Source organism: Podarcis filfolensis (genome assembly GCF_964270895.1).
Source record: "Podarcis filfolensis genome assembly, chromosome: 6".
NCBI lineage: Eukaryota > Metazoa > Chordata > Lepidosauria > Squamata > Lacertidae > Podarcis > Podarcis filfolensis.
Window position 1 is genome coordinate 58,609,459 of NC_139609.1, and position 60,948 is coordinate 58,670,406.

Here is a 60,948-nt window from a genome sequence, read left to right on the forward strand (position 1 = left end):
GGATGATATATCTAGTTAAATAAAGTACATTTGGATTCCATTTAGTTTTTAGAATGCAATCCTATATATGTCTACTTGTAAGTAAGTTCAGTTGAGTTCAGTGCGCTTACTCCTTGGTAAGTGAGCATAGGATTGCAGCCTTACTCCCAGGTGAGTGAGTACAGGATCACTGTCTTAGTTTTAGTTCTTTTTGTGTGAACTGGAGGTCACAATGTTCTTTTGCATGCAGAGGGAGGTTATCTGATTTCAATAATGCTAATGGTAATATTTTTTAAAAAAAGCCACCACAATATCTGCCCTCATACTATGTAATACATCAAGGCCTTCAAGGTGGTTTACAAAACAAAATCCCATGGATATACCAGCAGATTAAAATTCACAATAATGACAAGGGTATCAAAAAGCAAACCTGACATAATCACTCACAGCCAGGGACAGCACTTAAAATAGCAATGCACAGCCACCACCTCAGTCTATTTCCATTACGTGGAATGCCTTCCAAAAAAGCCAGGTCTTGAATGACCTTCTAAAGCAGTAATCTATGGGGAATCCGTGACCCTCCAAGATGGTGCTAGACTACAGCTCCAAACATCCTTGGCTATTGACCATGCTGACTGGGGCTGATGGAAGTCCAGCAACATCTGGGTAGGAGGGCAGAGGTTAGCCACCTCTGTTCCAGCAATAACAATGCTGAACCAACCAGTTCTCACTGACAGTACAAATAAACTCACCTCCTCTCCCAAAGGTAACTAAAGATACAGAGAAGAGGAGGAATGATAACCATCCTATTCCCTTTCCAGTCTCAGTCAGTTTCCTTCTTCATGGATGGATGAAGGCGCTCACTTACATTTTTTGAAGCATCCCACAGAGAGGGCAGGAAAGTTTATTTAAATTATTTTATAAAAGTATTTAGAAACCACGAATTCTTAAAACAAATATTGCAGTAGTATACTATCATTAAAACATCACATAAATTTTAAAAAATCATAAAATACAGATCAAATGACACTGCATCAAATTCATTCTCTAAAAAAACAGAAATGTTTTCAACAGGTGATAAATGTCAAAATTGGAGGTGTCTGTCTGATTTCAGTGAGAACGGTGCTCCAAGTTCTGGGGCCACTCATAATGCTAAAAGCCTTCGTTCACATACACACTCAAAGGCACATGAGATAAGTGTGGAACACTTAGGAGGGCTTTTTCAGGTGATCACAATGATCTGGCCAATGAATAATGGACAAGGGACATTCAATAAATCTGGTTCTAGGCCAGTTAGGATTTTTATTCACTTAAAAGTAATACATTGAATTTAGTTTAGGCTACTCATATATTTCCATTCAGGAACTACAATCTATGTTCCTTGGACTGAGCAAAGTTTGAGCACCTTCCTTTTGGCTGACAAAAGATGTTCTGGTGCGCATCAATGCTCCCAAAGGAATTAACTTGTCCCCCCCCCATGGGATGGAAGCTGGTGTGTAATTATCTAAGCACATACAGTAAAATAATTACCATGACTCTGTGGGAGGAGCACTTAAATAGTCAGCATGTCAGATGAAAGGATACATTGACAGGAAAATCCTTCTGTGTAACCTATTTATATTGGATGCTGAATGGAGGGGGCTAGATTGTCCCAGCAACTCCCTTTTCATTTATGCACTGCAAGTTGGGAGACACACACACAAATGGTTGCTTTTCTTGCCTCCATTAGGCGAGCTTTCATCATAGTCAGGACCTAGGCCAGCCCACACATGAGATCCCAAAGTAGATCTTCTCTCACTCCTTCCCTAGGGGGGAGGTGGGCACCATTTCATGGTTCAGCTTAGGTGCCAAAGTGTCTTGGGCTAGCCCTGGTCAGGAGGACACAGAGAAGGTTCCCTCTGTCGGATCTGAAGCAGGCTGGTGTGGGAGAAGGGTGTTCCTAAGTTATCCTGGGCCCCGGCCATTTAGAGCTTTAAAGATCACCATCAACACAACTGGATTTCAATAAATGGACATATCCTGATGATTTATTTGCTGCATTTTACATTTCATTTGTGTAGCATAGTCCATATTTTGCTACTTGTTTTCCTCTGCATGGTTTAATTTAGGAAAGTTTTTGATGACTTAAAATGTACCGTATTTTTCGCCCCATAGGACGCACCGCCCCATAGGACGCACTTAGTTTTTTTGGGGGGGGGGAAATAAAGAAAAAAAAATTATTTCCCCCCCAGGCGGGGCTGGCGCGGGGGAAGCCCGAGCTTCCCCCGACCCCAGCCCCCAGAACAGGCTGCTGCCTGCAAGCCTTGCGCGCCCGGCGGGACCTCCCGCTGGGCGCGCGAGGCTTGCGGATAGCTTCCTGAAGCCTGGAGAGCGAGAGGGGTCGGTGCGCACCAACGCCTCTCGCTCTCCAGGCTTCAGCGAAAGCCTGCATTCACCCCATAGGACGCACAAACATTTCCCCTTCATTTCTGGAGGGGAAAAAGTGTGTCCTATAGGGCGAAAAATACGGTATATCCTGCCTTTCCTCCCTAAAGGCAGACCAGGGCTACTCCCAATAATAAAATTGCATAAAAACTATCCAAAACAACACTATATTACAGATAGCAGTTAAAATCAGCATTGTAAAAAAACAAAAAACAACACTTCATAAGACTATTGCCCAAAAGCCTTTACATATTTCCTGAAAGCAGGTAAGAAGGCGGACTGTCTGATTTCCCTTGGGACGGAGTGCTGCAAAAACAAACAAACTGAAATTTAAATAAGAGCACTGATTCTAACATCTGGATGGAAGGGGTTAAACTTCTCTTTCCAAACAGAATATCCATCACTGCCAATGCCTGCTCTCTGTGAAAGGATTTGCCCAGCCCGCAGTAGCAGATGGAGAGAACTGGTCCATTAAGAGAAGCTCTGAGCCATGAAAGTTATTTTCAAATTTGGTTCATCACAAGTAGCTCTCTGAAAAGAGGGGACAATGATTTAGATTGGGTCGGGTTGGGGAAACCACTTTGGACCAGGATCTAAAAGCGACCAACCCTTCATGAGCCACGTTGACAAGTGGGTTGGGGTACCAACATCTCAAACGCATGGTGCCATAAATCAGTGGTGGAGAACCTCTGGCCTAATTTGGCCTACCTGGCCTCTGAATGTGGCCTATGAGATGGGGAAACCATGCTGACCTTTCCCATGATTGACCTCATATGATGTCAAGAGCAAGAAACTTTCAAATATTGACTGCCAATGGCCCATCTAATCCACCACCCTGTTCTCAGAGTGGCCACCCAGATACCCATGGGAAGCCTATAAGCAGGACCCAAACACAAGTGCACTCTCCCCTCCTGTGGTTTTCCAGCAACTGGTATTCAGAAGCCTTATTTTCCATGAATTTGTCTCATCCTCTTTTAAAGCCATCCATGTTGGTGGCCACCACTGCCTCCTGTAGGGCTGAGTTCCCTAGTTTAAGTATATGCCACATAAAGAAATGCTTTCTGTAATCTGTCCTGGAATCTTCCAACATGCAGTTTCATTGGGTGTCCAGTACTATGGGGGAGGCAGATTGCACTGTTAGTTATGAAATTCAGTGCGTACATCTTCTCTCACCACTGTTGTTCTGTGAAAGGAGAAATTGGGTGCCAAAATCCTCCTTTCTCTCAAGGCACACGAGGCTTGACCCATATTGAATCTGGCAGTACTGTATGCAGACTGCACAGTAAGCTGCATATCTGAGCACATCATGCCTTTGGAATGTTAGACCTTTCCCCCCTGAGGCAAACTGGGAAGATACTTCCTCAGTAGCATCAAATGAAGGAGACATCTTCTTCTTTGGCGATCACTCTTAGCCGAGTAAGATTGTCTTCCATAAACACGGTTTTAACAATGGGTCCGTAAGTGACTGTGGAGGCCAATTCTGGATCCACACGTCCTTCCACAGTAGGGACATTGGTTTCCAGGCAGGAGGAAAGGTGAAGCATGAACAATTACATCTGAACAAGCACAGTAGTGGAGAGGGCAGGTGGAAGGGGGGGAGGGAGAGAACAAAGCCTTTTGTGATACCATATCTTAAGGGATGATAACAGCACAGCACAATTTGCTGGGAAACTGATCCAAGGAAGCTAGACCAAACAACTCAGGCTGCAGACATGCACTCACTGGTTTGTCAAGGGCATCAGAAATATGAACGTTACACCGAACCTGAGGGGAGGGGAAAATTCCTATTCATTTCCCTTCCACTTTTCATTTTGACATTTTCTAGCTGATATATTGCCTGCACAATGCTCCTTCCCAACTGATTGATCTTCTCTTGCCCCGAGGGATGTTTAACTAGATGCTAATTTAGTGCCATGGTCAGCTCTGAAGCATATCAAAATGAACAAGAGCTCATTTGGCAGCATTAAAGCATCGATTATTTCTAAACATGTTGGTGGGTAAAATGCTACCTCAAGGTTTGGTTGAACTACAGACCTAACACAGCTTGAGTAAAGCATGCCAGCTTTCTTTGAATGCATAAGGGAGTGGTTCCCCTTTTGACATTCAGCACCCCCAGTAGAGAATTCTCCTCCACCTCTCTGTATTCAGAAAAGTGACTGAAGTTCTTCAACTGAGATTTCTGGCTTGTTTGTTTGTATAACCAGCAAATTGCTTCTTACTATAAAATAGATCAGTGGTGGGGAGGAAACAGCACCAAACTCTTCCTAGCTGACTGGGGGGGGGGCAGGGACAAACTCTTCATCCACAGATCAGTGCTACCTGTTTTTATTTCTCTAGTTTTTATTTTAAGCAAGCCAAGTACAGTACATACTGTCAAGAATTAGGAACACTTCACCCCCCCCCAAAAGGGGTGGGGGCATAAAATTTATACACACAACTTGTGAACATCCAATGCAGCTGAATGCTGGAAGATTCAGAACAGTTAAAAGAAAGCTCTTCTTCATGCAGCACGTTGTTGAACTATGGAACTTGCTGTCACAAGAGGCAGTGCTGGCCACCAACTTAGACTTAAAACAGAATTAGGCAAATTCATAGAGGGCAAGGCTATTGAGGGCTACTAGCCATAATGCCTATGCTCTACTTCCACATTTGGAGAGAGCAGTGCTTCTGAGCACCAGTTGCTGGAAACTGCAGAAGGGGAGAGCGCTCTTGTCCTCAAATCCGGCTTGAAAGTTTTGTTATGGTTTTTTAAACAAATGCAAATACACAGGCATTTGGTTGGCCACTAAGAGAATAGAATGCTGGACTAAATGTGCTATTGGCCTGATCCAGCAGGATTTTCTCATGTTCTTATGGATTCCTGTCAAATGTGACCTCCATAAATCAGGGGTGGGAAACTTGTGTTCTTCCAGATGTTGTAAGACTCCAAATCCCATTGGTCTCATCCAGCATGCCCAATCTTCAGGGATGATGGGAGTTGTAGTCCAGAAAGATCTGGAGGGCTGCAGGTTCCCCATTCCTACCCTAAATGAAGTTAAAATTCAGCCTTATCTTTCTTCTTCATAGACTGTCTGTGTCTGTAAACATCACCCAGATCTGCCATCCTCAGCTGAACACAGATCCAGGAGACATTAGAATGATTCCTTCCTTTCTGCCCCTTATGTTGGGACCTCTCTCCTGGAATACCTATAACAGGCATAGGCAAACTCAGCCCTCCAGATGTTTTGGGACTACAACTCCCATCATCCCTAGCTAACAGAACCAGTGGTCAGGGATGATGGGAGTTGTAGTCCCAAAAACATCTGGAGGGCCGAGTTTTGCCTATGCCTGGCCTATAACCTCTATCTTTTCCTTCAAAGATCAGCTTTCTCTGAAACCTTGCACTTAACCGCTTATTTCTCATCTCCAACTAAAAGTAAACCTAAGGCCGACCTGAACTTCTCCCATTGGCCCTTGGAGCCCAGCACACAGAAGCCACAAAATGGTGGCAGCGTCCTGCCATGCAGCTGCTGCTGCCCAACTCTCAAGCAAGTGAGCGGATATTTCTGTTGTTAAGCTTCTTGGGGCATAGGCCTGTCATTTTTGCTTGTTATTCTGTAAAGCACAATGGACACCAAGGGTACTATAACAATGAAATTGTTGTTGCTATTGTTAAGAGTATATTATTATTAACCTTCCCTCCCTTTTTGGAGGGGTGGAGGGTGGGAACAAACCAGAACTCTCAGGTGAAGTTGTTTCTTGCTGCAAAGCTACCTAACCAAGTGAGGGACCACACTGTTCACTAGCACCATTAATCTTTGTACATGGTTCTATGTAAAGCAGCAATGATCCTGTCTGTAGGTGTCCTCTTTGGACTGCTACTTGCTGCACGAGAACAGCATAATGCTTTTTAAATGAAGGGTCACTGTATTTACCTTTGATATGAGGCAGAAGCTTGGAAATTTTAACTCCACCTGGTCTGGTCCTGTGCCTCTAAGAGAGATGGAGCAATTAGTGGATTACCATCTCAGTGGATGAAAAGTGCCAGTTAATCAATGTCCCGTTGGCAGCACATCTACACAACTGGCTCCTAACCTTTATTTTTCATTGCACAATCATCCAGTTTCCTGAACATGCACATTTTAGGTGTGGGCATACAAATGGTCTAATGCAGGCTGAATGTGAAAATGTTCGCAAGGACATTTATTCAAAGCACAAAGATAGCTTTGGTGCAATCTGACTTTTTAAGGGTTTTATTTACACCTGCTCTTCTCCCTTTGTCACGCAAACAAATAATGCTTAATAGAATTGAAGGACTTTTGTATGTGAAAACCCCATGTTCTTATCATTCACATAATGTGCAGTCTTCTGAACGTATGACATCAAAAATTAAACAGTTCAGTATGTAGAAGATCTTTTAGCATTGAAAATATGAGGCAACTTACCGTAAGTTTCAAAATAATCTTCATATTTTGAGGGTTAACTTTTTGAAACGCTAAAGACATCTGCAAACATTTCAATTCAAAGCTTTCTGAATTTGAATCTCTATGTTCAGCATTTGTAGACTGGCAAATTAATCAATGTCTAATTCAGTCTTGACATTTGATTCAATTTGCTCCCAGCCCACAAAGCTGAATTGAGGGCAGCAGTGGCAGTAAGTGGTTCTGAAAGGGGTGAGTCTGTTGTCCCCAGAGGAATCTAATTTGTGTCCCTTTCCTACTCTCATGTGTAGGAAGGAAGTTTGTAGCCCTTCTTTGGCTGTTGAGGTGACTTAGAAGGTCATCAGCAACTGCAAAGAGCTACATTAAGAAGAGGTGAAGGTGGTGGTTAGAAATGCCCTTTCTCCCCTGGAACTCTCTACTATCACACACAGTCTCCTATTCTAGTCCAAGAAGGAGCTATTGGCCAATGGTGTGATTAGCGCCATGGAGAGGAACAGTTCATAACGGTTCTGTCTCACTTCATGATGAGTCTGACTCAAGTCTTTAATTTGGGCTTCATTCTTTTAAATTGGACCTGTTGTAAACCAAGCATGAGGAGCTCCCCAACACTGCAAGCTCTTTCACGAACTTACTGGGGAACATAGTTTGAGTGGGGTACTTATAGCAGTGGAGGTCTCACATGTAAGGCACTATATTTCACATACTCCCCATCACTTAATTTTGTGATGCTATAAAGCTTCCCCCATCATCAACCTCTTCCCATACCCTTGGTATGTTCAGGAAATGGAAGGGTGGGGAAATCTGGTGATTAAGCCTATTGTGAGTTGGGCCCAAACCTCTTTTTAGCATTCCATGCCTCACAATTTAACAAGAGAAGGCACCATCACTATGAAGATACCTTATGTTCCTGCTATAGATATATCATGAGACTAGAAGGCAACTTCAGGGAACACACAGTGCAAAGAAGGACTCCAGGGTGATATATGTATGCCTTCAGCACCATGGACAGCACACAGTGTAGTTCAAACTAAGAATAGCTAACTAGTGAATGAATCAGTAATCTGATTCTCAGATAAGGCCAAAATAGTTAGCAGTCTACTGAGGTGCCTCCACACCATTGGTATGATTTGTTTAAGCACACATTTAGGTTTGTGGAACTAATGCCAATTAAAGTGCTCTAGCACAACAAATCCATTTCCCCCCCAATGGACTTTTGTGGTTAGAAAAGTGATGGGGAAATGCACTGAAAAGTGAGGGATGAATGGATGATTAATGGGAAGGCATATGAAAGCCCTACAAGCAAGTCAATATGAATGCTTGTTGTCATATAGCTTTCCTGCAATCACATCATGATGAATGCTCAATAAAGATTAGGCATAGTCTAACATCAGCATAAGTTTTGTGCAATCAAATCAGGATACTGTTTTTTTAAAAATGATTGATGTTTTTAGTATGTTTTTAGATCTGCTGTAAGTCACCCAGAGTTTCTGGGGAAACCCGGCCAGATGGGTGGGGTAGAAATGTTGTTGTTGTTGTTGTTATTGTTAGATCACATCTGGAGGAGCTCTGAGAGCAAAAATACTTGCTCCACCTCTCAGGTGGAAAAGATCCCATTTAAAGGATAATGTTCTGGTTTTTCTAAAATAGGCACTCCAGCAACACCTCTGGAACTGACTGGTGTGCTGATGAAAGCAGGATAAGACAAAAAGGAGAACAGGCTTCAGTGCCCAGTGATGCAAAACTCTTTATTGTAGCTCAAGGCATTTCAGAGTGAAAAACTCCTTCTTCAGGAGCTTGAAAGGAGAATTATTAAAATTCAAAAACACCTCATTCCACTTAAAGAAACAGCTTGAAAAAGTAGTATAGCAGTATTTTCTCTGGGTGCTCACATCTATGTTGAACCTTAAAAGGTGACGTTTGGATGATGGGTGACTTAGGAAGCAAAGTCTTCTCAGTAGGGCTATCAGCCTGTTCTGTGGATGTCTCTTTCTATTGGTTGGTTCCTGGGATGGTCAAGATATAGGAACCCTGGGGGAGAAATAAATTTTTCCCAAGGCAATATTGAGCCACAAGCTTTGAACAGTTCATTGTAAATGTGACCTGTGTTTATTATAGAGCAAGAAAGAGTCAAATGTCTGTAGCTTTATGGCTGGTGTCCTTGATGCTGTGACAGACAGTATCTGACAAGCACACCAAGGATTGAAACATGGCCCTTTTGAGTCAGCAATAGCTAGAAATCTCTGCCTTGAACTAACAACTCAGTTTCTGAAGGTATAATATGTGGCACTTAGAATGAGTTATGACCAATCCATCACTTAGCCACAAAATACCAGATGTACTTGTGGCTAAGTGATGGATTGCTCATCAGTCAGGCCTACTTTATGTGCTGTACAAAAAAATAGTGTAAGTTCAAATGCTTAATTTTTGCAATGTTTTTCTGAATGTATTTGGGGAATAGGGAATTGGCTGCCCATCTTGCTACTCAATATAGCTTTTGCTGTTTCAAATGTGCCCACTGGCCCCAAAAGGTTGGCAATGCCAACCCTAAGCTGTGGGAGAGGCAGATTTATAGAAAAGGAGCATATTATTATTATTATTATTACTACTACTACTACTATTACTACTGCTGCTGCATCTGACTGGCTTGCCCCAGCCACTCTTGGTGGTTTCCAGCAAGACAGAAAAACACAACAAAACATCAGACATTAAAACTTCCCAATATAGGGCTGCCTTCATAGGCATACATGAAATAAAACGTATTTTTCAGTCCATGTCAGTGGAAGGTCCAGAAACCCACAGAGAAATATCAATCAAAAGAAGCTGAATATCAATGCAAGGTATACTGACTGAGATATAGCTGAAAGTGAAGGAAGCCTTCTGGTCTCATTAAGCTTGATATGACATATGAGAGGGACCAGAAGTGACCTCATGCCTCTCCTGGCACTTGCCTATATCTCCATACGGAAAGATCTGTCCTTCGCTAATGCCCCTCCTCTGTTTCCATTTTCAGCATGAAGCATTTTCTTGTTTGTCTTCACTGTGTCTTGGCTTTATAAATATTTATAGGATGTAACGCTGAAGTTTGTCACATGTAATTATGTGAAAGTAACATGATGCTGTCTGCAGGTGGCATGTGTAGGTTGAGATGCTTTGCCAAAGGACATGATTGAATGGCATGCGGCAGAAGGAGAACTGCCTGATAGTTATGCTCTCTGAACAGCTAGAGAAACAGAAGCTCTTTCCTAAAACATAAACAATGGGGACCTGGGCAGCTCAAACCAACCCTTTTACAGTGTTCACCTATCTCATTGAGTGCAAAACAGGCAGTCACAACGCCATCCGTTTATTTTGCTGTCTGGTGGGAACTTAGGAAACATGGATTCACTTTCCTTGCTCTTTCTCCATAAAGAAGCTACTTCGATTTTGTGCACTTATAAAATTCATACTTTCCCAATCATGCCAATGCAACATTTATGACAGAGATTGCAAAGTATTGTGTTGGTTGGATAGTGTGTATATCTGATGTCATATAGCAGTTATTTAAATAGCTTATCTGGAGACAAAAAGCTCCTGTCACATGGAAGTCTATCACTTCTGTCTGGGACTCCAGGCCTTTCACCAGGAATTGCATGGCCTGAAGATGAGACCATGCTTAGTAAGGTACCCAAGAGTATTTATGTTTAGGCTTTAGAAGAATGCAGGAGTGTGCAAAACTAGCCCCTGTAACTGGCAGTCAATATGAAGTCTCTGGGTTGGCCAGGTCTGGTATAAGCATTAGGAGCATAGTTTTATGACCTAGTGTGATCAGCAGGGTATGTCCAGAAGGATCCTGTCATACTTCTGGGTCTCAGGTTGGAGAACACATGCTCCAGGACTAGATTCAAGTACAGGTCATCCTAACACAGTTGTAAGAAGAATGGAGGTTGCTTCCATATTAAGGTCCTTTAGTAGTGCTATTCTGCAATTAAAAAATGGGAGAGGAAATCCATTGCCCTGCTCCACCCCCCTCCAGGAAATCTGTAGCAACACCAGTGACCGGAGATGGGGGCATCTTGGGCAAACCACATCAGCAGCTAAATTAACAAGAAGAAGAAGAAGAAGAAGAAGAAGAAGAAGAAGAAGAAGAAGAAGAAGGAGAAGGAGAAGGAGAAGGAGAAGGAGAAGGAGAAGAAGAAGAAGATATTATTATTTATACCCCGCCCATCTGGCTGGGTTTTCCCAGCCACTTTGGGCCGCTCCCAATAGAATATTAAAAACATGATAAAACATCAAACATTAAAAACTTCCCTAAACAGGGCTGGCTTCAGATGTCTTCTAAATGTCAGATAGTATTTTATTTCCTTGACATCTGATGGGAGGGCGTTCCACAGGGCAGGCACCACTATTGAGAAGGCCCTCTGCCTGGTTCCCTGTAACTTCACTTCTCACAGTGAGGGGACCGCTAGAAGGCTCTCGGAGCTGGACCTCAGTGTCTGGGCAGAATGATGGGGGTGGAGACGCTTCTTCAGGTATACTGGGCTGAGGCAGTTTAGGGCTTTAAAGGTCAGCACCAACACTTTGAATTGTCCTTGGAAATGTACTGGGAGCCAATATACAGCCACGTATTCTTCAATTGTAAGACTTTTAAAGGCATCTGAAAAAAAACAGCCTGAAAAACTGTGGACTAGCCTGAATTTGCCATTACTGAACTGTTCCTTTCTCCTGATATCTAGTGAAACAGGTTTAACTATCCAGGCAGCAAATTTCTAACAGGAGAGACTCTCGCTAGTATCAGTCTCCCCTGTTTTCTCACTCAAATGTTCCCAGAGCCATTTTGCATTAGTCACTCTCTCCTCCCACAGACGACAACAAATACTAATGGGATATGACACTGTAACAGCTGAATGAAGTGCCACTAATGGGACGAGGCTGTCACATTGTCTCAGTGCAAGGGAAGCCTTCCATGCAGCTTCAGCTTGTTCTCACCCATGCCTGCAAGCGCCAGCCTGCCCCTTGGGCACCCAGGGAAATCCAACCTCATGAGCATCCTCCAAACTGTTCATATAGTGGCAGGGAGGTGAACTGTGCAAGCATATGCCATTGGAAGACCGTGACTTGGCTGGGCTTTGTCAGCTAACCACAGAGGCATGACCTTAGCTACAGCACTCCCGGAGTCCCCGCTGTGAGAGTGCACTGGCCTCTGACCAGCTCAACAAATACAGACCAGAGAACCTGTCTGTGTTTCACGGGCATGTCCACGCTTCAGCTTGGTTGGGTTTCAGGAGCTCATTATCACACACAGCACTCATCCAGCTCCCAAGGCTCCAATACGGTTTCAGCAGCATGAACTGGGGGATAGCTCAGTTGGTAGATCATGCGACTCTAAATCTCAGAGTCATTAGTTTGAGTCCCATCTTGGGCAAAAGATTCCTGCATTTCAAGGGGTTGGACAAGTTGATCCCTGTGGTCACTGTCAACTCTACAATTCTGTAAGTTGTAATCTAAGGCTGGGTACAATCTTATACCCACTTACACAGAAGCAGCAGTTAATAAATCTGTGATTTCCACCCCTCCATTCCATTTCTCATTATTTCCAGTTTTAAGTTCAGTTCATCCTATTCCTGCACCAGTTTGCGATTTTTAAAAAGAGAGTCCCCATAGAAATTCATCTGCATTTTGTTATGTTATGTTCTCTTCATTTATGCATTCTTATCTACATTTCCCCCTAATATATGCATTTTGAACACTTGTTTTGGTTAGAGAACAGCACTGCAGCATTCAGAAAAGTGTGAATTCTGAAAGGAAGCTGTGTTTTGGTTCACATATTGTTTTCAGCAGTGTGAATGAAGTGGGTTTGCATTAAAATGTAAGTGGAACAAAATTTCTCCCCCCATCCCTACCTGAGAGAAAGCCTCATTGAATGGGACTTACTTGTGAGCAGACATCTATAAGGTTGCACTGAATATTTACCTTCAATGTGCATTCTGAACTCCATAATCTCATATTGGAGAAATACGGGATTTAGGGAGACTGCTGCATAGAGAGAGCTACTCTCACAGCCTTAAATCTTTCTCTTTTGTATAGTGTCTCTGAGCTCTTTGCATTGTTATTGTTATTGGTTTGGTCCAGATACGAAAAGAGTCTCAAGCCCAAGCTGACCTCCCTCACACAAGTCTCCAAGAAGTTACAGCTACTTCTTCAGCCTTGGCCAGCGGTTTTCCCATTAAACAATGGACGGTCACAGTATCATTTTTGTATAGCAGCCTGTTCTTTCACTTGAACTTCAACCATATGAGCATGACTCACAGGGTAGGATGACATCCATCCGTAATAAACATTGGTCTCCAACATCCTGGAGCCACCCACACTTGGAGCTGTGATGATTACAAAGCCATTTCCCGTATTGTCATAACCTTCTTTTTATTATAAGGGATCACCTAATGACCACTTGTGCTTGTCAGTGTTGCTGCTGTGTGGCCCCAATTTATGCACTTGTATCTACCTACATGCCTGCATACCCATTTGTAGGTAATAGATCTATATAAGAGCATGATTTTCTTTTGTTCTGAACATTTCAGCTGCTGGAGGCTTTTGAATTGCACACTCAGACTCTCAAATAGTCTTGCCATTGTTCTCTTCACTTATCACTGTGCACTGAGTCATACTGTTATCTGACAGTGCAGGAAGGACGGGTCTCTGAGATATCAGATGCAATCCAGTCAGCATCAGGCTGTTTTGTTGGTTTGAGTCTGTGCTTTGCCTTCAGAAGGGTAGCAACAAGAGGGGGAGGAAGGGGAAAACTAATGAGATTAATCCTCTGAATTCATTATGCAAAATCCTGGCATCCATCCAAGCTCTCTTGCACGAGCGGTCAATGCCTTCCTTTAATAGCATTAAGCAAAATTACAAATCACAATGTTGGCTAATCAATCTCAATAGGTTTCACTGCATCCATTAAAAAGAAAAGAAAACTCCATCCAAGAGAGCCTGTAGTCACTGGAATTCAGGGTGGGGGGTGGAGCTTTCTAAGCATCTTCAGCAGTAATTGCTGGAGAGGATGCTGATGACTTTTATCTGTTTTGAAGTTCTTATGCAGGCAGGCATAAAGGTGGATATGAGGAAAGAAGAGACAGAAAGGTGGTTGGGGGGAGAGCAGAGCGAAAATAATCGGGAAGGGGCAGTGCACGGGAAAGCAAAAGCAAGGAGGAATCTGGAGTCGGGGGGGGGGGCAGATGAGCTCAGTTTAGCTTTCTCAAGCAGACTTGACTGCTTTTCTGTTGCTGAAACTGACCAGAGATCAACCTATCACAAAGCCATTCATCTGCACCCTCCACCGGATCTTTGGCCCTATTTTGATGGTTGCCACATGGTTGATGAAGAAACATGGCATCACAGCAGGCTATGGAGAAGCACCCCAACATTGCCCCAATGAACTCAGTGGGACCTGTTGAAGAAAGAGGCAAAACTTTTTTCAAGAACTTCCCTTGATTGATTACAAATGGAAACAGGGCTTTTCCTGAAAATTAGGCTGTGACAGAGACTGGGTAGCCAACATGGTTCCCTCAAGATGTTGTTGGACTACCAATCCCATCAGTTCCTGTCAGCATGGCAGATGGTTAGGGCTTATGGGAGTTGTAGTCCAACAAATACCTGGAGGGCCACAAATTGACCACCTGAGATTTAGAGGATACTTACTTAAAAAAAATAAAATCCTTATAATTACAGAACACATATTGAGAAACAAGGGAAAACGACAATAATTTCAAGCTCCCCAACCCTGTCTAAGTTCTTATCCAGATAGTACAGTCTGGAAGATGTTTACTTGCAGCAGCTGAGCACAACCTGTTTCCAAGCTAATGCTGAAAATAAGAGTACAAAATGTTGACCAGAGCACACGGAAAAATCTAACACCACAAGTCCCTGTTCTGTATTAACCCAGAGTTTAAAGGGGCCACCAGTCCATCAAATCTTCTCCAGCACAAAGCATTTCCCAGGCAGCTAGTAGTTTCCTAAGCAATTTCTAAGGGCAGGCCCCCTCCAATAATCATGTGGCACAGGATAAAGGATCAGCAAACATCTAATAAATCCTTGATTCAACAAAAATGGGAATGTATTTGTGTTTGCAAGGGGGATATAACTCACTCTTTTGACAGTACAGATTTGTCTCTACAGCACATTTCATAGGTTTAGCAGGGGTCTTTTAAAAACCTCCAACTTTTCCTCTTCAAATTCTGAATTCTTTAAGAAGAGCAGTTGGCAGTGAAAGACACTTACTAGCCTATAAAAGCAGATGTGGAGAGCCTTGCACTCATAGGCTGCACACCACAATCCCCCAGGTCACATCCCTCACTGTCCCTCCTGTGATCCCTACCTGAGTGCTTTTGCCCCCTGTTTACATTTGTTTAAATATTACATTTATCCCTTCCTCTCCCCTTCATTTATCCTCACAACAACCCTGTGAGGTAGGTTCAGCTGAGAGATAGTAGACCAAAGTTACCCTCTGAGCTTCAAGGTTGAATGGAGATTTGGATCTGGGTGTCTCCAATTCTAGTTCAACACCCTAACCATTACACCACACTGCCGTCTTGGTTTGCAGAGACCTCTGCCTCTGGAAATGCTGGGCAAAATGCAAAACTCAAGTGCCAGTAGGAGACATCTGTTAGAGATTTGCATGTGCAGAATCAGGAGAAATGGTAGAATGGGGAGGTGGCAAGGTGAACTCCTCAGAACTAGAATCTCAGGAGGTCAGGATGAAAGTGAACTGGCGGCTCTGTGTAGAAGTGGCATAGCAGGTGAGCACTTCTGATACCACAAATTTTGACATTTGAGAACACTAGAACAGCAAAGGCATTCATGGCTCTGGAGCTGGAGTTAACAAATGAGCTATTTCAGCAGAGCTGCCTCAGGGAGCTTCAATGCACTGGTATGCTTGTCTAAAGTCAATACCTTCAACTCTGGACTTACATGAATATTGAGCTCTTCTCTCTCTCTCTCTCTCTTTCTCTCTCTCCATTCCCCCACCACCTTGTTCAAGAAATGGCAGAAAAGGGGTCTGAGGGAGATCCCTTACCACAGGCATGAGGAATCCTTGGCCCTCCAAATATTGCTGAATTACAGTGCCCAGCATAGAACAGCAATGCTGTACACCTGAATTGCCAGCAGCATTGTCACTTCCAGTTACTGGAAGGGCGAAAGGTGAGGCAGCAAGGATGTCAGTGCTGTGCAGGAACCCTTGTGGAGCCAATCTGATACTCCCACCAGTGCACCCACACAACACCAACATCCTCCCTCCCTCCCACCCTTCTGGTAGGAGGTCAAGTTGCAGGAAGTCAACTTGCAGTGGTGACCCTTCCTGCCAAACATTGTGGGGATTACTACAACTCCCAGAATCCCCAAGCACTGACTGTGCTGGCTGGGGCTGATAGGAGTTGGAGCCAAACAACATCTGTTGGCTACATCTTTGGAATAAGAGTCATGTTCAGTGGGGCAGTTCACTGTTAATAGAGACAGCTCTATATTAAGGAATTGGGGGCAGTATCATGACTTGGGCTTATATAACCTGCCTGTGGTGTAGTAAGATATAGCTCATCTCAAACAATCCTACCACACAATTTACCTCAGCCCAGGTTTCAAGACATTTGGTGGCCCAGTTTCTCTGACTCCCACAGCTTATCCAGGCTAGTATAACCCCCTCACATTACCTCACTGCCCTCATACTCTTTCTACCTCAAAGTTTCTCTCACAATGCGTTCAATTAAATTCCAGTTGTACATAAAACTATTTTAAGTTATAGAGCAAGAGTAAGGCACTGAGATTTAAAGATGTAATGAAGGACTGTAGGTTTTTCCTCAAAGTCTAACTAGAATTGAGAGAGAAGTGGTCCCTTGGTACCAATACCTACAATGGAGTAATTTGATTCAAGACTAGCATTTGTGCAAAACTAATTGGAATCTGGCTGCGTTAAAAATCAGATCACTAAGTGACTCAGTCAGAAGGGGGCACATCAATATTCTACAACTTACTGAGGCCTCAAGTACGGCAAAAAAAAAAATTAAAAATCCCACCACAACCATCTCTTTATGCTGTCAAATGGTTCCAGGTCTTTTCCCCGGAGGAGAAATAGAGGCAGATATGGTCCATCACAGTCTTCAACACAACTTGAATCTTCCTCAAAAATTTTTAAAAGAGAAATCTCCCCTGTGGTAACAACAAGGAGCGCACTCCAGCAAAGTTGCAAAATATTAATGAACAATGTTCCAACCATGGTTGGGTGGACATATTGTCAGCTTGGTTGGTTATGTCCCCAAATCAGAAGATTCTGAACCTGGATACACCAGTTTATTGACTCAGTTGTGAGCTATTGCATCCTATTAGACATGTGGGAAGCCCTCCTAAGTATCCCACAGTTATCTTTTATTCATTTAGTGGTTACACTGTAGGAATCTACAGTGTTGCTAGGATGTTTAGATATAGAAACTGTGTGAACAACAACAACAGATGCTGAATTGCGACTAGATGAAAAGACCTTCATTTGCTGCCTTTTACAGGTTGGCATGATAAAATGTGGGAACCTTTAGTAATGGATGAAATTTCAGAAAGAGGCATATGACCTGCTCTTTTTAGAAAAATTGTTTCCATGTATTGTTAGCTCAGCAAAAATATTACATAGAAGACAAGTGCATCTAAATCAATATTTATTGTTTAATGTTAGAGAGGGAGAGAAAGAAAAAAACAAAGAAAAATCACCCCTCAACTGTAAATTTTAGTGATCTTTGATTTTTTGATACTGTGGATAATTTGAAATGTAGACGAAATATTGGTTGTTATTATTGCCTGTTTTGTCATTGCTTTCTTTTTTTCTTTTTTAATTAAAATCTATTAAAAATATAGTTGGTGGTGATTATGGAGTATTGAACAGTTCTGAGAAACAGAACAGTAAAACAGTATTGCTGCACGTTCTGGGACAACGCCTACTTGGAGGGCCCTGGAGAATGAGAACTGTGTGTTTGCACAGCTAGCAGAAAGCCTGCTTCGTTGGTTCCATTCTGTTTCCCTTTTAAAAAGTCAACGGGGGGGGGGGGGAGCCCAGGGGCCCAAATCAGGGACTCAACTTGGAAAGCCCACTTTACTTTCTCTTTACCATGGAGTCAGCTTTGAGAGACAGAGGAATTACCATCCGAATCTCTGCTATGCTGCAGTGTCACCCCCATGGTGGGGTGGGGTGGAAATGCAGCTTCCCAGACTGGTCAGGATCATGTGACTTGTGGAACCAATGGGGGCCTGGCTAGTTCTATACAATTCTTGATCCGAGGTGTGTTCTTCATTCTGAGTAATTTGCTGGGTGGATTAATAACACAGATTGCTACAGTTCTCATCTGCCCAAACTGTTACCCAACTTTCAGCCTGTGATTTTGTGCTCATGTATATGGGGCCACTGGATAAGGGTGGGGCAGAACTTCAGTTAGTGAAACTATCTAGTTCATACTTCGTGTAACAATTTGTGGATCACAAGACAGACATCCTTCAAAAATGGCACTTCATATTTTTCAATGTAGCTATCCAACCAAGGTTTGAACACAAAACAGCATGTGCATAAAATGCATACATTGGTGGAAACCACATATAAACATGGATTATATTTGCAAAAGGTTAATATCAGGCAAAACTGCATACAAAAACATGTGTACAGTGGTACCTCGGGTTAAGTACTTAATTCATTCTGGAGGTCCGTTCTTAACCTGAAACCGTTCTTAACCTAAGGCACCACTTTAGCTAATGGGGTCTCCCGCTGCCGCCGTACGATTTCTGTTCTCATCCTAAAGCAAAGTTCTTAACCTGAGATACTATTTCTGTGTTAGCGGAGTCTGTAACCTGAAGCGTCTGTAACCCGAGGTACCACTGTATTAGATGAAAATCACATTACAGAATGCTGATGAATTTTCAAGAGGACTTTGGGGGTGGGGAGCAAAACTGAATAAAACGTAAGGCTGGAAAAATGAGAAACTGAAACTGACACTTTCGCCTGTCCCTCTCTCTGGATCTGAGTCTGTTTCACTTCTATAATGCCCAGATATTGGTGGTTGTATAACCCTGCAGGAGTGTGCATTGCAAGAACATGTGCCTGCAATATAGCTGTGATCTGTAATATGGCAGTATGAATGCATGTCTCCAGCTTCAGATCACAGTACCTGTGTACAACCATCTGCAAATAAACCAGCAGACAGAGGATCCACTCCTTGAAGGAGGGAAAGCCATTGCTGTAGCTTCCCCTTAGCTTCCCAGCCTCCTCCTCATCTAATCTAAAATTAACTCCACTGTTCAGCTGCATTTAAGCAAAACCAGTTGCCATGGCCACGCCAGGGGCTCCTGGATGTAGCGAACAAGGCAATCAGTTAAAATGAATAGCCACCGAGCTGATGCTTGCTGTAGGTTACATATGAAGTTCATTCACTTGTTAAACCTAATGGACTGGATTGCCCATGAATTGGAAATGTAAATTTTGTCTCTTTCAGTGGCTAGAGTTCGAAGCAGGAGAGAAAGCCAGGGAAAAATGTCGTCCGGCAGCTGCTGCTACCGCTGACATGAGCTGACAAACGCCGCAAGGCGTGACAGCTGACGGGTGGCGTCGGAAGGGCTGCGCTTTCGGCAAGTAAGTGGCAGAAATCACAAGGTTGAGCACCCCTAGTAATTCCTCAGAAGGTGCCTATAATATTTAGTTAGTGCCTGTCCTGGTGTTTTCTCCATTAATGCTGCTATTCCTTTAATCTTGACCCCTGCTACTTACATAGCCCCTTTATGATTATAGGACCTTTGCAGGCAAAACCATTAGAACTGTGAAAAGCAATGTCCCTGTGGCTTCATAGACATGACCATTTTTGACAGTAGTTATAACACTGAAGTATATCACCACTGTTTCTAATATCCAGCATGAACACACACACACACACACACACACACACACACACACACACACACACACCATCCCCTCCCTCTCCAATGTAAGATGTCGTCAAAAGTCACAGATTTTAGGGGTGTGTGCGGCATGGCAGGGAGTGAACCTCAGCAAATTTGAAATACCCAAACAAGATTAAATTGCAAAAGTTAAAAGTATAGTCAGATAACATTTGTTGTGATGAGATGCAGAGCTTCTTCCTCAAAATAATAAGTTCAGATGCAATGCTGAAACAGTTTAGCATTGTAAGAATGAATCTAGGCAAAGTGCAGCCATGGGGATTTTTGAACCCAAGAAACTGTGGCTGATCTTGCCAATGGTTTGCTGAAACAAGCCAACTTCCAACTGTGTTGTAAGAATCTAGATCGTTTGAGCAAATCACAGTTAAGATAAACCACAGTTCAGCTTTGATCACAACACTAAACTGTGGTTATTATAAAACTGAAGCAGAAGCTTCCAATACCTTCTTCACAGCCACCCTGGAGGAGAAGGGTGTTTGAATGGCTGATCCTCATAATGCCAAACCTTGGTTTAGTGTTACATGTGAACCCCACAACCCTTATTTTAAAGCAAAGAAATGCATGCCATTTGCATGCAAACCTCTTGTAATTTTTTCTACAAAAATAGTGTCTTTCTGTGCAAAGCCAGTGAGCTGGCCAGAGTTATAGGAGCTGCTGGAAAACTTGTGGTTTGAAACACAGATGGCAGATACTACCTGCCCAGCCCTATCATCCCTAAATGGGATCCTGGATACAGGAAAACATTTCCATGGTAGTCACATGTTGCCAGTTAGGAGCACTGGTAAGGGTTGGCCCAGGGGACTTTGGTGTGTGTGTGCTGGACCTCTTAAACTTAATTTTTTAAGGCAACAACAACTTTGCTTTTAGGGTGGCTGGGCACAGTGCTTGTGAGAACCAGTCATGTTCCATGGAAATTTGCCCAGAGGTCCCCAAATGACAGCCACAATTTGCATGTATGTATAGGAACATAAGAAGCTGCCTTGTACCAGATTATTACTGGTCCATCTAGGTCAGTATTGTCCACACTCACTGGCAATGGCTCTCCAGGCCCTACCAGGAGATGCCAGGGATTGAACCTGGAACCTTGTGAATGCAAAGAAGATGCTCTACCACTGAGCTATGACGCTTCCCCTGCTCTGAGTGTCCTTCTCCTCCATTCAAAATAAGAACAAGAAACCAGGTCTTCTCAGGTATCACCTTTGGAATGCCCTTCTCAGTGAGGTTTGTCTATTTTTCGGTTGCTGCCAGGTGAAAACCTTTTATTTGGCCAGGTCTTTTAATTTGCTGAGTTTTATATTACCCTGGAAGTTGATTGCTGCTGTGTTCTAATGCGTTTTACTGTTAGTCATTTTATTCTTAATGTTGCTCTGAGAGCTTTGGCTGAAGTGCAAGCAGCTAATAAAAGTTTTAAATGAATAAATAAATTTTACTATATATAATATATGAGGAAGGCAAAGAGCGTAGGTCGTGCTCTGCCGTTGGCCCAGTCAGTGACACATTTCTAGTGCCTGTTGGTGTTGATTTTTACAAAGAATGATGGAGTGAGAGGATCTTGGCCTCATTCAACTCAGCTGGACCTGGGCACAAGAGCACTCTGCCCTCCTGCAGTTTCCATCAACCAGCATTCAGAAGCACAACTGCATGGAAGCAGGGCATAGCCATAATAGCTAGTAGCCATCAATAGACTTCTCCTTCATTCATTTGTCTAATCCCTTTCTAAAGCATCTAAATTGGTTGTGAGATGTCCAGAGAACCGTGTTATTGGGCAGCCTATAATCTATGCTGTAAATACACAAATAAAGTTGGCAGAAACAAAATGGCAGCTGGGCCAATGAAAGAAGAACTTTGGTGCTGCCTATAGCTGAAGCCAAAAGACACCTACCATGACTGCAGTGCTAATGGTGAATCACCCCCTGATTCCGATTCTGAATTTTGTAGGGATGTGCACTGGATTCAACCAAAGCCTGAACTGAATTGGTTCAGTTGGGGGCCAAGGATCCAAGTTTGGGCCAAGTCAGGTTGAGACAACCCTGGATCACCCTGGGTCAGGTTGGACCACCTGGAGCTATCTAGGACTGGCAGGGGTGAGGCATCAAGCAGGAAGGCTGCTGGTGAGTAGAGCATTTGGTCCTGTGGGCTGTTGGTTGTTGGTTGTTCCTTCTCAATGGTCTTCCCCACAGGCATTGATCCTTCCTACTCTGGGTCTGGAGGGTGAGATCAGATGCAGCTTCTCCTTCCACTGTTCCTCTCTCCACCATATGCTTAATTATTAAACGTTATCCCTGCCAGGCTGGATGTTCCTCAGGTCATGGACAATCCAGGACTCTGAACCAGGGGCAGAGAGGGTGCTCCGCACAGCCCTGGAATTTTGCACCTCTACTGAAAAGACAGAGCAATACTGTCCCAAACTTTGCTGCCTGCAAATGGGGTGATGAAATTCAAGGTCCATTTGGGTTCAGTCAGTCAGATAAATCCTGGTTAAAACATCATTAAATATATTATACAGTCCATATAAATATATATTGGCTATACATTAATAGGTTTTAATGAACTATTGCATATCCAGTGCTATAAACAGTTACCATTGAAACAGGATCCTGGCTGCTTGGGATCAGCTGCAGTTACTGCCCCCCTGCTAGAATGAATAAGATACTTTATACTATGTATAAATAGTATGCATGCTATGTTTGTCATACCTTACTTACTGCTAGGAAATAAACTGCAAAAGAGGTGTGATGTTCTGCTCTTTCGTCTTATATTTTTCTTAAGGATTCTGCTACAACCAAATCATCCCTTTATTGTTCCTAACCCAGCAGCCCAAAAGTGCCAGCAAAAAAGTTAATACCAAATTAACTTACCAATTTTGTGTTCAAATGTCAAAAATAAAATAAAAATTGAACATAAGAGAAAAATTTAGCTCAAAGAAGACTTGAGTTATTTCCAACACTGAAGCAGTCTTAATTTAAATTAGGAGTGAAGAATTGAAACACCGTATTTAAATGATTTTTTTTAAATACCCAGAAAAAGGAAGATAAAGTAGAAATCAAAATAAAAGCAATACAAGCATCAATACATACATTTTACAGCAAAAGATTCATACTGGGTGATATTTGAACTTCTCTGAAGTATTCTTTCTCAACAGCAAGGCTTCTTCAATATTCTAGATGTGTTTACTATCACTTGGATGGGATATCAGCCTCAAATAACCAGCATGCTTAGCTCTAGTTAATGCACAAAGGGGTTAAGACCACAGAGTAAGCTAATTTGCCAAAATCAGCTTGGTCATGCCTTCTCACCTTGGGATGAAGGGTTAAGCAAAGGTCTCTGTTCACTCTCTTCCACCATGTGAATCTGACCAGAAAGGACATTTGGACTGATCATGCCAAGCCTAGACCATGTGTTTAGAAACATTTCACCAAATTTTGAAACTAGGTGTTACTGCCCGTGTTTGCTGCTGTATGGAAAAGCACACGAACCTGACCTTTGAAGAGGTTGTAAGTAAACCATTTTTAACTTGCCAAACTCTGTGGTCTTTTCTAAGCTAAAGGGGAAGCATTGGAAGCGATTTAAAATGGGATAGTCTAACAGCCTATAGTTTGATGCTTTACTTTGCTGCATGTTTTGTGATTTAAAATCTCTGCTGGGACTCTATTATCAGGGAGTACTTGCCCCAAATCTGGATCTAGGCATTCAGGGAAATCTTTTATTATTACCAAATAATAACCAAAACTAACACGTTCTTTCTATGCCAACTAATGGATCCACAACTTAGTTACTTATCATTTGCTGATTCTGTGCAACAATCACATGTGTACCGGTAATTAGGATTTTGATCTACCAGGAAATTGCTGCCACTCTGAGAATTGCACATAGACAATATGTGCTTATGACATTAGCCCACTGAAATACAGTAACGTACAGCTGGATAGGGACCCTGTTCAACCAGAAGGCTGCATTCCATTTTCAACAGCCTCCCAGGGGCCACGGGCCAGAAGCAAATGTAGGCAGAGCAACACATGTTAAATTACCTTTCCAATGACTTGTTTCTACACATACAAGCGGCAACCATTTTTGGCACATCCAACTGACATACAGCTGCTGATGTGTGGGTCCTTTTTGGACCTGGGAGAGGGAGGAATGGGGGCAGAATGGTGGGGTGGAATAGGGCAGGCTGGGCTTAGGCACATTCTGCTGACATTCACTTTGACCCAGAATACCACCTTCGGAGAACTGGGGAGCTGCCTGTAATCAAACATCCCTCTCTATCTTCCATTCAAACAAGCAAGAGGATTTTTAAGAGTTCAAGAATAAATTCCAATCAGCAAAAAATACTCAAGGAGGTGTAAGCAAGGCCAGTGAGGGGTATGGCCTGGGAAAAGTCCAGAGAGCAAGACAGAGAGACCTGGAGGGCTGAATTTGCACGCACACACGCAGACTTGAGGTTTCCCATCCCTGGTGTAAAGCAACATGCCAGCCAATGTGAGTATAATATTGTTGTCAAACTGTTTATTCAAAGACTTGATTCTGATAAACAATTAGTGCCCTTAATATGTAGTGGGAGATTTTGTACCATATTTTGTAATTTTAAGTCAATACAGAGACAGCAAGAGAGATCCTTTCGGTTGTTGTATTGTTTCCAGAAGAATGGTTGTGTCTAGGGTGGCTGGCTTTGTGCACTTGGTAACATATAAAACCCTCCAGGAGCAAGACTGATAAGGAAATTGTCTGTCAGATCTCTTTACCCCAATATACATGATAATGATGGGATTCAGTCTTTAAAATAAACATCAGAACATAGGTTATCATCACTTTAGCTACAGCAGATCCCTGCTTGTAATAACTTTACATTCAATGGACAACACTGCCTACGAATACAGGATACAGCTGTCTGTGGGCACCTGCTTGACTCCATTTTATGCAAAGCTGTTTGTGGGGAAACTTGAACAAGGCATCCTGAAAGAGCCTATTTGTAAACCACTTATATGGCAGTGGTATGTTGCTGATGACTTTGTGATATCACCAACTGTATATATCCCTCTTTCAAGTTTGCGTTTGGTAACACCACCGATAAGCCATCCATCCCTTTCCTTGAGCCCTACCACCAGAAACAACAAAAAAAGTCACTGATCACAACAACAAATGCACTGATGCCCACAGCTATCTAGAGTGGAAATACAGGCATTCCAGACATATGAAGAGAAGCATTATCCACAGCTCGAATCAAAGTCATCTGCAACAACAAAGAAAACGATCAAAGAACCAGTTAACCTGAAGAACACCATCTGCACAGAGGATATCCTCTACATGTTAATACAACATCTACCAGGAAAGCATTTTACCTGAAAACATGTTCTCCATGAAAGTGATGTATCAGTCAACAAAAACCACCTTATTCTGTGTTTAGTAGATTTCTATCCAAAATCTCCTAGGTATCACCCGGCAATCAGAGAAAGCTACCCATTACTAGCAAATTCAGAACATCTTGCTCAAGCAATCAGCAAGCCTCCTGTTATAGCATTCTGCCAGGCTCCAATCTATGGAGACTATTAGTGAAAGTTGTACTGAAGCCACCAATCAGCAATCCTAGATCACATCCTCATGACTCAAAACACTGTATTGCCTGTGTTTATCTCATGCAGACAGTTACCTTCAAAAGCACTATGACTGGCATAATTTATTATATCAAACAAAACATCACTTGTGGGCCGTGCAATGTAGTTTATTTCAATGAGTGCAAATGCCCAGAATGCCACTCAGTTCATGGGTAAAACAACAACTGATCTACGCACACTTTTTAGGAACCATAAGTCCACAACCTTGATTGGAAAAATGGAAAAACTAGTTGCAAAGCACTTCAATTTGAATCACAGTGTCTCTGATTTATCAGTTGTTGTAACAGAGATGGCCGTCTGACCCAAGAGCATTGGAAACATCTGGGTCTATAAACTTGATGTTGACACCACATGAGCTCAGCTCAGACAATACTATTACCTGACATCACTCACCTACAGAAATGCTATACCTCTGACTATTCCATCCTCAGTGTCCTAGAACTGTCAATCTCTTGGGGTATGGGCGGGGAGTCTCGGGCCCCAATGTGGCCCTCTGGGCCTCTCTGCCTGGCCCTTGGAACTCTTCCCAGGCCACGGTCCCTCTCCACAGGTCACACCTCTCATTGACCCTGCTTTGCCCCCCAAGCATTTTTGCCTGGAAAAGAATATGCCCTTGAGATCTGATAATGCCTCTTTGGTATAATGCTGTGGGTGGTAACTAGCCTACTGTACAAAGATAAATTTTAATTCATTGCAACACCCACTTTTGCCCCTAGCCACACCCACCACTGCCACGTAACCCTTGGAAACTCGCTCAAAAGAGATCACAGTCCTTGGGCTGAAAATTGTTCCCTGCTCTATATTTCTGTTTTTCTTTCATCCCTCTGTCTTTCTTCACTCCCCCCCTCTCTTTCTGTCTCCTCTTCCCCTCCTCCTTGCCACCCACATGAAATTAGACAGAGGGTCACATTAAATTGCATGGAGGGCCATCTCTGGCCCTGAGGCTGCCCACCTCTGTTCTAAACCCTGGAGCTCTGAATAAATTAATCTTTCTGATGAACTAGATATCCAAACACCACAATATTTCAAACCTGCTGCACAAGCACAAATTCAAATATTCTTTCCCCAAAGACCAGCATTTGAATCAATACTTAAAAAAGAAAGAAAAAAGCAGTTTCATAGTACTCCTCCTGGGGTTTGCTCTGAACACGATTCCCCAGAGCAGCCTTTATTTGTTCATCGTGCTGTTTCTCATAAAAAAATTTGGAAGAGAAAAACATAATGTGTCATTGCCTTGTCCCTCTCAAGTATGCTACTTTTACTCTTAAAGCAAGACTTGTATCCTACTCCACCTTATATGTGAATGGGACAAACTATGAATACCAGTGACAATTTATGAATGTAAACTGGAAATCCTTTGATTTGCATTTGCATCTTGCCTTTCCCCCAAAGAGCTCAGGATGCAGCAAGAAGTGGTGGCTGCCCAAGTCTTTAGTATGTCTGTTCCATGACTGAGCAGGATTTTGCACCCATCTCTCCTAAATCAGAGTTTAACATTCTATCCGTTACACCCCTCTGACTCCCACGTATTTAAGGCCACAGTCCAATGGAGCACTCACTCTTATTCAGCCTCTTGTTTGACAACAGGTGGTGACTTATCCTTTATTTTGAACAAAGGTCATCCTCTTAAATGCCTCACTGGATTCATTGCTTTTATGCATGTGACTGACCAGTGCAATTGCTGTGCTGCCTCCTTGACCTCAATGCGTGACCCAATGACACTATTAATTAGTGGCATTTTTCAGAAGGTTCAACTGATTGCATTCATTTACTAATTGGATTCCAGCACAACTATAAACTAAATTGGACGGGTTTGGTTTCTCCCCAACACCCACATTACCTATAACACTTGCAAAATGGAACTGTTTTACTTGCCTGGCTTTTATGTTGGTTAAATAATTGATTGCTAATTGTTGTTGTCCCTTCATTACCCACCATCATTACTGTAAAGGGCAAGCTAGAGTTTGTTTGCTGGGTCTAGTGACTTGGGCAAAAGTCAAGCCTGCATAGAAATGATCAAAGCTGGATCCTCATTATGTGCTAGCATAAGTACATCTCCATAGATTTCAGCACCGTCACTCTGATTTATATTGGCTAAGGATCTAACCCAGAATAAAACTCATGATCTGTCTTGCTCTTAATGGCTTTATTTACTAATCTGGGGAAAATGAACTTTCCCTCTGACAGACAGCACAGCCATCATCTCTGAATAAAAAGGCTCCTGCTCTTAGCAACCCACAAATTATAGCTATGCTGAGTGTTTTATCAGTAACAGTTCTACCCTGACAATTTATGTGTGGCCAGGCAGAACCCATTTGGAATACTCAAGCACGCCGACTCTTTGATAAGTTGCATTTGGGTCTTCAGATGCTTCGCATTATAAACAAAGAGGATGAGTTATATATAGTAAATAGGGACCCTGGCAGGGTGGCTGGGTTGGAAACACATTCTCCATTGTGTGTCAATAATTGCAGGAGTCTCTCTTCTCTGTGTTATAACTTTCCTTTTACTATATAACTCTGGTGCCTTTGTCTGATCCTTATGGCATCCAATAGGTGGAAGCTAGCTTTGAAAATATAGGCTCCTGACTGGTCTTTAACTTGGTAGATGTGATGCTGTATCTGTGCCAAACCACAGGCCAGTGGAGTCTAACATCCAAGGCTGAATGAACCATTATGCTAGGCAAACAGCAAACTAAGGCCAAATGGAAATGCTTTTGTGGTGCAATTAGGATTGCTTCAAGAGCATGATCTTTGTACTAGGGTCTTGCAACATTTAAATTGCTTAGATCAATTTAGAACATTATGTCTACTCCTACAGCACAAAACATGAGAACAGTGGGCCAGTTTCCAGTTAGAATACTGGTAGATTTGCCGCTATCAGGAACAGAATATAGTGTTTACTGCCAAATATATCAACAGCAACATATAATGGGCAATCACAAGGTTCTCAGCGTGCGGCTAGGTGTACATTGAGCAAAGGTGTGTTCACACTGGCAGTGTATTGTGATGTGTGGGGGAAATTGCAGTTAAACGTAAGTATGACTAAGTGCTAGTTAGCTCATGAAAGGGTTAAGACCAAGGAGGTCTGTTCCTGGACTCAGCTAGGTCACATCTGCTCATCTCTGTGAGGGAGGAAGTGTAACTCTCACCAGCCTTATCCAGCATGGCCATGGGGGCTGATGGGAGTTGTAGTCTAAAACATCTGGAGAACACCAGGTTGTCAGTGGCTGGTTTAAGCAATACCAAATAGGTACCACTTGCAGAACCTATTCCACAAGACAATGCCATCACAATCTTGGGGAAGAATTGCATTTTCCAAGACAGTACACTTTGAACAGCCTCAGTGAGAAACATTGGCTTTTTAGTCTGTTTTTGTTGTTTTCCAGAGTGTTGAGCCATTATTTCTCATGATACTTTTTTCTTCCCCATTATATTTTTTGCAAGTATTTGTAGTACTTCAAAAACCTGCTGAATGTGCTGGACCAGAGACAAGGAAAACGAGAATAAGTATGCATATATACCATGGGTAACAATCATGGCTCTGTTGTATTAGGTTCAGTTGGCTTAAGAATGATTGGCCCCACTGTCATAAAATGAGATTTCTTCACAACAGAAGCAATATATTGAGAGAAGACATCTGCACCTCAAACAACAAATAAGCAGAGCATTGTGCAACTATGTATTTACTGGACGGGGGTGGAGGAAGAGAGAGAGAGATAGTTGCATCCAGCCCATTGATATGAACACTGACAGAACAGAGAGCCTGTTTAATGGACAAGAAGGGCAGGTAACCTGGATGTGATTCAACACAGAGCTCACATGCCCTTTGATGTGAACTTGCAAGGATCAGCTCATTCAAGAAAAACCCTTTAACCAAGGCTCCAATGTCATGAGATATTTGGCATCTTCAGAACTGACTGACACCTACTCTGTGGTACATGGGGATTTTCTTTGCTAAGCCACTCACAACCCATTGGTCATAGATAATTGGATAGTCCTTATATAATGTATAATCCAGCATGTGCACATGAGCACCCAGACACTGAGAAATGAACCGCTTACCAAGGACAGGCATAAGAGACGTGCACTTGGAGAGTGGAACCTTGTTAACTTTTAGACTTATGAAGCTGCCATTTCATAAACCCTCTGAAGAAACAAATTGTCCCTCCCCATTTCTCAGTTTAAAATTAATAGCAGAAACATCCAGTTACGGCCGATAGGTAGCTGGACACCATCTGATTGCCACTGAACATGAGCCGTATCTTATCTTCCTCCTTTGCAACTGCTCAGAGAAAGAATTATAAACTGGTTGCCTGGGAGACGAGAACGGCACTGCTTTGGGTGATGGGGAGTTCTGCTGCACCCAGGACTCACTTAAGGCTGCTTCACACAGCAATAAACCCAAGTTTGTTACCAACATTCAAGAAGGACCTGCCAAATCTCTGGGCTTTCCGTTGAGCTTGTGTGTTCTGTTTTGGTTTTTTAAAAAATGCTATTTGCATTCACACTTTACATTTTTCAGAGTATTCTTAAGGGGTAGATGACACAAAAGCTGATGTCTAAAAAGAGAGATGCCAAGGGATGGACTGCAACCTACCTAGAATCCAGTATCTCTGAACTAGAATTGCCATGCAATTTCAGACACATGGATCAGTCAGTGGTTGCTCAAGTGAAGGGAGAAATGCACTCTTCATATGCCCAGATAGACTTTTTCTCTTTGGGTTTCTTTACATGGTCCAGAGATGAGCTCTTGTGAACAGGTTCTGAGCTGAGACCTGAATCAAATTTATTTATTTCATAACATTTATACACTGCTTGATTGTTGTTGTTTTTTTTAAAAAAAAATTGAAGTTGTTTTTTTACAAAGTTAAACCCAGGTAATGTCTATGGAGATGGCAGAAGAGCAGGGAGGAGGGGAGATGGGGACTCACCATTTTTATACATTATGGCTGTAACTTGCCTTCCTCTCAACCCCCATTTCGTCTGGAAAAACATTATGTACCTGCATCAATCAGCTCCTATACACATGCCCAATGGAAGAAGAAAAAGACATTATCTCAATGAACCGAGGGTCCTTAGACCTTATCTTTGCCACTCTTGGTAATTTCTCTAGGGAGGATTTCTGCTTGCTGCCTCTACTTTTAGTGCTAATCAGCCATTTCCGGCTGCAAGGATGTATTGATCGGATAACGCGGGGTGATAGGCAGAGGTGGGAAAGAGAAAACTGAGCAAGTACAGAAGAGCATTACCTCCTTTAGATACTGCAGCTGTCAGCTTGGAGAAGAGGCAGACTGCATCCCATACAGAGCAACTTGCCAGTATACAAACATTAGGATGCTGATATGACCTCCAGTGGGGGTTCAAGAGAACACCTCAAGGGGAAGCAAGCTCTGGGAGAAAAGGCAGTATTGTAAGTATATAACAAGAGCCTGCTGGGCTAGGCCAATGGCTCATGCAGTCCAGCGTCCTGTTTTCACAGTGATCAACTAGATGCCTGTGAGAAACCCACACAAAACCCAAGCACAAGAGCCTTCTCCCCTCCTGAAGCTTCCAGCAACTAGTACAGTATTCAGAAGCATTACTGCAGGCATCCCCAAACTTGACCCTCCAGATGTTTCAGGACTACAACTCCCATCATCCCTAGGTAACAGGACCAGTCATCAGGGATGTTGGGAATTGTAGTCCCAAAACATCTGGAGGGCCAAGTTTGGGGGTGCCTGCATTACTGCCTCCAACTATAGAGTATAGCCATTATGGCTAGTAGCCATCAACAGCCTTATTATTTGTCTAATCCATTTTTGAGGCTGTCTGAGGCCATCATTGCTTCCTGAGTTCCATAGTTTAACAATGCACCTTCAGGTTTCTCCAAAGGGAAGGTTGCTTTTGGTCACATGGTGAAACAAAGCATAGTTACCTTAGGAAACTGTTTCATACCATATTCATGATGAAACAAATAGTTATCCATAGAAAATTATACCTCTACCTTTTGAGAAAGGTCCTCTATAAAGCTCCTTACAATCTCTGGTAAAAGTCAGCTCCACCTGGCAATCAAATACACAAAATACAATACAGCTGAACAATATAAACCATCATAAAAAGTGAAGTACAAGAATGGACTATAAAACATAATGTGGGTCATAAAACAGTATAAAAAAACACAAACCAACAGGAATGAAAAAGGCAGAAATAAAATAGGCTGATTTGGGGAGGCTTGGGAGAAAAGTTTTCAACGCATGTCAAAACATTGCAACATTGCGGTTTGTTTCACTTCTAAGGGAAGAGGGCAGCACCAGCTGAATGGACTGCACTGCTAACCTGGATTCCCAATGCCGAGCGTCGCTGCTGGTTACCAAGAGGGGAGAGGCAAAGAGCAGGAAGATCTGCAAGATGCCTGTACAGCCAATCTGATGCTCTTGACGCCCACTCACACTGAGTTCCCCACACCTTTGATAACCAGCAGCAATGCTCAAAGTTGGGAAGACGGGCGAGCAACACTGCTCTGCCTGCACTCCACTCCTGGAAGTGATTTCCACAGACATAGGCTCCATTGGTGCTAATCTTGTCCCAGTTCAAATACTGAATCCACCATGCCAGGGAACTCGTACAATAGCCAGGAGTGCCAACTTGGCCCCACGACTGTGGGACTTCATGGGGAATTGTGTGGGTGCTCGGTCACCCAGGGCGCTGGCACCTGTGGCAATAGTTGTGTCCCTGGGGCAATATGCTAACGCTATTTTCCAATAGTCAAAATGGGGGAAATGATTTTCCTGTTGATCCTATCCCACAAATTATTTATCAATCAATTAATCCTTTCTTATGTGGCCGCAGGCCTGTTAAAAATATTTATTCTTCTAACCATTTCACCAATTGTTCTATATGCTGCTTCTCTGCTCTAAAAGAAACTTCCAAAATGTCATCATAAAACTGCAAAAACCCCACCTAGTTTTATGAGTGGGTATGCTTCTGAATTCCACCCCACATCATTCTAAAATCATCTCTAGAACCTGGTATTAGAGACAAGGAGGCACCAATGCAAGTTTGGAATCCACTGCAAAAATCCAGTAAACCTCTCAGAGAAGCATCTGTCTCATTCTTCCCAGCTGCCCTTCCATTGAGTTCCCATGCTCTTTCAATCTTTAGGACCTTCTTCAGTCCAGCTCCCTGCACAGCTCCTCTAAAGCAGTGTCAATGTGAAGTTTTAATCCCAGCCAAATGAACCCTATCCAGTTTTACTGAAGCTGGGCTATGGACGAACATGTTGTCAAGTCACATTAGTTGAAACAGTTGGTGCCAGTGGTTTTCAATATAAATTCAGTGGCTTCCCCTCACAGAAACATGTGCATCTTCTACCTCCTTGCTCCCAAAACACTAGAAGAACGCTGCACCTGCTGGAGGTCTTGCCCACCAGTCTCTGAGCCAGTGGCGCAACAGAGATGGTTGCTGTGGCAAAAGATTGCAGCTATTCTGAGTGCACCGACTCAGAATGCAGCACGATAGGAAAGGATTGAATGCAAGTGTTGTCGCGTTCAGGCTCCAGTTCTCAAAAGCCCATGTGAAAGAGGACACAGCAGAATCCCATGCAAGATTGCTCAGATCAAAGTCCCACCATGCTCAATGGAGCTTATTTCCTAATAAGTGTACATATTTAGGAGAGACATTGCACATTCTTTTGTAATTCAAGAAAATCTTTAATAAAAACTATTTTGCAATGTGGTGCCAAGGGATAATAATGACTCTGCTAGCTTTGCACCTGTGCAAGGCTCCAAAACACCCAGGGGTTTTGGAGTGGGAGGGAAGCAATAGAAGAGGGGAAGAACTGGGAAACAAATGAAAGGTGGTACAAACAAAGCATGACAACTGGGTTCTGTGGACATCCTTTCTTATAACCATCCTCCTAGCTGGTTGCCTTAAGGTAAAGGGTAAAGGGACCCCTGAAGATTAGGTCCAATCGTGGCCGACTCTGGGGTTACGGCACTCATCTCGCTTTATTGGCCAAGGTAGCCGGCGTACAGCTTCCAGGTCATGTGGCCAGCATGACTAAGCCACTTCCGGCGAACCAGAGCAGCGCACGGAAACGCTGTTTACCTTCCCGCCAGAGCGGTACCTATTTATCTACTTGCACTTTGACGTGCTTTTGAACTGGCAGGAGCAGGGACCAAGCAACAGGAGCTCACCCTGTCGCGGGGATTTGAACTGCTGACCTTCTGATTGACAAGTCCTAGGCTCTGTGGTTTAACCCACAGCGCTTACTTGCTGGCAATTCTGGTTTCTCTGTTTCTTATTTTTCAAATGTTCAGTTCTTCACATAAGTTTAATATTTTATTTTAAGGGGAAAAAATCACCAGATTTTAGTGTGAATTTCCCCTAATATACACACGTTTGTATGCAAACTTGCCTGATATGCAGATTTCTGCAAAGCAAATTTCCCTAACTTAATGCATTATGTGTGTTATCCTCATTAATGCATGCATTTCAGTGCAAATTTTATGCTAGTATATACATTTTAAACACATTGGCTAGGGAGCTTCAGTGCAAAATTTGTAGAGGTGTGGGTTTTGAATAATGGCTTTGTTTTGGTTCAGAAAGTGTGAATTAGGTGGCTTCACCTTGAAATATGAACTGAATCAAATTTCTCCTCCATCCCAAGCTTTATTCATCAGTGTTCCTAAAATGAAGGCAATATATTGAAAGCCAAACAGTGGCTTCTCTTGTATTTAAATGTGAATTCTCTGCTAGGGACACATACACTGTTGAAGTATAAAGCTGTCCTAAACAGCATTTAATTATTATAGTGGTGCTGCAGAGCAGTAAAGCAAGGAACTTTGCAGAGTAGAATTTAATGTTTGCCTACTGTTTAGCAGAAGGCTGGCATGGGGGGGGTGAAAGGCTGTTTCCTAATTCATGGAGTCATATATAGCAATTATACAAGACAGCAAAGGCTCCTTTAGCAAAATGACCAATTTTGGCCAAAGCCCCAGCCAGTGTCAAGCAATGTCACTCCATCATATGCAATGGAACCACTTTAGTTACAGAAACAGGAAAACTCAAGCATAAAAAACCCCAGCAGTTAGAGGGACCAGAATTTCAGAGAAAGTTTTCTATAGGATCTCAAATAGTGGTCTTCTTTTACTACATTTTTGAAATGAACCCCTAATGTTCAACAGAGCCCCTCTGTATACATCAATTAGAAACAAGACCTATGTTCTCCTGGTGTGCCCAGGTGTAGCTGTTTGACAAACTACAGTCTGCCTTACTTGGCAATTAACTCTTGTCACTTGGCTAGTTATAATGAGTTTGGAAAATATGCTGACGTGATTTGTGCATTGTAGGGAAATTCACATCAAAGTTAATATTGTTGCATCTACTGTTGCTATTGTAACATGCAAATTGGAGAGGCGTCTCTATCTCTAGGTTTTGATGCAGTCTGCAGCAGCTGGATACAATGGCAGCAACTACTGTCCGGTTTGCACGTTACCTTTTCTGCCATGGCTCAGTGGTAGAGCACATGTAGATAGTCCCAGGATCAGTTCCTAACATCTCAAGGCAGGACTGATACTGAGAGAGATGCCTATGAAAAGCATAATTGCCTACAAACATGTATATTAGGATAAAGGGACACTAAAATGCTAGTGGGGGGGTGTTTTTAGGACTTTATATGAAAAAATCTGGAAACTGATGTAGAAATGTGGCCAACTGAAGTGAAAGTTAGAAAAACAGGAAACCAAGAGAAACTGAACTTGAAATATTTATCTATCCCTAGGTGCAGTGTGTGTGTGTTCGTTCCCTGTAACATATGCTGGAGGGTGTGGAACATTTTCAGAAGGATACAGCTGTCTGCATAAATAGGAATTCAGGTTTCCATCAGCAGCCTAGGGACTCAATACTTGGGTCAACTCCTGATATGTTTTGAGAAAGGGTAAAAAGGTAAAGGGACCTCTGACTGTTAGGTAGTCGTGGATGACTCTGGGGTTGCGGCGCTCATCTCACTTTACTGGCCGAGGGAGCCGGCATACAGGTCATGTGGCCAGCAGGACTAAGCCGCTTCTGGTGAACCAGAGATGTGCACGGAAATGCCATTTACCATTTCTGCTGGAGCAGTACATATTTATCTACTTGCACTTTGACGTGCTTTCGAACTGCTAGGTTGGCAGGAGCAGGGACAGAGCAACGGGAGCTCACCCCGTCGCGGAGATTCAAACCGCCGACCTTCTGATCAGCAAGCCCAAGAGGCTCAGTGGTTTAGACCACAGCACCACCCGCGTCCCTTTGAGGAAGGGTAAATGGATTTAAAACAAGGCAGGACTCCTGCAGCTTTAATGCTTGTGTAGGAAGAGGGAATTTCAATAGGTGAAAGTCTCATTCACCACAGATATTAAACCTGCAGGCCCCCTGTTCTCTTTTCCACCTGGCCACCCTATTGTGGGGGGGGGGAGCAGAGCAGAGCCTTTCATGTGTACAAACTAGCCAACTAGGATGGTGGTGTCTTTAAACTCTGACACTTCCAGTTCTTTGTCTGCAAAAGAGAGATCAAAGTTTTATGCTATTCACTTGCCTTGTAAGTGCTGAGGACTAATCAGCACAATCAGCATGGTAAAGTGCTTTGGAGGCTAATGGAGCCTTGTAAGCATTTTGTATTAATATTTATTACTCTTGATTAAGATGGGAACCAAATTGAGTTTCTCATCAATGACCCTTACAGCATACTCTGGGCAAATATTTTCCCTCCCTCCTCTCTCTGCAGCGGTCCAGGTTTTTGGGACTTGTCAGTGATACCACCTACATGAGAAATTCTCATTCGTAGGGGAACAATCAATTTCCAGGTCAGTAACCATATATGAAATTGGAACACTTTGTAATTTTCACTGAGTGAACTGTTTGTTCCAGTAGGAGAAAGCTGGGTTAGTCTGCTCCAGTGAGGGCAGGGAAGTGCATGTCTGCAGGGATCTTTTAAACACGTCCTCTGAAGAGAACAGCCAAAGGATCTTCACCTAGCCTGACATTTCAAGCTGGGCAAAGGGAGACAGTCAAAATGGGACTCGCTTGCTTCAGATAAGAGTCCTCTGCAGAGCCACACACAACTGCTAAGGAAGTGTTTTGATCATCATTAGCACTGCTGCATTTAAGAAGCTGACCAAAAAGGTTAAAGGATGCATGGTTGCAAAAAGGAAGACAGAATTATTAGCCAAACCGGAAATTATTTGACTCTTCAACTATGGGATTCCAGACTGTCCCATGTAGCTAAATGGGGGTGGGGAACCAGTGGCCCTCCATGTGTTGCAGGAGTTGTTGTCGTTGTTTAGTCGTTTAGTCATGTCTGACTCTTCGTGACCCCATGGACCAGAGCACGCCAGGCACTCCTTTCTTTCTCTGCCTCCCGCAGTTTGGTCAGACTCATGCTGGTAGCTTCGAGAACAGTATCCAACCATATGTTCCTCTGTCGTCCCCTTCTCCTTGTGCCCTCCATCTTTCCCAGCATCAGGGTCTTTTCCAGGGAGTCTTCTTTTCTCATGAGGTGGCCAAAGTATTGGAGCCTCAGCTTCAGGATCTGTCCTTCCAGTGAGCTCTCAGGGCTGATTTCCTTAAGAATGGATAGGTTTGATCTTCTTGCAGTCTATGGGACTCTCAAGAGTCTCCTCCAGCACCATAATTCAAAAGCATCAATTCTTCAGCGATCAGCCTTCTTTATGGTCCAGCTCTCACTTCCATACATCACTACTGGGAAAACCATAGCTTTAACTATACGGACCTTTGTTGGCAAGGTTGCAGGAGTAGTGAGAAGCAAACAGGGAGAGAACATTTCTCTCCCCCCCCCCCTACAATGCTGTATTATGACACTAGGTCTGGGATATTGTGGAAGATGCAAAATGGATGCCGGGCTGCCAAGATAGTTGCTGCTGTTGGCGTTTACAGCAGCAGCAAAACAAAAACCACAACTATAGGTAAAAAGAAAGAAGACGAGCTACCGAGCTACTGCTTCATGGTGAGCTCTGCCCTTGAGAATGTATTGGAGAACTTCTCCTTCCCCCAGAGAAATTTGGTGAAATGCAGATGCATCCCATTTCTAGATAATGTCAAGAAGCCATTTCACAGCTCCAGACTTTTTCACTCCCCTCTATAGCCATGCCTGGTTACTGGGAAGCAAGAGTTGTGGTGCAAGGTGGAAAGAACTGGTTAAAGCTTGCAGTGGTCTGTGCTGGATGGCTGTCCTGGTTGCCCCAGGAGTTAAATTTAGACCAGTTGTACTCCAAATGCTGAGCCTGTGCAGCTTTTTCTAAATCCATATTTACATATACATTTAAATACTTAATCACAAGATATGTATTTAAATATGTATTATATATCCATGTATGCATTTTAAATGCATTTTATCCTAAAATAGAGATCACTTCTTGAGCCAAGAACTGCACTGTAAAATTCCAAAAAGTGCGAAATCTGGATGGCAATGTCATAATTCATGAACTAGCCCAGGAGATTTAGTTCACTATAAAATACAGACCAAATGAAATTCTCTTCTATTCCTAGTTTCACCTTATCCAAAATGCTCCTGAGAAGTTCCCAGGGCCCTGCAATATCACCAGACACTTCTGAAGGGAGCTGTAGCTTTGTGGGGGAAAACAAATCATTGGCAAACAATAATGAAAAGGCATCAGATGCACGTCTGGCAGAGATCAGCACAGCGGGCAGTAGGATTGCTTCACGCTGGGCTCTTCCACTTCAGAAGCCCTTTGGCTAATCAATAGGGTTTGGTGCTAAGGAGAATTTTAATTATTCTAGGAGTGATGCATAGAAGTCTCCTTGCACTGGGGAACTGTTTTTCTGTAGATAATAGATAACATGTTCCCCTCCCCACCCTGCAAAAAAACGTGAGGATCAGGTCGAGTTGACTGCGACTCACAAAAAGCCTGTATTAAATGGAACAATTGCTTTTGTCCCAGTAACCACTATCCTCTGCACAGCCCAGCTTCTGGATAGAAGTCATGGTACCTAGCCACAGCCTCCACATTTTATGGGAATCTAGTTCAATGCAGTTATGTGCCAAGACCAGTATTTGGTTTGGGGACTTGTTCAAGCATGGGCTTCAGCACCCCACATGTTCTCCAAAAATGGGCTCTCTTGACATTTGTGGGGAAATTGTGACCTTTCAGACAGGCCATTGCTTTGGCTTTTGACTTGCCTTTCATTTTAGTTTTGGCGCTTCCACAGGTATGTAAGCATCAACAATTACTTTGTGGCATTTTTAAATATGTCCTATTGCCCAACTGTGCTGAGCTCCTAATACAGTGGTACCTCGGGTTACATACACTTCAAGTTACATACGCTTCAGGTTACAAACGCTTCAGGTTACAAACTCCACTCACCCAGAAATAGTACCTAGGGTTAAGAACTTTGCTTCAGGATGCGGCGGCGCAGTGGGAGGCCCCATTAGCTAAAGTGGTGCTTCAGGTTAAGAACAGTTTCAGGTTAAGAACAGACCTCCGGAACGAATTAAGTATTTAACCCAAGGTACCACTGTACACAAATATTTGGGTGTTTACATGAGATTTGAGGGTCAAATGTGACGAGTGGCTAAGAGATCCATAACTGGATCTCCCATGGGTACTGCTATTTGTTATTGTTTAAAGCAGCTGGGGGTGCGCGCAAATAAAGTCAGGGAAGAAGGCAACTCTGGTGGTTGGTATTTAAGCTTCTCCCCTGCACTTTTTTTCCTGATCTAATTCACACATTTTCCAAACCACCTATCTGCACCCTGTGGAAAACTTACTGGTTTTTGTATGATGCCTTTCTATTTTCTCCTGTGGAACACCAGTTTTTGGGGAGGGAGGCAATTTAGATTGGTAAAATTGTCTGGTGGAAAGGGTCAAATAAACACCCAGTTTTTCACCATCGCTGCCCTTTTCAATGTACATACTTGTTAAACTGATTTGAACTTGAAGAGAAGAGAAGAGAAAAGAAAAGAAGTCTGGAACCCCTGGCCTACCTGGCAGCAAGTCAGTATGTCAAGTCCAAAGTTCAAAGTCCAGGGGTCCATCTACACAATCAAAGTCCAAAATCTAAAGTCCAAAGATCAGGAAACACAGTTTCCTGGGCCAATCCAAGTAAGCAGTCCACCAGTCAGGATACAGCCCAAAGCATAGTCCCATAGAGGTCCAGGAGAAGCCAAGGCCCATCAACATGGGCAGTTGAGCAGATACAACACCTCAGCTCTGCTTCCCTTTTGTACTTTTCCTGCTGATTTCAGCATCTGGGCTTGATGAGGCAAGTGACCCTCACCTGCTCCAAGCCTACTCCAGCTGAGGAATCACACCCCTCCTCCCAGAGTTAGCAAGCCCCACCTGGCCAGCTAGAGAACTGGGTTGTGGACTCTTGCCTGCCTCAGACTCCTAGAGCACTTCTCCCATTGCTCCCTATGCCTCAGAGTCTGTTGTGTTGATGGAGACAGGGGTCCCTCTGGCTCTGGTGATGAGTCCTGCTGCTCTGGTTCCTGTGTACTGGCCATCATCCCCTCGCCATCCTCCATCACCCAGTGAGTACTTACTTCCCCATTCACAGCTTGCCCCATTGTGTCCCAGTCTCAGCTACACCCCTTGCTGGGATCCTCCTCCTCCTCTCTGTCATCCTGCCAGTTCATAACAGAAAGTGGGGAAACCCTGTCACATATTTCCCAGTGTCTCTACTTTAGACCTGAGGGAGTTAAAAATGTGAGCTTTAATCCGCCTGCACCCAAGTTACTCATCTCTAAAATGGAGTTGGTTTTCCCTTTCCCATACTCTTTGATTTTTGATGACTGTAACTTCCATAGTATATATTTGACCAATACTCTAGATTGGTCTGCAAAGCAATTCATTCTATATGTGCAAGTAGCTTGTCCAGTGTCTTCCCCAGGCTCAAAGTTCCATAGAATTCCGGCTCTATGTACTCACACTTCTAGGCTAGTATTTGGTTAGGGAGGACTAAGCAAGCAAGGCATGAATTGCACAAACAGTGTAGTCATGAAGGCCAGGAAGCAATTCGTAATACAGCAAGGGCCGAATCTACCCCCAGATCAAATCATCTCCACTGTACTGTATTGACTTGGTCTGGGGAGCTATGCCAGTTTACAGCAAAGAAACCACCCTCTCTCCAAAGATGTATTAGTGCTCCTGCTTATCTTTCATTTACAGCCTGAAGCTGCCATGCTTCTTTCCGTTTGCCAAAGGGGTGTTCTTTAAACAACATATAAAGGCTCTAAAAGCAAGAGGAGGAAGCAGACAATTCTCCTGAAATTAAAATGGCCAGAATCTCAGGCTTGGCAGGTTCCCAGCCCAGCTCTGTATTTTCAATGCTTATTTGCAGAAATGCTGCCACAAGAAACTAGCAAAAGCTTCGTTCTATTCAGAGGCATCTGCTGATGGAGCTTTTTGGGAGAGCGGCAAGCCAAGGAAAGGGAGCAAGAGATAAACACTGTGTCATTTAAGATCAAAACTCTTCTTTAAAAAACACAAGATGGCCGTGCATTGCCTGCCTGAGGGCCCCACTTTGGAGAGAGTCTCAACCCAAAACCAGTGCATTAGCCTTGCTGTTTCCCACCTTAAGAAAACCTGTCAAACTCTGGCTAGAAAACATTGCAGGAATCCTTTAAGTTAGCAATGCCTAGGGAGGGGAATAAGGCAAACTTCCTACAGATGAGGCATAGGCCTGAGGCAAAATATATGTTTGATCTCCTGGAAGGAGGGGGAATTAAGGACCTTCTTAAATAGTGTACTCTGCACCAAGCTAAAGGCAAATGGCTTTTCCCTAGGGGAGGGAAAGTGTGTTTGTGAGCCAGGAACTGCTCTAACTATTGCAGTCTTTATTAGGGAATGGTTTTAAGATATCTCTCTTTCATACTTTCTCCAGAATTCTCAGTTTGCCTGCTCCGAAATGTTTTAGGCAGGAATGGGGGACCTGTGGCTCTTCATGTGTTGCTGGACTCCACTTCCCATCAGCCCCAGCCAACTTGGCCCATGCTCAGGAATGATAGAAGTTGTAGCCAGACACATCCAGAGGCCCATAGATTACCATACCCTTGTTTAGGGGATAACTAGAAAATAACAGGCGCAACAACAATGTAGTGTATTTCTTACATACAGCTTTTGGCAGCTCTAATAAAGTTTAAGGACCCATCACTGTAGCTGATTCCAATCTACTGCTAAGTGTAGTCTAGCTACACTGTATTTATAGCGACTTCAGAAGGTGTGTCTATTTTGGAAAATGTTGCCAAGCTTCATGATTCTTTGGCTTGGAATACGAACCTTGGTAAACTGTAATTAGGAAGAGGTGAGCTGCTGTCTGCTTGGCTCACAAACCATCTCAATCTTTTCTAAGTATTCCTAGTGAGTACAGTATTTAAAATTCAAGTGCTGGGTGGGGGAGTTGCAAGTCCCCACCAGGAAAGCTTGCAAACATTGAGATGCTGTATGTTTAGACACATCTCCTCCCTTTGCATGCAAAGCTATCCTGTTACATTGTGTTAGTGGGAGCGAGACCAGCTCACTGCCTTGCAGGTCTGTTCCATATGCTGAAATGATGGTAGTGTGGTGTAGTGGTTAAGAGCGGTGGACTCGTAATCTGGGGAACCGGGTTCGCGTCTCCGCTCCTCCACATGCAGCTGCTGGGTGACCTTGGGCTAGTCACACTTCTCTGAAGTCTCTCTGCCTCAATCACCTCACAGAGTGTTTGTTGATGGGGAGGAAGGGAAAGGAGATTGTTAGCCGCTTTGAGACTCCTTAAAGGGAGTGAAAGGCGGGATATCAAATCCAAACTACTACTACTACTACTACTACTACTACTACTCTTCTTCTTCTTCTTCTTCTTCTTCTTCTTCTTCTTCACATGCTCAGGACTGCAATTTTCTGTCAGGATCAAGAAGCATGTAATACAAGACCAATGCCACCAAGTAAGATTGTTTGGGGATTCACAAGCCTATTCCCATCCATAGCAACACTGTGAGAGTTAATCCCTTCGTGATCTGTCAAAAAGTATTGTGGATTCATTGATTTTGTGAAGTCAAGCCACTTGCATAGCTTATTCACTACAGTGATGCACTTGAAATCGAAGGCCTGGCCAATAGCCTGTGTGGTAATCCTCCCAAACCCTTGCTTCACATTGCAAAGTGACCTGGCTTACCTCCTGGCAATGCAGCTTCTCTTACTACTGTACAAATGTAACTAAAGAATATGGGTTTGTCAACACGCACACACACCTGACCATCAAGCATAGGTGCCTTCTTTGAGTTAGGAGCTATTAAATGGGCTCACCAGCCACCTACTTCTAGGTACCCTCAACAGCTACCTGACAGGCAGAAATTCAACAGGTGTGGTTTCCCTTCTCTGCACCTTCATGTTGGCAAAATGTTTTCCTGCTCAGTCATACATCTGCTAAAGGCACATGAGCTTTGCTGGGTGGGGCTGATGTAGCACTCCTGTTGTGGTACAGTTCTTGCTGCTCAACATGATAATATGCATGTACCAAAACTGCTCGCAGAGCAACCCTATGAACGTTTACTCAAAAGCAAAACCCACTGTCTCTAATGGCACTTACCCTCTGGTGAGTGTGCTTAGGATTGCCACCTGTGTCCAGTAACAGCAAATACATATTCTGAAGGTCTCGTGCATCTATCAAAAGCAGTCATCATTAGGTGCTGAGTATATTATTATTTTTTGTTGTCGTTCTTTTGATTAATACCTCCATTCATTTGCAACACCTTTCTCTGCCATGTGAATTTCTCATGGTTATATACATAGTATTGGTGGAAAGTGGAAAAGAGAAAAGGGGAGGGTGTTGTTAAGGAAAGAGAATTTGCCAGGGACTTGATCCTTAACTTAGATCAGTGCTAGAGCCCACTGGACCAGCAGTATGTGCGATAATAATAAGTAACATCATGCTTCTTCTGAGCAATGCAAAACAACTTTGCCTCACTGATGAAAGATCATAGTAATTTGCACATGCATGTACGTGAACATTCATGTGTACACACAAAGATATAGATTGTGAACAGGAGACTGGATTCGTCTACCTGGAGCCCCAACACACATTTTTAGCAATTAGTCCTGGAAAAGAGCATTCTGTTTGGGTATAGCCTGGTTAATGTGGAGTAGAATGAAGTATTCTTCTGGGCTCCCAGCAGGAATGCTCACTCCTTTGATGGAGAGAGAAGAGAGTGAAAGGATTTGTCTGTGTAATAGATGTTTCCCCTGAAGGTCTGCGTCAGATCCCCAGGTGGGGAGCCTGTCTCTAGCTGCTGATATTCAATTCCATGTCACACATAAATAAGGGAGAACAAGCCAGCTCCTATTTTTATAGGCCTTTTATCTTTCACTCTCCCTGTCTCTTATTCTCTCTCTCAGATACACGTCCTTTCCTGCATATTCTGGGCTTTGCAGTACAGCACTAATTAACTTTGCTAATTAGCTCAAGCTTGCACTCACTGACAATAAATGTGCAGTGCACTGTGAGTCCAGAGTATTATTAATGAAATGGACACAGACACCTTCACTGGGGAGAAGAAAGCTTAAGGGCTGTGTGTGCGCCAAGCGGCATCGAGAAATATAACGGATGTGGCAATGAATTTATTCTGTGGCTCATAAACCTAGTACATTTCCATCTCCTGAAGTAACAGACACCAGGGAAAGGAGCAAGGTACTATCAGTGTGTATGTGTGAGAGAGCAGATTCAGTAGTGGCCAGGGCTCCTGCAGCTTTAATAATTGTATAAAAGGGGAATTTTTGACAAGTACATCTTTCCCAACTGCCTATGACCAGAATTGCATCATCTACATCAGGGGTGGCCAACTCCCAAGAGACTGCCATCTACTCACAGAGTTAAAAACTGGCAGTGATCTACCCCATTTTGGGGGGTTCAGGTCAAAGTTCTTGAGCTTTTTTAGGCGGGAAAGCCCTGCTTTTTGGGGTTCAGGTCAAAGTTCTTGAGCTTTTTTAGGAGAGCCCAAGTTGTTGAGCTTCTTTGGGGGGAGGCACTGATCTACCAGTGATCTACCACAAACGTCCACTGATCTACTGGTAGATCACAAACTACCTGTTGGGCATGCCTGATTTATATAATGCATTAAAAGTGAAGGAGGTATGTCTTATACAGCACAGACCAAGTCACCCAGCAAACAGGAACAGAAAATACTTTGTTTTTTTAAACATTTATATACTGCTTCATCATTTGCATTTCTAAGTATCATGCGCAAAATTTTTAAAAAAATCTACAGAAAATGAGACAATAAAACAACAAAATTACCATCAATCTGAACACAGCCTTACAATGCCTGCCATAACGAGAAAGCCTTAGCCATGCACCTGAAGTTCAGCAAGAAGGGTGACTGCCTAATCTCAATAGGGAGGGTGTTCCACAGGTTTGGAACAAATGCATGGAATGCAGTTAGGAGCCATGTGTCTGAGTCATGGGGAGCCACCAACAAAGGCTCCTCCAGATAACTCAGGCTAGGATATAAAGGATCAGGTGATTCTTAAAATTATCTGGACCCATGCTGTTAAGGGCCTCATAAATTAATGCAAGAACCTTGAACCTGGCACAGTAATGCATGGACAGCTCCCTGGAGGCAACAAATATGATTAGGCTGCAGCTTATCAATCATGTGGGGGAAAGACCATATTTCAGTAGCAGCGGTGCTTTTTTTCTTTAAAAAAAATCTTTAAAGGTACTCCCGTTTTCCTACTAATACTGAAATACTGCCCCTCAATGAGGCCAAACTTTGATTCATAAAATGTTTAGGGGTATGCGTACCCCTGTGTCCCCCCAGAAAAAGCACTATCAGGGTCCCTGGTTTGCAGGCAGAAGGTCAAAGGTTTTGTTCCTGGCACCTCATAGGAGTGCTGGGAAAGACTCTGTCCTGAATTCCTGGGTAGCTGCTGCCAGTTAGTGTAGGCAATACTGACTTAGGTGGGCCAACTGACTGATTTGGTATTAGGCATTTTTCTATGTACAGAACAAATAATTCAGGTACTTCTAGGGCTGCAGTATGGGACAAGGCTGGTCTGCCTTTAATTGTTGTGCAGAGAAGGGTAACTTCAGCAAGGGAACCTCACCCTACCCCATTTTTAAACATAAATATTAAAGATACAGGAGCGAGGGAATGCCATACTCAGAAGCAGGAATCTGCACAGATGCACATCTGGATCTATGCATTGCATGCTCATCTGGGTCTCTCTGAACTGGTTGGATATGTCTTTCGGTGTAGATGGTGACACACATCTCTGCCCAGGACCCTTTGGTTGCTGTGCCTGATTAGTTGCACATTACTAGAGTTCAGTCAGAACCAATGTGTCTACTTTGTTCATACATTAATATATGGAAGTTGTATATGTGTCACCCGCATGTAAGTCCTCCAGTTTCCAAATTACAATATGACATTGCCAGTGCTTTTTTGTGAATATACTCACTGGTATAGAGTATCAGCACCTCTTTTTTTTCTGCCCATAGCAGCCATTTTGTGTGGCATTAACACCACTGATATCAAGAGTACGGGCACCTTCTTTCCACACCCAAAAATTTGGACTGTCTTCACCATGAACCACAGAAGGGTGCAGGACCCCACCTGATAGTTAAGAGTGTAAGTTCCTAGGATGAAAACTAGAATTTAAACTTAGCATTTTTACTCTTGATAAAAGCCTTTCCCCCACCGCCTTTGCTCACTGAAAGACTGCTTCTGAAGTTATTTTACATAACATATTGAGGGTGGAATAAACTTGGATTGTTAGAAATAATAAGCAGAAGAATACACAGTTGCTATGTACCTGACTCAAATCAGTTTCTCAGCCATTGACCTGGGAATACAGCAGCCTATCCTTTATGAATACCAATTACTAGTAACTGTGTTATTCCATCAAAGTTCTAAGAAACTGTGTGCCTTTCACATATCTCTCAGTGCCTGACTAAGGGAGACATGGAGCTATCAAGACTATGAAGTCCATTTCTCTGAACTACCCTAGAGGGATTTTGGACCAGATGATTGGCTGGTGTAAAATCACTGGCCTCAAGGAAACAATGCTGGTTGGTGGCAACAGAAGATATGACCCATTGCTCTCAAAAGCTGAAGCTGTTTTGGCAGTGTGAGGCTGGGTGTTCTTCTGTGGCTTTTCAAAACAACTGAAAACCTATGCAAGAGAGTTCCATTAAAAGTAGAAAGGAATAAGATGAAACTTATGGATTATTCAGTGCTTTAACCAACAGAAACGAAAAGGACCAGAGGCATTGCATTTTAAATCTGTCCTGTGGCAGATTGTTTAGATTATCTAGCTCTAGAACAGGTGTGGGGAATCTTTGGCAGGTCAGATGTTGCTGAACTACAACACCCATTATCCCTGGCCATTGGCCATGTTTGCTGGGGCTGCTGGGAGTTGTAGTTCAGCAATGTATGGAGGGCCAAAGATTCCTCAAACTTGGTATAGAAGAATGAAACATGCTCCTCAGAAAGCTAGAAACATCTGATTTGTTTGGGTCCCTTTGATTTAGAAAGAATTCACTTCTCCATTTGGATTTTGCTAATGTCCTGTGACATAATGAGTGCCATTGGCCCAATTATGTCCAATGTGAGAGAAGAATTGTATGACTGGCTGTGACTCGGGCTGCTTTCGGACATGGGGTTTATTGTGTTCATTTTACTGCTTATAATGCTAGGACTTCTGTCCTTATTTCTAATATTCCTACACTGAAGTACCTGTTGTCTTATGGAACTTTGGTTTTTGATCAATATGCTGCCATGCTGTGCTAAATTTTAAATGGTGAGAAAGAACTGAATGCCAGGATTGTTGTTGTTCAGTCGTTTAGTTGTGTTCGACTCTTCGTGACCCCATGGAGCAGAGCACGCCAGGCACTCCTGTTTTCCACTGCCTCCTGCAGTTTGGTCAAACTCATGCTGGTAGCTTCGAGAACACTGTCCAACCATCTCATCCTCTGTCGTCCCCTTCTCCCTGTGCCCTCAATCTTTCCCAACATCAGGGTCTTTTCCAGGGAGTCTTCTCTTCTCATGAGGTGGCCAAAGTATTGGAGCCTCAGCTACAGGATCTGTCCTTCCAGTGAGCACTCAGGGCTGATTTCCTTAAGAATGGGTGTTGTTATGTACTGATATGTTCACCCACAACTTAACAGGAATGCCAGGATAGTGACCCAAATTTTATGTTGTGAAATTACAATGCAAAATCTCCAATGTTTTTCTGATTTACAAAGGTTGCAAATTGTTTCTTTTCTGCAAACAATAAACAAGGAGAATAGCACGAAACTGCCACTAGATTCCACTAGATTTCCAGAAGTAGCTTTAAGTCTAAAAGGTAAAAATTATTAGGTAAAGAAAGAGAAGACGGAACAAAGTGCTGCCTGATTGCAGCCTCAGTTATGGGAACTGGGGTCTCAACCAAGCAGCTGCAAAGTAGAAGGGAAAAGGTATACTGTATTTGAAACAGACAGGTGGTGGGTGTGAGGCTTTGCTAAACATTTAATGTCCCCCCACCCAGCACTTCCCCTCTGCAACCACTTCTTCTCACCCACCACCCAAGCTGCTATTTTTTATTTTTTTATTTTTTTACTATTCTTCATGAGGAAAAGCAGCTGGGGAAGGGAACTCCAAGGGAGGGAAGGGTTAAGCACATACCACCATTTTGCGGCTGTTCATCAGATTTCCAGGCATGATATGCAAATCCAGCCTGAGAATGGCTTTCCTTATACCATTTGCATTATACAGCTTTATCTTCCCCCTTATCTTCCTGCTCCCCCGTTACAAAGTCAGATGCAACAGATGTGTGCCTTGTCTTATCCATGTCTGAAAAATGCAACAGCAAAGCCTTTTAATTCCTTAATTAACAGTAACTAATCATTCAGCATTCTCCCCTTCTCTCCCCCCCCCACCATTTTTTTTAATGCAAGTGCTTGTTTTTTGTGACAATGCAGAAATAGCCATGTCGCCAGGCAGAAAATGCAGGAACAGCTTTTTTCCTTCAAAGTGTTTTTTCCCCCTCCCTGCTTTTAGAGGCTGCTGGGGAAGGGAATAAAAGGACTAGTAATAAAAACAAGCCCATCATGTTAACGCTCCAGGGGAGGCTACTGTTTCATTTGTATTAATCTGAATTGGTTGTATTTATTTGCCCCCAAAGTAATAAATGTTCATCTCCATTCCGAAGGCCTGATATTTAATAAGGCATCGTTCACTTCCATAGAGACAGCCTGTTTCTTTCATTGGAATGCATAGCCTGACCACACTTAATTTCTCCAAATCTGGCTCTTTATAAGTAGGGACAGGAATGGAATTGGAGACAGAAGATCAAAGAGCAGGGCCTTTCTGGGGGGTCTGGTTAAGACATGAATATCCAACACTTGATGGCTGGCTGGCTGCTGTATATGTGAATCGACTCCACTGACAAATCATTGCTTTTGAGGTGATGTTACGTAATACAGAAGTTCCTTCTATGGTGTTTTATCTGTGATGGCCCCATTTGTGCATTGAAAAAAGCAATTCCTTGAAATTGCAGTTAACCACTGATGAATATAGGGACACGGATGGCACTGTGGGTTAAACCACAGAGCCTAGGACTTGCCGATCAGAAGGTCGGTGGTTCGAATCCCCGCGACGGGGTGAGCTCCCATTGCTTGGTCCCTGCTCCTGCCAACCTAGCAGTTCGAAAGCACGTCAAAGTACAAGTAGATAAATAGGTACTACTCCGGCGGGAAGGTAAACGGCGTTTCCGTGTGCTGCTCCGGTTCGCCAGAAGCGGCTTAGTCATGCTGGCCACATGACCTGGAAGCTGTACGCCGGCTCCCTCGGCCAGTAAAGTGAGATGAGCACCGCAACCCCAGAGTCAGCCACGACTGGACCTAATAGTCAGGGGTCCCCTTACCTTTACCTTACTGATGAATATGCATGCCTAAACTAGTGGTGGCAAGGAATGAACTTTTGGTACCTCCAGTCCTTCCAGTAGACAGGATGCTCCAGCCCAGTCTGACCTGATGGACAACAGGGTGAGGCGACAGCAGATCACATCAACTAGATGGTTGGCCTGCTGCTTTTAGAAGAGGCAGATATGTCCCAATGTTATTATTATTTGGTATTCAAGCCAATATTTTCCACAGGATACATACCACATTGCTGGTTGTGTGCTGCGGCATCCAGCTAAGAAGGAAGCTGCCAGAAGGAAGGGCTGTAGGTTAGTGGTAGAGCCCTGCCTTGCATGTAGAAGGCCCCAGTTTTAATCCCTCGCATCTCCACATACGTGTGGAAGATACCCGCTGCCTGAGACCCTTGAGAGCCACTGTCAGCCAATATAGATAAAACTGAGCTAGATGGACTAGGAAGGCAGCTTCCTCTGTTTCTATGTCATCTGAATATCCCTTTGGAATATAAGTATACTGACAATCTCTCTCCCCACCCTACCCCCATTTTTAACCATTCTAGCCATCAGAGATTATTTCTCATAGCCACAACAGTCAAATTGCAAGTGAAGCTAGAAAATGTTGTCTTGCTCTACAGTTATTGTGCATTACAGGCATTTTACAGCAGCTTTTGCATGCTGCCATTGGTAGAAGAGCTTCTTTGAGCCAGCGTTATCTCTACACAAAGTTGCATTGCCAACCCCCAGGCACACTTCCTGCACCTACTGTTAAAACAGCTGCATTTCCTTGACAATGGTTTTCTTTGCCTGAAAGTTCACAGCAGCTCCAAAAGCAGCGCTGTGAAATAAGCATTCCACTTACTGAACCAGGGGGGGGTTGCCTGTCAAGAAGCTTAATTACGCACACTGGCAAGGCAACACTGCATAAAACCAGAGTTGTTCTGTTAATTCTCCAACCATGAGCAGCATCTATAAGGTGTGATGATAGTAGTACACAACATTTATCATATTTGCTGGTTTAGCGTGCTGTTTCTTTCTTTGTGGGTTGGAGCTCTGAAGAGTGGGATTCACATAGCTATCTCACAGCTTTGCAAAACAGAAGGATGTGTCAAATATGCATGCATAATCTCAGAGGCCTTCGCCAGCCACACACACAAAGCAGCATACAAGGTCTGCTCCACAATACACACATGGACCATATTACTCACATAGTTTCGCCGTGATAAATTCAACTCATTCCTAGAAATACCACGTCCTTACACAACTGCAAAAAGAACATTCTAAGAAGGCTGTAGGCTGGGATGTGGAAAGGATTTGTGATAGTCAGATTACTGGTATATTGTTAGACTAGCAGATAAAGAATAGCTAGGGTTGCCATATCCCCAGGAAAACCAGGACATGTCCTCTTTTGGGGAGCCAACATGCCAATCTGGCCAAATTTTTATATTTTAAAAGAAATGTCTGGGTTTTTCGGGTTTGGTCTCAGGCTCAGGCCGCTCTGCACACCACAACTGTTGCCAGCCCAAGCTTGGGCAAGAGGCTCACAACCCTCAGTAATAACCCTCAAGCAATAATAAAAACAAGTTGAGTGATTACAACTTAAAACAAAATTAAAATACAACATTAAAATATTGAAACATTAAAATATTAAAATGCCTCATTAAAATGCCTCATCGCAGGAGGAGAATGAAAAGAAAAAAGAAAGAGAGGGAGGGAATCAAATTGGCTCCAAGCCAAAGGCCAGGCGGGTCTTACAGGCCCTGCGGAAAGAAATCAGATCCTGCAGGGCCCTGGTCTCATGAGGCAGAGCGTTCCACCAAGCCGGAGCCAGAGTTGAAAAGGCCCTGGCTCTGGTTGAAGCCAATCTAACTTCCTTAGGGCCCGGGACCACTAGGGTGTAGCTATTTATGGACCTTGAGGCTCTCCATGGGGCATACCAGGAGAGGCGGTCCCGTAGGTACGAGGGTCCTAGGCTGTGAAGGGCTTTAAAGGTCATCATCTTCCATGAACTGGTGTAATCCTGTTTTAAAGCCATCCAAGTTGGTGGCCATTGATACCTCTCATGGGAGTGAATTCCAAGTTTGGTAGGTGCTGTGTGAAGAAGTACTTTCTTTTGTCTATTCTGAATCTTCCAACATTCAGCTTCACGGAATGCTCTGAAGTTCTAGTATTATGAGAGCGCATGGACTCTCACTATGACATTTCTTGTGCTCCTGGGTGCTTCTAGATTGCACCCAATGTGCAGTGTTCTGTGCTCTCTTGTCTTTGTAGAAGAAGAGCACAGATCAAAGAATAGTTTGCTGTGTTATTTTAGTTATGCCCAAGACAAGTACCTGACAGCACAAACAAGTAGGTGCAGAACAGCTTATTGTCAGCCAGACACCTGATTCTGCGAAGGCTGTACTGCAACCAAAGCTGCATCTTCACTTACTATTAATAAACCTCCAATCTAGCAAAGCAGTTGGGTAGTGTTTGGCATGACGTATCACATGCTCAAGGGTTTAGTTGATAAAATAGTGCTGTATTAATAACAGCTGTTGGGTGTGTGTGACACATTACTTTTGCCAAAGATTCCTTGCACTACCAGTGTCTTTTCTTATTATACCTCTGGGAGGTAGCAGTAGGCTCAGTCCCAGCCCAGCAGGAACAACTTCCACTGGTGATTAAACCCACAGCTACTTGCTCCATCACTCTAGGTTTCTCTGACTAGCACTGACAAGATCTGGCCCCGCTTAGTGTGAGAAATGTGCTGTGTATCAAAGAGGCGTGCAATAGCCTTAAGCCAATTGCCAGTTTGATCTTGGGACTGAGCTCACTTGCTAACTTTCACTGTAGGTGTTGAGACCGTCAGACATTGTCCCTTCAGTTTGCATTTTATCTCTCCCCCTTCTTCGGCAAAGAAGCAAGCCCCAAACTTGGAACAATTGATGGAATAGCTAATATAAAAGCTGCTGGGTTTCTTTGGCTGGTGAGGACCCCATTACATCTTGTACAGTTGATTGCTTTATATCCTGCAACACCACATGACCCACTTGCCAGGGAGAGTATCTGTCAACATCTCTGTATTCCTTTGTATCTAGAGTACATGAAGCTCAAAGTCCCATAGCTCCAATCCCACTTTCATCTCCAGCAGTCAAAGCAAACAAGACAATATGCCTTACTGGGCCAAAATTAACTGCAAGTTTAGAGAGATTGTTTTGATTTAAAAAATAATAATATCAGCAGTGCTTTTTTTCAGCTAGAGTGTGCTGTAGCACAGTTCCAGCACCTCTCAGCTGGGCACCATTATGGGCTGGAACTCCCCCTGTCCACTTCTTGCCTCTATGTACTTCTTAGAATTCAAAAATGAACATTTAAAGTCAAAATGGAAGCTGACCAGTGTCTGTGAGTCTACACTTTTTAAAAAAGATCTATGAATCCATCTAGCTCTTAGCCACTCCTAGGTGTGATTAGTCAAACTATGGGGTGGGGCCAATTCATATTTGTTTTCCTTCAAACCCTGCAGGGTTGGCCAGAGCCCTGGACCCTCGGCACTTTGGCGTGCCCTGCTGACAAGGGTCACAGCACTGGAACGGAAGGCGCTCTGCTGCTAATTTAGCAGGGCCGTACCAGAGCACCTTCTGGTCTGGTGCTCCAGTGCTTACTCACACCAGAGTGAGCTTCTTTTGGTCTGGAGCACCAGAGCGCTCCGAAAACTGGGACATTCTAGGATGCAAACCGAAGCTGGGATTGGCTTCTGTGTTTATGGATGTCCCATTTAAAGCAGGACAATTGGGAGGGGGGTGCTTTCCTTATTTCTATAATGTGAATGCAGGCAAGCCCTAGATTAGCTAAAATCTAGATCTGATTACAGAATGGTTCACTTCTGCTTTCTGTCCCACATTAGCAACATTCTTCTGTACCCACAAACATCACATGAGACACTCAAAGCAGCTTGAGTTGCTATGCTGCATGTGGAAAGTAAACCACCTAAGGCCTATGTCCAGTATGTCCTGTGAGAATGAAGGAAGAATTGTCTGCCTGTATAGCGAGATGTTCCATGTCAATTTAACCCAATTTCACAACCCAGACGAAATCTCTCTGGGCTCACACAAGTGAAATCAAGTGTCTCTTTCTGTTGCCTTCTTAACTCTGCTCCCCAGAAGACAAATATTATTATTCAGAGATTAAAGTTTTAACATGCAGGCGTTTACTTAAGTTTTAAATTCACATTTGCACTTCATTGAATTCATTTTGCTGTATAGATGAGTCCCAGGGCCTCTACCTTCTTTGCTGAGAAATCCTCAGGGCTGCTTGAAATTAGCTACTGCTATTCCCCCTGAAGGCTGACAGGACAAATTGTGGCAAACTGCTCTTTCAGAAAACTTAACCCACCAAATGAGACATGAGAGAGCATGCAACATCAGGTAGCTGGGCTTTTAAAATATATACGGCAGCTTCCACCCCCCACAAAATATGACCAGGGCCAGCCCGGGATATTTTGCTATTTGAGACAAATAATAAGATCCCCCCCCACCTCCATTCCACATACAAAAGCTGACTAGACTGGCAGCTGAACACTAGCAATGAGATAATGTCCTGCAGGCACCAGCGGGCAGCAGGCTAGTTTAGTGGGTGCAGGACATGCAAACACATTTCTGTCCTGCAACAGAGTAGAATGCCGCCTGAGGTGCTTGCCACACTCTGCCTGATGGTAGGGACAACCCTCAATATGGCTCATGCATGCAAGCCCCTAAATCACACTCAGTTATGGAAAGGTGACAGATATTGAAAATATATGAATAGGCAATAAGATAGTATATATATGAAATAGTGGCCTGTGGGGTGGGGGCCACAGAGCTGCCTTCTCAACATCAGTGTTGCTGCAGCTTACCTGGATGGGCTTGGGATGCTAATGAGGTTAGAATAGCATGAGTGCACAGGTGGGAGTGTTGGACTGGCTCTGACCGTGCAGCTGCTCAGCCTGACTTCACTGATACCCTGCCCAGCCGCAGCCTCTTGCTCAGCATGGACACTGAAGAAACATGACAATGGAGCAGCAGTGGGGAACCTTGGAACCAGGGGGGAAAGGCAGCCATCCAAGTCTATTTACCTGTTCCCCTTCCCAGACCACCTGCCATCCTCTCTTCCCAGTCCAGCCCCTTCACCAGCCCTGTTTTGCACCATCCTCGGGTGATTTTGCCTGGCTGGAATGTGTCCTTGAACTCTCCTAGTGCATTTTGCTTGCCTGGGTAGAGGATAGAGAGGGTTGTGTGGATGTGTGTAGAAACCAGCCTCCTGTACAAAGTTAAAATTGACCGTAAGCCAGGATTATCTAAAGTGATGGAGCATCCAGCTGGCACCATGAAAGCAATACAAAGTTATTTGGAGAAGGGAAAGGGCAATGGCAAGTGAGGAAGATGAAGAAGACGAAGGTGACAAAAGGAAGCAAAGGAAACTGACATCAACTCCACTCAGCAAAGGAAGAGAGCTTTGGAGAACAAAGAAGAAAATTGAAAATATCACACCCCTCAAATCTCCTTGGATACAGAAGGGAAACCTGAGGCTGGGGCAGGTGATACATTTGCACTTTAGCCCCTATGTGCGAGAAAGAGGTGGAAATGAATGTCAACCTAATGAAGGGAGATGCATCTTACAGACCGTCTCTGCCTACCCTGCACTTACCTGGTGTACCTGCCCTGCACACAGCTCTAACAATTCATCCCACTTGTTTCCTTTCAGCAGATTTGTTAGTGTCATTGAATATAGAGTATGGATGGGTCTTTAAAAAAAACAAAACAGTGTAGGTGACATTTGGCAAGCATAGCAAGCAGTCATGTCATTACACAGCATGGTTCACATGCACAGATTCGATGCATTTAAAATTGCAAGAGGAGGGAGAAAGAGGGACTGATGCTTAGCTGATTTTTACTGACCTAGATTTGTAAACTTCACTGGAGCTGAGCCGATAGACACCAGCTTTGGCTGTGGAAGCTGGACTTTACCAGAGTGGCCCCATAATGTATACAGATTCAGAATTCAAGCCTGAATCTGGATTCAAAAAGCCACTGTTCAAAATGTGCACGATCAGTTCTTCCCGCAAGTTTTGATGCATAGTTTGAAAAACAATTGGCAATTCACTACATAATGTAGCGTCAAATTCTTGGAAATAAAATATGTCAGTACTTAAAAAGAAAAAGAAAAAAAACCAACACATTTGTATTCCACCTTTCTTCCAAGGAAAGGCAGCACACCCAGGGCTATCCCCTTTATGCTCATAACAGCCCTGTGATGTAGCTTAGGCTGAAATAGAGCAACATGTGCAAGGGCACTTTCTTAATGTCAATGGAGTGGGGAGTTGAACAAGGTCTCTTGAGAAGTCCCCAGTCAATCCAGAAGTCTGTCCGCTACTTCACACTGGAATTATTGCTCTGAACATGCACCATCATGTTCTCAACACACTAAAAACTTGGATTGCTGCAAAATTCTCGCAGATAACAAGGATATGAATGCTCCTGTACATTTCACACATCAGGAAGTGCTGTGCACTTGGCAAGATCTGCCCAGGTCTGCATGATAATTATATTCCATCGCATATGAGCAAAAGTGAAAGTAGAAAAATCCCACTCTTGTATGTGATACTGACATCTAGTTCCTTATTCAAACTCCAAATCCACATGCCAAAAGAAATAAAATCAAAATCTCTGCTCAGACTCACCACCAAAAAAGAAGTAGTAAACAAATTAGAAATTTGTAGAAAGATACTTTTAGATGGGGGGGGGGGGACCCAGAATCAAGCAGACAGCAGCAATCCAGCAACATCAACACATCAGCTGGCTCTGACTTTGTTCCTTCAGCTGATGGCATGGGGCTGTCAGGTACTGTCAGAGTAATTATAGAAGATTGCTACAGGATAAACATCAATGTATTTTGAAGAGTAATTGTGCTGCAGCCTCGGGATCCTTTCTGCATGTCAGGCAGCAGGCACCAATTTTAGCTCTTTGCTTTCTGACAAACTCAGGAATTGCAAACCCATTTCATCCATTTTTCTTGCTTCTCCTTCCTCAGGTCATTCTTTCTTTGGGAAATCAGCTCCTAAGCAACATTACCCAAGAAGACATTGGCATTTCCCTGAGTTGGTATTAGAATGAGACTAGAATCGAAGGAAAAACTCTGCAGGTTGAAGATTTGAAGAATTTAAAAATAGGCTCATTACAATAATATTGTTGTTCCATTTCCCTGCATCTCTGCCCTTCATGCTGCCATTAAGCATAGGTTTTGTTTATGTACAAGCTTTTCTTTATCTGAAGTGAACAATTTATTGTCATTGTTTGCCTTCATTACAGTAAGTACGTCTCTGAAAGTCATAGGGCAAAGTTCTGCTCAGTGTCATTGCAAAAGACCACCTCCATCTAGTTCAGTCTGCTAAAAATGGATATCTGAGTCATTTCTCTGTGGAAACACAATGGTGGCTCAATATGCCATACAGGAAGTACTTAAATATGATATGCCCCATGTACCATATGACTTGGAAGGCAATTCCAATTAGCTGTGTAGCTAGAGCACTTGCTTTTCATTTGCACCCAGGTTCAATCCCTTGCTTCTCCAGTCAAAAGGATGTTGGGTAGCAGAGCTCGAAAGGGACTGCTGCCTAAGACTTTGGAGATCCACAGCCTCTCAGAGTAGACAATCCTATTCTGGTTATATGGATCAATGATCTGATTCAGTATAAGCTCTTTATGTTTATATTTGTAAATACTATTCTATGTGTAGGGACACAGGTGGCACTGTGGGTTAAACCACAGAGCCTAGAGCTTGCCGATCAGAAGGTTGGCGGTTCGAATCCCTGCGACGGGGTGAGCTCCCGTTGCTCGGTCCCTGTTCCTGCCAACCTAGCAGTTCGAAAGCACGAAGTGCAAGTAGATAAATAGGTATCACTCCAGCGAGAAGGTAAACGGCGTTTCCGTGTGCTGCTCTGGCTCACCAGAAGCGGCTTAGTCATGCTGGCCACATGACCCGGGAGCTGTACGCCGGCTCCCTCGGCCAATAAAGCGAGATGAGCGCCACAACCCCAGAGTTGTCCGCAGCTGGCCCTAATGGTCAGGGGTCCCTTTACCTTTATACTATGTGTAAGTACATAGCTTAATACCAAATTTATTGGGATCAGCTAACAGACATAGAATAGTAAGCTGGCCTCATCTTTCCTCTACATTAATATTGTTGCATGCTTCTCCAGTCTCCAAGTGGTGTGAGATTTCAGGCACTTACTCCTGAGGAAGCTGACTTGACTTCAAAACCTACATTTACTAATTTCAGAAATTATGGGGAGAACCTGGCACCCAGGAATTTTAGGGGATCCTTGCCCCCTGCAAACCCCTAACACTACCAATTATTTCACTTGCCACGGGAGTAGGGCCCATCAATTACCCTAGTGCTCTGACAGTTGCCATCACCATTCTGGTTCATTCCCTTGCATTCCCTTTCTGCTCTGCTACTTACTGCTTCCAGTGTACCTAAAGCTTCTGCTACCTGGTAGCAGAACCGATCAGTGGTGGGAGTGAGCCCCTTTGCAGCTGATGGTGTCCTAATGATGCCAGATGATGTCACTTGTCAAAGTTGGTCCACAAAGTTGGCCCTGTTTGAAGGGAAATTTTGAAGTTCCTTGTATCCCTCTACTCAACTTCTCAAATGTAGTATAGGGTGCACTGGGGGATCCCATGATATCCCTGCTCCCTCCTGGAAGTAATGACTAGTTATAAAATGGAGAGAAGGGGTAGCCAGTGATCCACAATGCCTTTCACTCCAATGGATAGAGGGTGGTAATGTATCTAGCTTCATTTTGAAAGCACAATCTGTCATGATGACACAGTAATCTGTGCTGGCACACAAACTGGAAATCCCTGCTCTCTAGTTTCCCACATCTCTGGTCTTTCTGCCTGTTTCGTATGTATACACGAGCTCTCAACATGATTTTTTTTTTCATTCTTCCTTTCCTTTTGTTCCCAGGATCAATGCCAACTTACTTAACATTGCAAACACCCTACACATAGCAACTAGGATAAACTGTTAACTCATTTCTGCAAATTTGCCTAAATTGTGCAGAATTGGGATTTTTCTCCTTGCAAAAATGGGGGTATATGGTTCGGCTCCACATGTATGCAAACAAATTGACCCACAGTGCCATCCAGCCTGAAAGGGACTCTTTGTTCGGATATTGACAGATCTTAACATTTTGAGAGCTGTATAGCCAGAAAGAACGGCAAAGACTGCCAGAACCCAGCAGCTTCAATGAAGACTCCCTTTTATGTTAATTATAGCCAATGCTTTCAGACTATTAAGCTAAATCAAAACAGGATGCCCTTAATCTGCAATAAGTATGTTCACACACAAACCACCATCAGACAAATTAAAGATATGAATTACAACTAATTTAGTTATTTGCATTTCAGTTTGTATAAAAACAAGCCTGCAGGCATGTGTTATGGGTTGATTTTCTTTCTTTAAACCAAAACTTGGACCAGGTAGCCTTTCAGAAAGAGGACTCCTTCACATGGAGGATTGTTTTCTGGCAGCACTTCCAAAAGAGAACTTCTTAAAGTAGAACACAAACCCACCCTATTAGTGAACTTTAAAGTCCTTTAAATCTGGGCTTTTTACTTTCTTTTTACTAATAGTACCCAAGTCAGAATGAGTAAAGGGAAATGCTGGCTGGCTCAATCAAATGGCTTCATCAGGCTTATAAACCGGCCTACGCTGACTGACAGAGCAGGGTCGTACTGTCAAGAGTTGCTCTGTGTGAGTCTATCAAGACACTCAGCGAAGTGAAAGACTAATAATCCTAGTTCAAGGCAGTGATTATCGTTAGGTCAAGTACTGTAAAAGAACTGCCCATGCCTCCACCTCTCCTGTGCTTCATCACCCATTCCAATAAGCAGCATGCAGAGGCGGACTCAGAGTCTTATGCTAACTCCGGAGTGACTGGATGCAGATTTTTATTGGGGCCCACCTAAATGACAACTTGCCGCAAAAATCTGGCAGATGTCTCCCTCTGGTTAGCCCTGCGTTGTATATGAGGCCAGTTGCATGGATCGTAATGGCTGATGACCTTAATATCACAGGAGCTATTATCACTAAGTACCTGTTAGTGCATCAGGCTGTCTCATGGTCCACCTGGGACAGAGGCTGTATCTGGAAACATATAGGCTCATTAAAGACAGACTGCAAAGTAAAGTCCCCACCCCTCCTGTATTCTGCATATGGCTTTCAAATCAACATTTCTAGCCTGAACATCAAAATTGGCAGAAAGGTTAGCCAGAGCAGCCTAAGCTCCTAGTTGTGCAGCAATAAAACTACAAGCACATTTGCAAAGCTAAGCAGGTCTGGTATGGTTTTGGCAACCTGGTGCCCTGAGATTTTTTGGACTACATTTCCCATCATCCCTGGCCATTGGACATGCTGGGTGGGGCTGATGGAAATTGTAGTAAAAGGAAACACAAAGCTGATGAAGTCTGATATTTATATATGTGATTTCCAGTCATCAACATGTTGGATGTCCATATCCAGTGGGAAAACAATCAAAACACATTCCACACTTTCTGTGGAGAAGAGTAGTTTTAAGTGAGCATGTTGTATCAGGAACTATTTTAATTTTATATATCACACACACACACCTTTTCAACTTGGGCACACTTGCTGAGTTGACACATTACATCCCCGGAACTGGTTTAGGAGAAGACTTAGGAGAAGGAAACGAGGCTGGAACTACAAGTCCCACAATGCACTGAGATTGGCCTGACTGAAAGAATTTTGAAACACATTCCACTGAGCTGGCGTAATTTCTCCCCTTCTCAACAATGCATATTGAAAAGGGTCGTTAACATATGGGACAGAGAGATTTTTTTTGTTTGCTGAGCTGCTGTCCTTTAAACCAAAGTAAAGACAAATATTTCAAAGAGGAAGGATCGGGAATGGGAATGGGGAATGGTGAAAAATGACTCCCTGAAAGGAGGGAGATGAATGAAGGTTACGCTGGCAAAGATGTAAGGTGGCATTTTAATGATGCTAATTTCCATGCCTGTCCATTTTTCTCTTACCGACTAAGCACCTTGGTTTGGCTGTGCCGCCTGCCCTTTCGCCCCATCCATTACACCCCACAGTGGCACCAGTGAGACACCAGCACCAATTTACTTGATAAATTCTGCTGCTTGTTATTTGAGGGATCGGACAGGCATCGCGCTTTCGGGAGATTAATTTTTGATTTATGGTCGGCAAACATGATTTATTTGGATCCTTCCCCAGGGCAAAGGCAGGGCTGTAAATATTTTAAATGCTGTTAGCTGGTGACAAGAAACATCGCTGGATGGGAAGCAGGGCAGATGGGAATTTGAAATCATAGCAGCCTTTCCACTAAATTACTTAAAGGCAACTCTGAATATTTGGTAGTCTGTTTAAAGTGGGGAGTAAGGAAAAAGCAGGGAGGGAAAGATGTTAAATTGTTATCTTATTAACTGAGACAACATCTCCTGCTTTCTCAACGGAATCCATTTGCTCCCAGTCCTGCCATTGATTGCACAGCATTAAATCTCCAAGCCTGCTATGTGGCACTTCTGAGGGAATAAAATGTCCCCCAGGGAGAGGAGCAAGGTTACTGTAAAAATGCTCACGAGGGTCTACTTAGAACCACACCATTAACATAACTAGCCATAATAACCTGGCA

At 43.4% G+C, this 60,948-nt stretch overlaps 1 long non-coding RNA gene across 1 annotated transcript; it reads right to left on the reverse strand.

Annotated features, from left to right (window-relative positions):
• Nucleotides 1-44,520: 44,520 nt before the first annotated feature.
• On the reverse strand, nt 44,521-50,736 carry LOC310764399. The gene is made up of 3 exons (XR_014549145.1): nt 49,326-50,736; nt 48,023-48,190; nt 44,521-47,620 (listed from the first exon to the last, which is right to left on the reverse strand). It is a non-coding gene; the product is annotated as an uncharacterized lncRNA (long non-coding RNA).
• Nucleotides 50,737-60,948: the final 10,212 nt, after the last annotated feature.